This window comes from Perca fluviatilis, chromosome 2 (genome assembly GCF_010015445.1).
Source record: "Perca fluviatilis chromosome 2, GENO_Pfluv_1.0, whole genome shotgun sequence".
Classification (NCBI taxonomy): domain Eukaryota; kingdom Metazoa; phylum Chordata; class Actinopteri; order Perciformes; family Percidae; genus Perca; species Perca fluviatilis.
In genome coordinates, this window is record NC_053113.1 from 9,183,317 (window position 1) to 9,254,090 (window position 70,774).

Below are 70,774 nucleotides of genomic sequence, written 5' to 3' on the forward strand. Positions count from 1 at the left end.
TTAGTAGATTTAGTGAGAGAATAAAAGAGCTGAGTCATGATCCATATTAGTAGATTTAGTGAGAGAATAAAAGAGCTGAGTCATGTTCCATATTAGTAGATTTAGTGAGAGAATAAAAAGAGCTGAGTCATGATCCATATTAGTAGATTTAGTGAGAGAAATAAAGAGCTGAGTCATGATCCATATTAGTAGATTTAGTGAGAGAATAAAAGAGCTGAGTCATGTTCCATATTAGTAGATTTAGTGAGAGAATAAAAGAGCTGAGTCATGTTCCATATTAGTAGATTTAGTGAGAGAATAAAAGAGCTGAGTCATGTTCCATATTAGTAGATTTAGTGAGAGAATAAAAGAGCTGAGTCATGTTCCATATTAGTAGATTTAGTGAGAGAATAAAAGAGCTGGGTCATGTTCCATATTAGTAGATTTAGTGAGAGAATAAAAGAGCTGAGTCATGTTCCATATTAGTAGATTTAGTGAGAGAATAAAAGAGCTGAGTCATGTTGTCTCCACATCAGTCCTGTCAGTGAAGACAACGAGCGACACTAACTGCTGCACCAGCCCCTTCTCATTCTGGACTCCTAAAATCAGGAGGTCTGGACAGTGGCTGTCAGCGTCTGATGGACCTAAAAGGCCTTCAGTGTGTGTGTGTAAGGCCCCGGGGAGACCAGCACTTAGACCAGATTTAGAGTAGTGCGTGAGGCCAGGACAAATGCACTCCGTGACCCCACCCGTGTATAACCGTTGCAACTGGTGAGCACCTCGCCGTAACTGCGAGCACCAGGCTGGTAACTGCATAACTCAGGTTGCACTCGTATAACCCTGTGCTGTAACTGCGCATAACCGTGCCGTAACTGCGCATAACCGGCCGTAACTTCGGTATAACTGCGGCTGCACTGCGGCTAACTGTGGCTGCATCCGCATAACTTCTAAGCCGTAATCTGGTATAACTGCCGACCTGCATAATCTCGCCGTAACTGCATAACCGCTGCACCGTGGTGCATAATCAGGCTGCACCGGTATAATCCTGTCAACTGCGCATAATCAGGCTAACTGCATAACTGCCGTAACTGGTATAACCGCTGCACTCGCATATCCGGCTGCACCGTGGTTGCCGGTTGCACCGCATAACCCGCCGCACCAGAGCACCGTGCCGCATCCGCATAACTGCGCTGCACCCGGTATAACTGTGCTGCACTGCGGTCTCGCCGGTAATCCGGTATAATCCTGCTGCAATCTGCATCCGGTGGCCAGTAACTGCATAATCCGGCCAAACGGTACACCGGTGCTGTAACTCGCGGCTAATCCGCCGTAACTGCGGCTAACTGCCGTAACTGCATAACTGGTGGCCGTAACTGCGGCTAACCCCGGCTAATCCGCTGCGGCGACCCGGCCGCATAACTCGGCCAGACCAGGTAATCCGGAACAGACCTGGCATAACTGCGGCCGTAACTGCAGCACCCGCTGCATCCGGTGGTTTTACGCATCCGGTGAAGCACCAGGTTGCACCGGTGGTTCGGGTTGCACCAGAATCTCGCCAGGTTCTGCGGCACCGTGGCTAACTGCGGCTAATCCGGCTGCACTCTGCGAGCACCGTGGCCATACCCGCGGCACTCGGTGGCTGCACCCGCGCATAACCAGGCCGCATCCGTATAACTGCCACCCGGTGAAGACCGTGGCCGGGTAACTGCGGCGACCCAAGCCAATCTGCATAACTGCCGTAATTGCACTGTGTCATGCCTGTATAATTCAGGCTGGCGCCTGTATATCTGTGTGGCTAGACTGCAGCACTGTGTTGCACTGGTGGCTAATCTGTGGTTGCACTGTACACTGTGTTGCACTGTATACTGGGTTGTAATCTGTGAAGCAATCTGTGTTGCACTAGGAGACTCCGGTTGTAATTCAGAGCACTTGTGTTGCACTGTGGCACTGTGTTGCACTGTATAATTGTGCTAGGGTCCTGCAAAACCAGGACTCCTACTGCGGGAGTAATTCTCAATCACACTGTCACCAAAGGAGCACACACACACACACACACACACACACACACACACACACACAGACACACACACACACACACATACACACACACACACAAACAATACACACACAGACACACACACACACACACCCACCACACACACCCACACACCCCACACACCACACAGCACACACACACACACACGACACACACACACACACACACACACACACACACAGACACACCCACACACACCCCCCCCCAGCATACGCACACACACCACACACGCACCCCCCCCCCCAACAGACACACCACCACAGACACACACACACACACCCCACACACACACACCCCCGCCCCCACACACACCCACACACACACACACACACACACACCCCCTCACACACACACACACAGCACACACACATATCATCAAATCACAAACATCAATAAACACACTAAATATCATCATCAAACACCCACATCATCATCATCATCACACTCTCACCTCTCTCAAACATCACTTAATAAATCTCAATACTCTCATCATCACATCATCACACTAATCATCTCACTCACCACATACACATACAACCACATATCATCATCAACCACTATCATATCCATCATCTCTCACTCACACACCCATCAAATATCATTCTCATCCTCTCACACCATATCAAATCATCTTCACTCTCTCTCCACTTCATCTCATTCTTCTACTCTCAATAAACATCTACACAATACACATCATTCATCACATCACATACACTCATCACAAAACAATCAAAACAACAGCAATAATCAATATCTCAAACAACACACAACAGTCTCAGACACACTAATTAACTTCTGTCCTCATAATTAGGGATATTGTGAGGTTGTTACATTTTCAGTTGTGTTGTGTGTATTCAATATTTGAAGTTTTATGGCTTAAAACAGATGTTTTGATATTAACCACAACTTTGTGAAGCAAGTGGAAAGGGGAGCCCCTCTAATGTAGCAAAAAACTTGTTTGGGCAGCAGTGTCCCTTCAGTACACAATAACCTGTATGTGTGTGTGTATGTGTGTGTGTATGTGTGTGTGTGTGTGTGTATGTGTGTGTGTCTGTCACACACCCTCTCATAGAGCACCTTACCATGCAGACTGAATCACAGGGTCAGTCCCTGTCCTGTCAGTGCAAGCCTCTCATGCTTATACATCCCTCAGGACATTACAGTTTTTTTCGATTGCTAAACGACAGTGGGCACAACTGGAGTCACATGTGCAAAACTCTAACTCCAGTCTGCACAGCAGCAGTTCATGTGGACCAAACTCTAGTTCGTTTTTCATTGCTTGAACACAGTTTTCAAAACTCTACACACTTATCCCATGACTTTAACCACAACGTGCACAACACTGTAGATTTACAGCACTTTGTTCAAATGCTAACACACTGCTGTCAGAACTGTTAACCACACATTCAAAACAGAATAGATTTCAGTCTGGTGCCTATCAAACACTGCTGATTGAAACCAAGCCGGTCTCTTGTTTTAGACTAGTTAGTGAACATATATGGTATTTATACAGATAAAGCCTCAGAAAGTAAGTCTTTTTTGTATACAAACACCAAATAAGAATGAAACAATTATACACTGTACTGTTTGAGAGAAACGGGTAAAAGAGCAAAGATACCAACATGTCCAGGGAAGATGTCTGAGGTTATGTACACAGCTATAAAAAAAACTTTATCTTTAAAATAGTAAAACTGCGTTCTTACTGTTTTTCAGAAAGTAATGGAGGTGAGAGCAATAGAAACACCACATTCATTAGTATTTAGAGATGATGAAGACATCCAATGTGATGAAGAGAACTTGCCACATGATGCTGGAGAGAGGCAGGATTAGTCACACTATTCTCTGGTACTGTTATGTACCTTTAGTTTTTTCCCCATTAATTCCATAAATTAGTAGAGACAAAATACTTTATTGAAGAAAACTGATGATTTTCATTCCTTCTTTTTTACCTTATGTAAAATTTGGTATGCTATACAATCTATAAAACTATTGATTAGTGTCAAGTCACTCAAATTGTTCAAACTATAAAGATGAAAAAGTTTGTAATTTCTGTATTGGTGTTTGAGGCTAGTGTTTTTACTCTCAGTGTGTTCTGAGTGACAGTGTGTGTTATCTCGTGTGTGTGTGTGTGTGTGTTATCTCAGTGTGTGTGTGTGTGTGTGTTATCTCAGTGAGGCCTGTGCATACTGTTTGGCTGCACTGAGCCTGTTTTGCAGGTGATGTGAACTGTTTAGCTCAGGTGACTGTAGGTAGTGCAGACTGTAGTTTGAGTTTTGCACATGGGACTCCAGTTGTGCCCACTGTCGTTTAGCGATCGAAAAAAACTGTAATGTGGATTTTTTTATCTAGTATCTTTCCTTTAATTGTCCATATTATTCATGTGGATTAGTTATTTTATCATCCTGTTTGTGATGTATGTGTATGTTGTGTGTGATGTCTTTAAGCTACTGGGACCTTGATTTTCCCCTTGGGGATCAAGTATCTACAGACCCTTTCCAAAAAATTTGAATATCATGGAAAAGTTTATTTATTTCCATAATTCCATTCAAAACGTTAAACTTCCATAGATTATAGATTCAAGGCCCACAACTTAAACGATTTCAAGTATTTAGTTGTTTATTTGTACATAATTTGGGCTTCCAGCTTATAAAACCCACGAAAACAGGATTTCAAAAAATTAGAATACTGTGAAGAAATCATCATTTACTTCTCAGTGTTTGCAGAAAAAAAAATTTGAATCACATCAAATCAATCAAAATATGGTACTTTTCAAATACAACTGTCGTGTTCCTCGGGTCAAACCGCTGCTGAGCCTGAGCCAACGTAGGAAGCGTCTCAACTGGGCCAGGGAGAAGGAGGACTGGACTGTTGGCCAGTGGTCCAAGGTCCTCTTTTCCCATGAAAGTAAAGTGTGCCTTTCATTCAGGAATCAAGGTCCAAGGGTTTGGAGGAAGACAGGTGAGGAACAGAACCCAAGCTGCTTGAGGTCCAGTGTGAAATCTCCACAGTCAGGCATGATTTGGGGTGCAATGTCCAGTGCAGGTGTTGGTAAACTCTGCTTTCTTAAATCCAAGGTCACCGCATCAGTCTTCCAGAAAGTTTTAGAGGACTTCATGATTCCTTCTGCTGAGGATCTCTATGGAGATGCAGATTTCATCTTCCAGCAGGACCTGGCCCCTGCCCATACCGCCAGAAGCACCAAAACCTGGTTTGATGCCCATGCCATCACAGTGCTTGACTGGCCAGCCAACTCGCCGGACCTAAACCCCATTGAGAATCTATGGGGTATTATCAAGAGGAAATGCCACGGCGCAACGAGGCAGTGATTAAGGCAACGGGATTCCCTACCAAGTATTGAAGATTGATGTATCGTTTTGAAAGTACCATATTTTGATTGATTTGATGTGATCCTAATTTTTTTTTTTTTCTGCAAAAACTGAGAAGTAAATAGTGATTTCTTCACAGTATTCTAATTTTTTGAAATCCTGTTTTTGTGGGTTTTATGAGCTGGAAGCCCAAATTATGTACAAATAAACAACTAAATACTTGAAATTGTTTAAAGCGCCCATATTATTACTGCTTTTCAAGAAGTTAAAATAGGTCTATGAGTTCCATAAAACATGTTTCTGAAGTTGTTTGCTGGAAATAGCTTGTAGGAAAAGATGCTTCACTCCCTCTATTACCCTCTGTTTCAGTCCCTTTCAAAGTGATCTGTTTTCTGCTGCTCATTGCATATTCATTAGCTGCTGCTCCTTTGCCCACACCCACTCTAACTGTTACCATGGTAGCAGGGAGAGCATAGTAATAACCAAGGTTATAATCGTTAATGAAAACAAACGAAATAACGAAAACTAGGTGGGAAAAAACATTGTCGTTAACTGAAATAAAAATAAAAACGAGGCATTTCAAAAAAACGATAACTAAACTAAAACTGTAATTTCTGTTTGCAAAACTAACTAAAATGAAATAAAATTATCGAGTAAATGTCCTTAGTTTTCGTCTTTGTCAATGTCTTTCACAGAGCAAATAACGTTGAGTTGACATTTCCGATCTCTATAATTGAGTCTATGCCGTAGACCTATCAGTTTTCGACTGGGAACCCAGAAATTCCGACATTCCACGTCAAATTGAACACAACACGTCCGTACCCCTCGCCTGGCATCGTGGCGGTACTGAAAGTCGGGAGAAAGCGGCAGAGACTTATTTGATTATGACTGTGTCAGATAAAAGCAAGTGCCTCGCAGTGGAAAGTGGTAAAATAAGTGGACAATTAAGGGAAAAATCCCACGAATTTGAAAGTACATTTGAGAAGCGCGCACATAGCTTACCTTAACAAGCAGTGACAGGGCAAGGAGAAGGCAAAGCCCCCTTCCCCCGAAACAGAAGCTAACCCTGGTCCGGTACAGGGCATGGATGTATGGGGCAAGGCCAGACAGCATGACGGAGACAACAGCAGGACAGAGAACACTACAGGAGGGCTTTCACCGGCGACCCGATAGCTGCTGGTTAGTAAATACGCATGAACACTAAAAGCGTGAGGAAGCGTGGGTTAATATGTTTATTGATATTGGGATGTCTAGCTACACAACTGTGGGAGTCGATTGACTTTAAAAAGTTCATCACTTTACTCGCACCAAAGTTAAAACACCTGTTGATGTCTGTCTTCTTTAGTCTGTTGGCTATTTAGGGTTTTTCCTGGCACAGTTACTAACACATTTTGCACTGCAGCGTCTTGTGTAGACTGTTTACATACAGTATCTCACAAAAGTGAGAACATCCCTCACATTTTAGTAAATATTTAATTATATCTTTTAATGGGACAACACTGAAGAAATTACACTTTGCTACTATGTAAAGTATTGAGTGTACAGCTTGTATAATAGTGTAAATGTGCAGTCCCCTCAAAATAACTCAACACACTGATTGGCATGGGGTACTTTCCATAAAATCATCTCTCAATGCAAATCAAACCAGCTATTAGGCTAACCGACATAAAACCATGGCAATCTCTAGGTATGGTGAAGGCTGTGAGGATGTGGGGCTATTTTAATTCCAAAGGCCAAGGGAACTTTATCAGGATGCATAGTATCCTGGATCCATGAAATAACTGGTCTTTAAAAATAAAAATCTGCCTGCCTCTATGGGAATTTAAGATCAGACACACACCACAGCCGGTTGCCATGGAGTCAGCCTTGAAACAGGACCCAGTACGAGTCAACAATCAACAGGTGTCAGTGGGACTCGGGTAGGAAAAAAAGAGTGTGCCTCGCTGTAGAGCTCCGAGGGGAGGGAGTATCCAACACCGGCCTTGGCCAAGGCCAGCGCTGTTCAGGAGCCGAAAAGATAAGGTTGGAATTTGTTTTGTCTTGGGGCGAGGAGCCGGCAGATTAGTCACTCCCGACTTCTCTGAAATGTCCCCTCTGGTCTCCGTAACGATCAAATTTCCTTGCCAAAACCGTGAGTTTCCCCAAGATGTCGTCCAACTTGTCCAGAGCTGACTGTCTCCCCAAGATGGTATCCAGTTTTGGGCCCATGATAATCACAGTATCCAATTTGTGGCTCATGGAGTTCAGAGTCACAATCTGAGTTCCGACAGCTCTGCCCACAGCTTCAACCATGACGGGCAGCCTGGAATTATGCTCTGTTCCCGTCTTCACTTTAATTTCTCGATAAACCAGGGCAATGCCTGAGCCAATCAGCAAAAGACCTGTTATCATGGTTCCGAATAGGTAGATATCTTCAATGTCCTCCACGGAAAGAACCGCCAGACACACCCACCGCCCCCTCTCCACGCTCCATCGTAGCGCCGGGCGGTAACGTCCCGGAGGGCAGTCAGGTTCCCCCGAACCCGAGCTTCTGGTCGAGAAGATGGTGTCAATTGCGCCGAGAGACCAGTTGATCAAATCCATAATTCGTAGTTTAGGAGCAGTGCAGAGAGAGAGACTCTAAAAGTACAAGAAACAGCAGACAGCACGAGACAAGATAGCAAGCAGGGTAGGCCTGGGAGGGAGAGGGAGAGAAATGCGACCGCCTTCGTTGAGAGCAGAAAGAGAAAAGGTAGGTGATAGGGGTGGACTGACTTTAGTTGCCAGCTTTTTAGACATTAGTGGCTGTGTGTTGAGTTATTTTGAGGGGACTGCACATTTACACTGTTATACAAGCTGTACACAATGTCATTTGTTCTGTGTTGTCCCATTAAAAGATACAATTAAATATTTACAAACATGTGAGGGGTGTACTCACTTTTGTGAGATACTGTATTTGTGCTAATCATCATATGTACATTTTATGTACTGGTGATATTGTTGAATACATTGTGAATACATATTTCTAAAATTGTATGATGTTTTTGTTGAGTTATTATGACACAATACTTTTTTCAGACCTTTTTGAATCTTGCCCCCAACAAATAACCCAGATTACAAAAAAGACTAAAACTAAGACTAAAACTAATAAAAACTAAACTAAAACTAAGCATTTTCAAAAAATAAAAACTAAACTAAACTAGTAAACCCGCTTTAAAAACTAATTAAAACTAAACTGAATTTGAAAACAAAAAGTCAAAACGAAATAAAAATAAAAACTAATGAAAAATGCAAAACTATAATAACCTTGGTAATTACGGTCTAATGTAATCAGCTCATGCGCATAACGGATCGCAGGACAGATCGGAGAAAGTTATGGTGGACATGGCGGCAGTAACTTGTCATCCTACATCCATGGTTCAACCCTACATGGTTCAACCATCCATGGTTCAACCATCCATGGTTCAACCCTACATGGTTCAACCATCCATGGTTCAACCCTACATGGTTCAACCATCCATGGTTCAACCCTACATGGTTCAACCATCCATGGTTCAACCATCCATGGTTCAACCATCCATGGTTCAACCCCAATGGTTACATCCCTACATGGTTCCCAGTCCATCCATGGTTCAACCATCCATGGTTCAACCCTACATGGTTCAACCATCCATGGTTCAACCATCCATGGTTCAACCCTACATGGTTCAACCCTACATGGTTCAACCATCCATGGTTCAACCATCCATGGTTCAACCCTACATGGTTCAACCATCCATGGTTCAACCCTACATGGTTCAACCATCCATGGTTCAACCATCCATGGTTCAACCATCCATGGTTCAACCATCCATGGTTCAACCATCCATGGTTCAACCATCCATGGTTCAACCCTACATGGTTCAACCATCCATGGTTCAACCATCCATGGTTCAACCCTACATGGTTCAACCATCCATGGTTCAACCATCCATGGTTCAACCCTACATGGTTCAACCATCCATGGTTCAACCATCCATGGTTCAACCATCCATGGTTCAACCATCCATGGTTCAACCCTACATGGTTCAACCCTACATGGTTCAACCCTACATGGTTCAACCCTACATGGTTCAACAATACATGGGTCAACCAGTGTTTTTTTTTATTGTGTGTAATGTTTATGTTATAGGGCGGCATAGAACGCTAGCGCCGGGCCAAAGCGACAGTATAGAAAAGAAAAAGAAAAAAAGTGAGAAATATTTGCTTTGGTGTTTTCTATATGTAGCTGCTTTTTGCGTTTCTAAATAATTTCCTCAATGTTATTTTATAACATTGTAGGGGAGGACTAACTGGCTTGAGTAGGCGCCCTGTCTCATAAGATTCTATCATAGATGAGAAGATGATAGAAGGGGGGCGCTCCCGTTTATATATGTCAATGGGCGCTCCCTACTATGGCCACGCCAAGACCCGGGCTATTGAAGGGCGGGCCCGGTCTTGGCGTGGCCATAGTAGGATTCGTAATATCGCGAGTGGGGGCGCCATGAGCGCTGAGCGAACAGGTACAGTAGTGAGTTGTCGTCTGTGGAAAAAGATTGATAAAGCAAAAAAGCTGTCGGGGGCTAAAAAGAAAAAAGAAAGAGGGAAAAGGAGATAGCATGTCAATGGATGCAACAGCAGTTAAATATGTGGATGGTGAAAGGCAACAGGTAGGATTTAAAGTGGGACGTCTGTGCTTGGATGCTTGCAAATATTCATGTTAACAGACTAGCTAGCGTTTGCTAACATCAGATGCCATCACTAGGCTGATTTAAGAATTGAATTTCAGCTGCTATATTTAACAGTGAGTTCATTTCATTCAGGTGTGATGATGGTGGATCAGGAAAGACAGGGGAAGGCAACAGGTAGGTCTAACATTAGGTGGAAGTGTAGGGGGAGCCACTTGATACCAACAGATTAATTTCTTAATATTATTAATATGGAAAAACTAATATAGGAAATCTATTACATAATGTTTGTTTGACAATATGTCTTAGTGGAGAAGAACACAGGCAAGGGGTGAATCAGACAGACATGAGGTTGTCGATGACATCACGTGACGATGAGACCAGTGATGACATCAGGTAGGAGTTCTATTAGTTAGACCACACAAAACTAAAGGGCCAGTATGGTTTGAAGTTCTGTTGACCAACCTATTTACTGTGTCCTTTTTGGGGGAAAAATAGTGCAGAGACAGAGATGGAAAATATAACAGTTAGCCTATGTCTGACAGCGGGGACGTAGTAAACAATCAGAACGCAAATTTAAAATCCCTAGCAATCGCGTATGCTCAATTATGCAATCATGATATTTATTTAAAAAAATGTTTTACAAGAAAGTAATTTAGTGCCACAAGAACCGGAGGGATGATGATAGTTTCGGGTTGCCACTTGTCGGGTCATTAGTTATATATATTTTTGTATAAAATATATATAAATACATATATATTATGTATATAAATTATGGTTGCCTTTTATTATTTAAAGCCCATACAAGACAATGGCACACTTATTTATTTTTTGTGGGCTGGGGGGTGCCAAAATTGTTGCTGCATACCCCTCTGACACTGGGTAGTTGCGCCCCTGGGTTCAACCCTACATGTTCGAACCAGAATCGGATCCTGAAGGAGGGGAGTCTCCTCCAGAACCTGAGACTCAGCAGAGAATTCAGCAGGACGTTTCTGAATGGTTAGTCAAAAGATGACTTTGTATTTTTTTTTTTACTTAGATATTAGTCAGTGTTGTAGCTCCACAAAGGTAGTCTAGCTAGCTAGTGCCAGGCCAGGCCAAAAGCTATCGTCTATCTCTAGAAGCTACGCAATTATTTATGAAACGTATTGAATTTGTATTTACACAATAGTTATAAGTAAACTAGATTTTGCTTCTTGTTCACAAAACATCAAGTTATGTGTTGTAAGGTACCAAAATTGTCATCCATATGTGTATGCATTGTAAACTTGAGAAAGCCTAGCACTACTGACTATTCACCTATTTACCTCCACGCTTAGAAAAAGTACTAGATTGCAAGAGCATGCTCATTCAAATGTAAAACGTGGGTGCTGTTATTGGTTGCAAATACCATGTTTATTTCTTTAGCTTTATATATGCATGACTCTTTTTTTGTATGTTTTTTTTTTTAGGTGCACTTGTGGCAATTGTGCAACGATGCCATCAGAGCTTGAGAATATATGCTGCCAGGAGGTGCCACAGGTAAAATCATCTTTCCTACACTTATGTTTGCAATATATGAGACAACATGCCACTGCAGGTACTTACCTTATGTTATGCAAAATAGGTTATAAGACGGCTGCAGCAGCTGGATGAAAGGCCTCCATGCATGATAGACCATCCAGGTTTAGAACATGTTTGCCTAAATGTGTTCTCGCTGCAGAACGCATGCAACATTTACAGGGCTGACTACGGTCCTCTACAGCTACGGGGGATCAGCCCAGTCTCATGCCAGGTCGTTATATAGTCACGTTATTGTAATCTATTAAGTCGTGGACAGGTTACGTAAATGCCGTTTTTTTCGTGTGGCGATTACGAAATTGAAAGCAATACATTTTAATGGGAAGCATATTTCGTGATTCCAGAACGAAAGCGAGTAGCGAGTAGTTGATAAGGCGAAAGTCCGCGTAGGGAGGTTGGTCGGGGTGGTGGATGGGCCATAAAACACAGGACTTTCACGCCGGAGACCGGGGATCGCGCCCCGCGTGGTGCAGTTCCTTTGTCGGCGTGTCCCGCGTGTGACGGTTCCTTACCCCGTTCTTTTTTTTTCCTAACCCCAAACGTCTCGTTATTGTGGCGTCTTGCGAGTGGCGGCCCGCGAGTGCCGTTGTTTTGGCCGGCGTGTGGCGCCTCATTTCCCCGTAGTCGCGTCCCCCAGAGCAGGTTCGAAAAGCGTGACCTGTACACGTTCAAAAGTCGTTGCATATACACGAAAAAAACGTCAAAATCGTAACCTGTCCACGACTTAATAGATTAAAATAACGTAACTATTACACGACCTGGCGTGAGACCGGGTTGGGGGGATAGAGCAGTGAGTTTTATCTGTAATAAACTAGTTGCATTCACTGTTCATACAACATAATATACTAAATATAGTCAGCCAATGCCAATATTTCAGATCATATTTTTTTCTTGAACATATAGCCAAGTATGTCCTAAGCAAATACTCTATATTACACATAAATTAACATGAAACATTTTACATATACAATAAACATTTATTGTCCGCTGTCAATGTACATATAAATATAGTGTTGAAGGATTCACTGAATCCAAATTAGAGAAAAGTGAACATAGACATAACAACCTGCTGACTACCAATGTTAATTTTTCTCAGTCGTTACAGGTTTGTAGCCTATAGAAGCTTTGTGAGCTGGTGCTGGGGCTTCCTTGGTCGGAAGATACGGGTAGTGATTCCCTCGTGTGTGGTTCTTCGGAGTTTTCTGACGCCCGGGGAAGATATGGAGGCTTCAAACTCCCCCCCCCCATAATTGAATCTTGAGACGTAGCTGGCGATGACCTCCTCCTTGTCTGGATGCTCATATTGTGAAGACGGGTCCGGCGGGATGTTTATCTTCAGAATCTCGTCTCTATACGACGATGGGTCGACAAAGACTTTCTCCATGATCATGTCGATCAAATCATCAACAAACCCTGTACACACAAACACACACACACACACACACATACACTTTAGACAACTGTTCATATATTGACATTTTGTGCTTTCAATTTTGTATTTTTTGCAGGTATTTAAAAGTGCTCATATTATGCACATTTTCAGGTTCATAATTGTATTTAGAGGTTGTACCAGAATAGGTTTCATTTTCATAAAACACCATATTTTTGTTCTACTAGACATTACTGCAGCTCTTTTCACCCTGTGTGTTGAGCTCTCTGTTTTAGCTACAGAGTGAGACATCTCACTTCTGTTCCATCTTTGTTGGGAGTCGCACATGCTCAGTACCTAGGTAAGGACTACTAGCCAGTCAGAAGCAGAGTATGAGGGTGTGCCACGCTAGCAGCTAGGCGAGCATTATAACGTGTGTTACAAAGTGACCACGTTTGTCTCTGAAGTAAAGGCTGGACTACAATAGAGCTGTTTGGAGCAGTTGGTGAACAGTGTTTTCTGTTGGAGATGGGAAGTCCCTTTGGGGGGGACTTAGGGCTTTTTCACTTTGTAAACCTATAACATGCACAAAAAAAGATCTATAACACAATAATGGAAAGGGAAAAGCCCAAAAAGCATAATGAGCACTTGTTTTGTTTATTTATTGTGTTAAAAGTACGGTGTCAAGTACAATGTAAATGTTTATGTGTTTGAGTGAGGGAAAAAAAATATAGTTACGGAATGTTGCCTCCGTCTTCACTGGTCTGGCTCTGCACTCTCCCTTCCTGGACTTTGGAAAGCTCAGTTTGAAACGAGGATCCCCTGATGATGTGGTGGCTTGTCCTCCATCAGCATTCTCATTATAATGCAGTGCAGCCAGGTACAGTCTTGGACAGTAAAAAGAAAATCAAACATGAAAACAATTGCAAAAAATGGGCATATGTTCTCAAAAAGTAAACAATATAACAATATACCTGCACAGCATTCCCAGATATGGATAGACCACGTTTTTAGGAGCGAACCGCAGGATGACACTATGGAACGCCTCCAAAGAGGACGTCTGGTAGTGGGGACTGAGCTTGGCAATATCCTTCAAGACAGTCTTTTTGGTCAGCTCCTTTTCCAAGTTGTAGAACGCTGGAGTTCCTGCAAGACAAAAACATTATATAGTACATCATATCATAGGTAATGACCATAATCGCAGCTAATAAATATAAGCAAACCAGTTGAATGAAACAAACCTGCTGAGAGCCATTTACTCTTGTCCCTTGTTTTTAGAATTGTATGGAGGCATTTTGGGAAAAGGGGGGCCTCGTGTGTATGAACATCCTGAACGTGGTTCAGGAGGGAGATCCATTTAGCCATTCTCTCCGGCCCAGTTTTGGATGATGCAGCTGTCCAATAGATGTGGTTTCTGATGGCTGGAATCCACCTCTTTACTTTTTGACAGTCCTTTTTTTTGCCTATTTTATCTATTTTCTTTGAAAGCCCTACAAATAATATATTTTTTCAAAAGTTAGCCCAATATTAATGTGTTGTCATGAAGCATTATGTGTAGACTTGCCAGGTATAGGCCTACAAGGTGCTTTCAGTATGTAAAAAAAGCCCACCAATACATTCAGCAAATATTTATGCAATTTCCCCTCACTTGCAACAAAAGGTAATATACCTTTCTCCATGTGCCAGACATCGTAGAATTGTGTGATGTTTTCCTCCCTCAGGAATTTCTGAATTTGTGGGTGGCGGTCAGTGAAGATGCAATCGATGGTTACACCCAACAATGACAGGCTCCCACCAACCTCATTGCAATGTCCAAAAAAGCATAAGTATGGATCCATATTTAAAATGTGTGGCATTGGAAAAATATATAACAAGAAAAAGAAAACAGTAAAATTTCATTTGTCCTGCCCACCTGAACCAACTGGAGATCGACAGTAGTGTTGGTGTTGAGGTCCATCATGGTATAGCTACCATATTTTGCACAGTGGCCTGTGAAAACATTGTCACAATCTTGTATTGAAGTGTGTGGTATGTGTTTATAATAGTCTATTAATTTACAATAAAACATATCCTAGTCTTATCATTTCCAAAAATATACCTGGAGAGTCAGCCCTCATGTCGCCACCGAGTATGACTTTATCTTGGCTGAGCTGTTGCAGCATCACCTCCTGGGACTCCCTCCAGGTGTGGACTATAGCTGGTTCCATAAACATTCTGGCATGCCGACGGAACGTGTCATACAGAAATATCTGCAGACGCATTGCCTTGAACACCTGATGGTAGACAAAAACGACAACAGGTTTTTATAATATTAAACATATGCCAGATACAATAATGCAGCAAGTTATTATTTACTCATTCTTCATTTACCCTTTGAAGTTTGAAGAATGAGGCTCCACTGATGTACACTGCAGCAGAAAGCTGTACGTTCCTAGCTGGTGTATTATCCAGAAGAGGCTGGCTTTACCAACTTCGGGAATACTCACAGTACTTGCAAAGCTGTTCCACTGATAAAAATGTCCCAAGCTTTTTGGTTTTTACAAGGCATGCATGTTTGCACACAGCACACACCTAAAACAGCTCCATCAGAAAGGTCTCATACACTATGTATTTTCTAATCGCCTGTATGGAAGTGAATGCAGCATCTCTGGGAGAGAGAGGGGAAAACTGTTTCAGCAATAACTGAACTTTCACAAAAGCAAAATATAGCAGGACTGCTGAAATACACAATATCCGTTTCAGCAAACAAACTGATAACTGATAATATACATTTAGACAAAGACATTTCTGTAAGTCACGACATGACTGTTGACTCTGTCTAAGTTGAGACTGAGTCTGCAGGGTCATAGGCTGTGTCCGTCCCTTGAGAAGTGATAATTGAGCTCCCCTCGAAAGGGTCCTTCTCCTCCTCCAGACGAGGTCTCTTAGACGGTCGCTTTATGGGTGTTGAGCTTAGAAAAGGGAGTGGGGCTATGAAGGGATCAGTGGACGTGCCAAAGTCCTTGCAGGACACAGTAGCCTGGACAGCTGTAACAAAAGTATATTTCCTATAATAAAAAGGCATTCTTAGGAGTAAAACATGACAGCACTGTCATAGTATAAATTCACAGACTGATCTCATGAATTGGCGTATGTATGACACTTCAATTTTTATTCCGTTTTTGCGTGTTATCAAGACGCATAATCGCATTTTTGCGTGTATATCAATGCAAATCGGCCGCCATTGACCAACATTGCGAGTCAATTTCCACCGTAGCCGGGGGAACACAGGACTTTCACCTGGGAGAACCGGGTTCACTCCCCGCGTGTGGCAATTTTTCAGCGTTTCTTTTTTAATAAGCCTTACCCAATGTTTCTGTCCTAAACCCAACCATTTATTGTTTTCCTAAGCGTGTTTTTGTCGTTATTTTCCGTGTTTTTGTCACTGTTTTGTTACCAAAGCCTTTCCCTGTGTTCTTTTCCTAAACCCAACCATTTTTTATTTATTTTTATTTTTTTTTAACAGGCGTGTGACGTTGTTCTCGCGATAGTACGTTGCCACGTGGTGGGTATGTTTACATCAACATACAGCGTAGGCATACACGTGGAGAGCTGAAAATGCGTACAATAACACGCCATTTGGCTTTATGAAAGTGGCGTGTATATTTACGCAAAGTCATGATGCCATGTTGAAATTCAAGCACTAAAGGCTGCAACAGCTCATTGTAACATTTGATCAAAAGGAATGGTTTCTTTAAAACTACAGACCTTCACTTTTGTAATGTGAACAAAGAGTCCTAGAAGAGAGTTGTGTGCCAACACTCTGTGTTTGAGGGGGCTCAGTCTGGCAGCCGATATCTTTTGTGGCTGGTAACTCAAATGATGCACTGGCCTATATAAAAAAGAGAAATGCCATCAACTTCATCTTTTAGAATGTATTTATTATTATGCCAACAGATACATCAAGCAAAAAAGTATCACTAATAAATACACTCCAGGAGAAGAAACTCATTATACAAAATGGTTGGCTTCGAGTGTAAATAGTGCTGTGATGTAGCAGTCTAAACCATACACTGGTTTTGCCCTAGACAACGCTAACATATTCCTGTTTATAAATATAATATTATAAAATATTAACAAATGCATTATTTGCGCAAATCCCCGAAATTATATACGGCGGGGGATGTGTATTGCTTGACCGACTGAGTCTCCGGGTTTGTAGGTGGACACCATGCTAATAGCTCAAAGCTAGCGGTTAGCGTTACCTTGTACTATGTGGCAAAACACTAGCTAGCTACAATGTTAGTTTGCCAAAACACTTCTTGGTTAGTTTGTGTAGTTAGTGTAGAGGGCTGGTCGGATAATAGTTAGCTATACATTCCAAGTTCTTAGCAACACCATCCGGCGGCCTAGTGTGCCACGGACGCGCCGCTGCCCGCTGGTCAAACTGTGCAGCCTCTGCTGAACCTCTACAGCGGGCCAATAGTCTATTAAACTTACCGGGAGTTTTTGGTCCCACTCCGCCACACACGACCACACACACTTGTTGACTTGATTTGTGCGCAACATATTGCAGTATGGGAATATTTTTAAAATGCATAACTTTCAAAAGTTACCGTAGCTGGTCAATGGCTTTGCAGGAGAAACTATGCTGACTGAAAACTAACTAGAAGCTAATACTAGCGGTTAGCTACCTCGTTCTCAATGGCAAAAGACTGCTACAACACACACAACTTCACCCTAATGTATAAAAGAAATTGTATAGAACTACTTACATGTCCCTCGTCTGCAGGTATTCCACGCAAAGTTGGAATCGCGCACTCTTTTAGCAAAAGTTTCTTGGCTAATCCTGCCTTGTACTGACCGAAGTTGGAGAAACAGACCGTCTCAAAGTGGTTAGCACAAACCTACATTTTTTTGCCAACTGTAGCAGGGACATTGCCTTCAAAAATTAATTCAAGCCATGCCGCTCTTCTGTTCTCTGCGGCTGGGACACGATGGAGTGTTTTGTGCTCCTCTTTACAGCAAACAACAGCACAGTTTAAGTGGTGCTTCGACAAGGTGCTTCTGAATCAGTAACAACATGGAGGATATCAGAGAAGTTACTGCTGTACCTGGTGGGTGGAGCCCATAGACGGTGGAGACATTAGGTATGCTCTGTTGGGAGGGGAAGGAGGGTGGGAATATTCAAATGTTTCGGATTGTGACGTCACAAACCGAGCAGACATTCAGAAAGCCATATCTCACTCAAAACAGCATGGATGGTTTTTTTCCCAAGTTTGTAGTCGTAAGGAAGCACCAGAGACACAAAAGAACACCCCAAAACCCAGAAAAAGTGATTTTTTCATAATATAGGCACTTTAAGTTGTGGGCCCTGAATCTATATTTTATGGAAGTTTAACGTTTTGAATGGAATTATGGAAATAAATAAACTTTTCAATGATATTCTAATTTTTTGGAAAGGGTCTGTATCTATCTATTCTTCTATCTTTTTTTTCAGACAATTGGAACCACACTTAAGATGGCTGCGGGTATGTGCTAAGGAGAAGTGCTGAGGGGAAGTGAAAGAGGCGGTGAACCGCTAAGGTAACACAGCCCCAGCCTCATAAGAAAAGGGGAGGAAACCCTGAAAGTGAACGAGTTCAGTCAGTTGAGACTCCATTTAGAATCTGGAGAACAGAGCAGGAGGAGGAGACTGAAGGCTGAGGCAGGGTGAGTGTTAATCCAACATTTATAATGTTACTGTTAGCTTTCAGCTCTGACTTCATGTAGGGCCTTATGGAATCTGTCTTATAGCTTTTTAAATTCTCTATTTCATGATTCCCTCCATGACAACTGACTGAGTGCTGGCTGGTTTTATATCCTACTGTATACTCTGTGTGTGTGTGACTTCCTGATCGTTGCTTCCTGTTTTTGACTTCTGAACAAACTTGATATCTTTTAAATGTTGTGAGCTCACAGTCAGTGTTCCTGTTTGACCTCTCAGACTGACTTCAGATCAGAAGATGAGTGGTTTGGAGGAAGAGGAGGATGGAGCAGAGTCTGTAGTATCTGGCTGTCTGTCTATGAAGAGTGACCGGTCCAAAGATCCTCCTCTACTCTTCAGTAATGAACCTGTACCCTCAGACACAGAGTAAGACCACTGATACTAACTCATTTTATGACTCAGTTGCCAATGCCACGTTGTTGTTGTTACACATTCACACATTTGTTCCATCTTCCTCTTTGTATCTGTGACAGCTGTCAGTGACCCAGAAAAACTCTCTAATCTAATCTAAGAGGACGAATACAAACTTTAAATCCTCCTAATTATTGACAGTAGCAGCAGTTTGTGTGTTTAGAGCTTCATAAAGGGCTAAAAAAAGAGCATGTATCAAAGATTGAAGCAATATGAATAAAAACCAGTTGGTGTTTGCAGAGTTCAGGACAACAGACAGAGAGCAGAGTCTGTAGTATCTGGCTGTCTGTCTATGAAGAGTGATCAGTCCAAAGGAGAACCTCTGACCTTCAGTAATGAACCTGGACCCTCAGACACAAAGTAAGAGACTGTTTTACTATCAGCTGACCTGATGAAGATGAAGACTAAATGTTCTGCTAAAAGATTAATATTCATGATGCAGAACTATAAGTTTAGATACTGTTTCTAACTCAGATGGATCTCTTCTGGGTTTTAAAGCTGAATGTTGAAGTTACTGTAAAGAGTTTTTTTAACTATTGAAAATCTGAAAATGTGCCTCAAATGTGGTATTTATTTTCTCAAAATAAAAAAAAAACTGCCTCTATCATTTTAGTGATGAAATGTTTTCACAGAGAGAAGAAGAGGAGTGATGTTTCTGAGGAGAGGCAGCCGTCCAGATCCAGAACCAGAGCTGGACTGCAGACAGCCAATCAGAGCAGCTCTGAACAAAGTAAGTCTGTCCATCTGTCTGCTGATGTCTTCATGTGAAGAACACCAGTGGTGAACACACCACTGGTTGTTGTAATACTGAGACATGTGTTGAGTCAGACAGCACAGACTAGGGCTGCACAACATTGTTTTTTTATCGTTGATTAGCGTTAGCTAATGCGATACACACATGAAAAATGACACTCAGATTATTTTGTGTTAATTACAAGGATAATTTAAGTAAGTCTTTTTTTGTCTTTTATATTCATTTCAATTTGTTTAATAAAAGAAAGTTGGAAATAATTTCCTTTTTTTGATTTTTAACTCAACAAGCGTTGTGTAGTATTTTAGCAGAATATTGAAAGCAGCAGAACTGATAACACTTCATGTTTTTGTGATTATGTATCGTATATATCAATATTCAACAAAGTTATAGCATAACATGTATTCTCCTTATATATTATGCTTCACTAGCGAACACATTTAACATAAATATTGTTACAGTTTACGTCCATCAGAAATTTAACTGGGTTTTTTCATATTGGTAATAAAAATAATCATCGGATTGTCAAATTGTCTCTTTCTTGTTCTGTCTCTCACCTTTGTCCTTTTTTTAGTGAATGTTGGTCGTCAGAAACATAAGATCAGGCTGAAGGAGACATATGAACGTGTGACTGAAGGAGCTGAAACAGGAAGTAGAACCCTCCTCAACAGGATCTTCACTGCCCTCTACATCACAGAGGGACAGAGTGAAGAGGTTAATACCCAACATGAGGTGAGGCAGCTCGAGACAGCTTCCAAGAAGAAGACCCTCGATGACTCTCCAATCAAGTGCAGTGACATCTTTAAAGCCTCACCTGACCAAAAGAAACACATCAGAGACGTTATGATGATCGGCGTCGCTGGTGTTGGAAAAACCTTCTCAGTGCAGAAGTTCTGTCTGGACTGGGCCGAGGGTTTGGAGAACCAAGATATCAGTCTGGTGATTCCTCTTTCCTTCAGGGAGCTGAACTTGATCAAAGATGAGCAGTACAGTCTTCTGGAGCTGCTCCGTGTTTTCCATCCATCATTACAGGAGGTCCCAGCCAAGCCCGCAGACCTCCTCGTCTAAACTTCTCTTCATCTTTGATGGCCTGGATGAAAGCAGACTTTACCTGGATTTCAACAACAATGAGGCTGTTTCTGATGTCACACAGAAGTCATCAGTCAACGTGCTGTTGACAAACCTCATCCAGGGGGAAGCTGCTTCCCTCGGCTCTCGTCTGGATAACTTCCCGACCTGCAGCAGCCAATCAGATCCCCCTCGTGCGTTGACAGGGTAACAGAAGTACGAGGCTTCACTGACGCCCAGAAGGAGGAGTACTTCAGGAAGAGAGTCAGTGATGAAGAGCTGTCCAGCAGAATCATCTCCCACATCAAGACCTCCAGGAGCCTCCACATCATGTGTCTGATCCCAGTCTTCTGCTGGATCACTGCTACAGTTCTGGACCACATGTTGACTACAGACCAGAGAGGAGAGCTGCCCAAGACCCTGACTGACATGTACTCACACTTCCTGCTGGTTCAGACAAAGAGGAAGAAGCTCAAGTATGCTGAGGGACATGAGACGAGTCCACAGGAGCTGATGGAGGCTGACAGGGAGGTTCTTCTGAAGCTGGGGAGGCTGGCGTTTGAACAGCTGGAGAAAGGAAACATCATGTTCTACCAAGAAGACCTGGAGCGCTGTGGTCTGGATGTCACAGAGGCCTCGCTGTACTCAGGAGTTTGTTCAGAGATCTTCAAAACAGAGAGTGTGATCTTCCAGAAAACAGTCTACTGCTTCGTTCATCTGAGCGTTCAGGAGTTTCTGGCTGCAGTCTACCTGTTCCACTGTTACACCAACAGGAACACACAGGTTCTGGTGGACATCCTGGGAAAACACTATGTTAGTTCATCCCTGGATGTCTTCCTGAAGAGAGCCATGGAGAAATCCCTTGAAAGTAAAAATGGCCACCTGGACCTGTTTGTCCGCTTCCTTCATGGCCTCTCTCTGGAGTCCAACCAGAGACTCTTAGGAAGCCTGCTGGGTCAGACAGACAACAGTCCAGAAACCATCCAGAGAGCCGTCAACAACCTGAAGGAGATGAACAGTAAAAAGATCTCTCCTGACAGAAGCATCAACATCTTCCACTGTCTGACGGAGATGAACGACCACTCAGTCCATCAGGAGATCCAAGAGTTCCTGAAGTCAGAGACCAGATCAGAGTTCCTCTCTGAGATCCACTGCTCAGCTCTGGCCTACATGCTACAGATGTCAGAGGAGGTACTGGATGAGTTGGACCTGATGAATTACAACACATCAACGGAGGGACGACAGAGACTGATTACAGCTGTGAGGAACTGCAGTAAGGCTCAGTAAGTCCAGATGTGATTATCATTTCAAATCAGTGTGAAGCTGAGACGATCAGTATTAGAGTAAACATACAGACTTTACACACATGAACAATATAAAACTTACACACTATAAAAGATAAACCTGCTTATTGTAAATGATTCTACATGTTACTCTGCAAATGCAATTTTAGTTTCAAACCCTGTGAGAATGAGACAATGATGATCTCTGTGTTTGTAGCTAAAGTATCTTCTGTCTTCATTTAATCACAACAGACAGCGTTTTTACAGTGTATACAGAGTCAACAGTATGTTTATATAATGTGTCTATTTTATATACAAACAGACATTTATTATTTGTGATTTGCTGAACTAACATCACATGAAGTTTAATCTTTTTCATAATAACTTTCAGTTAGTTATTTTTATCATATATTTATGAGCAGATTCTGAACTATTTCATTTTAAGGAAGTTTCTGTTAATTTTCATTTCATTTTATACAATATCTATCAGGGCTGCTTTAAAGTGATTTTTCATTTTCATTTGAACGATCCAATATCGATAGATGAAATCCAGAATGGGTTTCTGTCTTTATAATATATGAAACTACCTAAGGACCTAAGGAATCCATTGGTATCAACCATGTCATGCTAGCTGTCGGAAATTTTAGATAACGCTCCAAAGTTACATTACAAAAAAGTTTGTTTCTCATCACCGAGATTTCTTCCTAAATGGATTTTTTCCTCGCCACTGTCGCACTAAATGCTTGCTCTTGCGGGAATTACTGGAATTGTTGGGTCCTTGTATATTATGAGTGTGGTCTAAACCTACTCTATCTGTAAAGCGTCCTGATGTAACTCTTGTTATGATTTCATGATATAAATAAAATTGAATTGAATTGAATAAAAAGTACATTAAAGGGTATCTACGTTTTTTTCAACCTTGCCCCCATTTGCCCATGCATTTGTGTCTAACAGACTGATGTGACCAAAGATCTTTGAATTTGGTCCAGTATTGAGGGATATCACAGTGACGAGCCGGTGTGAACCAAGCTACAATGTAACCTAATGGGGCAATTGTGAATCCTTGCTTTTTGTTCAATAAACGTGATTCTTTTTTGCTACTGACAGGATCAGATTGTTGCTAAAAGTGTCTGACAACATTATTGATCTAAGGTCTTGACTTTTTGTCTGAAGACAGCGGTGTGGAGAGTGAAACACGAGTCGAGAAAAAGTTGTTCAGGTAGTCGGTTGTTACTGAGTAGGATACAAAAATCATAGGCTACTGTTATCTAAAAGATTTTCAGTGCAATGGCTTAATATTTAAATGATTTTGACAACGTGCAATCACTTTCATTGGACAAAAGTAAGGTTAAAAATTCCCCCATTAGGTTACATTGTAGCTTCATTCGCGCCGGCCATCATTGCGATCTCGCTCAATACAAGACCAAGGTTAAAAAAAACAGTATTTAACTTTTAATGTAACTGCTTTGGGGTAAATTCTTGATGAAAACATTAATACTTTAATAATAGAGACAGAGGCTAGTCCAATCGGAGGGGAAAACATCTCTCTGCTCTGTTGACTTGTATTGTGTGATGGTTTCCTCCTCTTTGTTCCATCTGCTAGAAAACAACAGAAACATGTCTAAAAGCTGCTCTGTGGTGATATTTTCTAACAAAAGGCTAAATAACCCAGAAGTTAATAGTCCGTAAGCTGCTGACCTGAAAAACTTATCTGGATACAGAGGTGATGAATCAGTGGACAGAATGAGAAGACTTACCCAGCCTTAATATCTATAATCATTGTTTGATGTGAGAGAGAATGTGGGGGCAGGCCAAAAAAACATTTCCATCCTCGTTAAATGAAAGCTGCAACTTTACATTGTTTAGTTTCCAACAATGAGCATATTTTGATATGGGACAAGCTTTTTAAAGCTTGTCCCATTTCTGGTCTCCCTAAAATTCAAACTGTCAGACAATGCGTTTCTTTTACATTTCAGTAGGTTTTATCTTCCTCAAGCTCAGAGAAGAAGTGAGTTGTAGTGAAACTGCAAGTCTGCAGTCTGAATTTTTAAATAAAACAAAATCCAGAATGGATCTCTGTCTGTATGGCATGGCGTTTTTTGAAAGGGGTCCTGTGACCTCTCACCTCAACATATCTGAATCTAACATTAGACACTTGTGAATGTTTTTGATCAAATGTGATGTCTGTTTTTTAAGTATAAAAGTTTCAGATGTGATTATTCTTTAAATGTTGTTCATTATCTGTTATCACAGGATTATTACCTGTGCACTGTCTGAGACTGACTGTGAAGTCGTGGCCTCAGCTCTGAAGTCCAACCCCTCCCATCTGAGAGAGCTGGATCTGAGTTACAATGACCTGAATGGTTCAGCAGTGGAGTGTCTGTGTGCTGGACTGCATAGTCCAAACTGTAGACTGGAGATTCTGAGGTCAGTTCATGTATTGTGCTCACATACAGTGTATAACTCATTAGGTTTGTTGGAACAAATTCCGAAAGTCAAATATAATTTGAATAGTAAAAAAATCAATTCTATTTTAATGCTGAAATTACTATTCAAATGTGATTCTTTATAAATATGTTGGCTAATGTTTTTCCCAATTTTTGCCTTGGCCTACCCGCATGCTTTTTTTGTCACGTCTGATGAACAATCAGTTATGCTTTTAGGAATAGGTGAAACAATCACCTGCTAAATACCTGAGGTATGAGTGGTGATGATATATCCATCGGAGTGGTTTCCTCGCTGTGGTGGTGACAGGGCTGGTTGAGTGGAATGAGAATGGGGGTTTTAGATTCATTGGGTGCATCAGGTGGTCACCCTTCTTCACTGGTGTTTCAATGATAGGCCCACGACACCTCCAGATGGCTCATCGGCAGCAACTGGCGTCCCAGGTGTGCCCCCCCTCTGCTTTCAACCCTTACGTGCCGCAGGTGTTATTAGGGGTCCAGGTGGACTCACCCCTTTTCACCCATAGCCATCGACTTGCTTCTTCTGCTTCTGGGAGCAGGTTAAGTTGGAGATCAGAGATCAGCCGGTGTAAAAGCACCGCCTACTGACCAATCAATACTCGATTGATAACGGCATCACCGTTCTTAAAGAAGATCAGGCGGAGCTCCGTGCAGAGAGAGAGAGAAAAAAAAAAAAAGAGAGAGAGAGAGAGAGAGGTGCGCTCATAAAAGTTAAAACATTTAGAGATCGACAACCCTGTTAACATTCCCTGACTTTTTTGTATGATATATATATATATATATTAATGGGGGGGAATTACATATCTGCTTCTTGAGCCGTGTGTCGCCAATACATCGGTTTTGAATTATGTTTTTATATTTTTTATTTGCTCTCACGGTCGCTTCCACTGCCAGGGTTGCAACTGAAATAATAGGCTAAAGCAACGACAGTTTATGGAAAGCACAAGTGTAATTATGGTCAGATCTTGGTCCTGACTGATGAGGAAGTGATATTAATAAGCGTTGTGATTTAAACATCTACAGCGTCGGCTATTTTAATTTTTTTTGCCAGCTTTCCTTCCTGTTTTAGGAAGTAGCGACTGTATTGCGTTTTCCCTGTAAAAACGTGTCTGTGTTCTTCATATTTATGTAGAATTATAATTTGCTCTTCTTATATATAACATGCGGCTCTGGTAGATGTTTGCGATTGGTCGTGGTGCGCAAACACCGCCTCTTTTATGTGAACGCGCGCCGCTGGATTGGGAAACCCTGAGTTGACTGAACTAGTTGATAACCAGCGTCGTAGTACAGGTTATGCGGGACCGCGGTTGTTAGGTTAGGTGAAGCCGGATTACTGAAAGAAATCCAGGACATGTTGATCTTGCTTCGTAGTACAGGCCTCTGATGGTTGACTTGCCCATGAAGAAACTTCAGTCAAGCTTACAAACCTCGGCACATGCATATCGGTCCTAGCCGCATCACCAAGAGTTGGGACAAGAGTTGAGAATTAGCTCTAGCTATAAACTCTATATGCTGCGCATCAGTTACGGGCTTTGTTTTGTAACTATGTTGCTTGTATGGTCCCTCTTAAATAAACAGATAATATATACTGTCGTGCCAATAATGACATTAAATCAAATTCTCGTCCAATATTGCTTAATTCAGTCACGATTAATTATCATGTTACCAACTTGACTTGTTTACAGTAGATATTTAAACATGCTGAGAAGGGATTTCATATACTGTATAACCAAAAGTCCAGACTCAACATATAAACACAATCGTTATTTGTCTTCTTATATATTTCTCTAAACGTTAAGCTTAAAATGAACCTGCCCTCCTCATGTTAGGATATAAAATTTAACAATTCGGCCATCTTTGAATGTTTTCAAATAATTTGTTCTTATTCATAATATGTCGTAAAGCACGAAGTATGAACTATTGAGATTGAGAACATAATTTTTTTTTTAAATCTTATGTGAATGTGGACATCTAATGTCTTTTTACTCCTCATTCAGTCACAATTAGTTATCATTTTTCCAACGTGTTTAGAATAATATAGCCAGAATTTAATTATGTTTAAAGGGATTTTATATTCTCTAACACCAAAAGTCCAGACTTAACATTTAAACACAAATGTTATCGGTCTTCTTTTATACCATCCCTCCAACAAAGCTTTGTTAGTGTGATTTATTCATCATTAAACGTACAACATGTAACTTTTTGATGCAAGGGGTCTCTCAGTCAAAACAATGGATGTTAATCTTTCAATGACGTTGGGAAGTTGCGTGGAATTATGGGAGTTGTAGTATTATTGTTAAACACCATTCAAGGTTATTCACGTTACGTTTAGTAATGTTTATTCATGTCATTCTAATAAAATAGCTGCAGTTTCCCCAACATAATAATGTTTTTCTTGATTGGATTTGTATTAGTAGCTGGCCAGTTAGCTAGTGAGACAGCAAGCTAACATTAGCCAGCAGCCAAAACCACAGTAGCACAATATATTTCACATGTCATTGTCACCTATTGGATGTTTTCAACACCAGGACAGACGGGGTTAGTTGTAACGTATGGGTGGGGATTGCCGTGGGAATCTCCAGGACAGCGAGGACGTCCGATTGGCGATATTGTGCAGCAGCAGAAGATCTCCAAGCTGCCCAGAGTTATCTCCCCCTTCACTTTACTGTAATCTTAAATGGTCGTTTTGGTGCGTAACCCACCATTTATTTGGTTAATTTAGCTAACTTATTTATTTTATTTATTTATTTCTGGTTTATTTTACACGGACAATGCACACTAATAATGTAAAAAAAATATAAAATGTGCCAGAATTAGCCAAAAGCCTATTTTACATCTGCTGTCCCTGGGCAGATCTTACAATATCACACTTAAAATAGTACATATAGGTTTAGCCCAATACAAGTCAAATTTACTATAAATGTAAAAAATACAAAATGACAAGATCAACATATAAACAACAACAGTTGGTCATTATCAACACCAACCCACACATACACACTCAAGCCAAACGTTCAGTCCATGTAACAGACAACCTCATAGGCATAGCACAAGTGGCACACACAGGGAGGACAGGGAAGACCAGATAGCAGCAATATTTTGTGTCTACAAGTAATGTTGACAGTCCTGATTACCTGTTAGCCACTTCTTTAAGATGAATTTAAAAGAAACGTATGTTTTAAAATTCCTAATGTGAATTGGAATGAGGTTCCATTCACGAGAAGCCCTGATTGAAAAATCTGTTTGACCGAATGGACTTTTCCTCAAAGGGACAATGCAGTCACCTCTTGTTGCACTCCTTGTAGATCTGTAAGTGTTTGGTACTATGCTTCATTAAATTAGCACCCCGGCACTGGAGTTAAGTGCTGGGCGGGTACAGATTGCTGTAATGGTAGTGGCTAGCTGCTAGCTGACTGGGGGATAACGGTAACTATATGTCCCAGGGCTGTTGTCCGCTGTCATCCCGAGTGAATTCTATCTGCACCGGCGCTAGTGAGGCAGACCGACCGGGGTGTGCTAGCTGACTAAATTAGGATTAAATTAATCGTCTATCTAAACACCTAACGTTAACGTTACTAGTGAATTTATTTATGGGTTAGCTCAACGCTGCTTTTATTCGTGGTCAAAACAATGATGCTACTAATAACTTAATGAACGTGTTGAACGATGTTGTAACCCTATAATGTTACCCACCAACCATTAGCATTAACTACTTGTCAACCAGCACATGGTAGTAACTTTAAGAGGGATTAATATTAATATGTATCAATATATAAGATCTCTGCTGTACTACTGTGTTGCAAAGTGGCATGTAAATAATCACAAAATGATGCCGTGTGGGGAAAAAAGCAAGATTACAGTTATGAGTATTTCTTTCAGTGTCATTGTATGATTTGCAATTACTCCTGAACATATCATTTGGGTGCCAGTGTTTTGACGGAAGTTGCAAGTAACTAGAAGTATAAAGGTTATATGATACCACTGACGGAGACTAAAGGAAACGTCCATTGTCAAAAATAAAATAACAGATTTCTCTGGGTTTGTAATTTGGTGGAAACATTTGGGATAGTGTAACACAACTCATAAATATATATATATATACATTAGATAGGTGTATATATAGATATGTTTTTTTAGACATTTTAATGCAGAAATGTTACATATTGTACCTCTTAAATATACTGATATCTTTTAACAGGAGTTAAATATAATAACTTGTTTGCTTCCTGTTGTCTCTCCAGACTGAGTGGCTGTAACCTGTCAGAGAGAAGCTTTAAAGCTCTGTCCTCAGTTCTCAGTTCCCAGTCCTCTAGTCTGAGAGAGCTGGACCTGAGTAACAACAACCTGCAGGATTCAGGAGGGAAGCTGATCTCTGTTGGACTGAAGAGTCCACACTGCAAACTGGTGACTCTCAGGTCAGACCAAGAACAATATTCTTTGAAAACACAGTATTGAAAAATATTTGTATGTTTCCAATGTAATTTTTTCTCATTTAGAATTGCTTCAAGAAGAATGATTCAGATTCGTTTTACTGTCATTGTAAAAGAATACAACGAAATTCCATTGAACCAAGTGAGGATGAAGCTCAAGCAATACATTTGTTTAAAAAATGAAACATGACATATGAACTGTGGCTGAGATTCAGAAATAATTAATGTTTTAATATCATGCCATTTTGGTTAATGGCTTAAGATGACTGGCTGACTTACATTTAAGAGGGAGGGACTACAAATCCTCTCTGTTGCTTTTCTTTATTTTGAGAGTGAATTGCCCCACAATATGAATCACGGCCGGATTGGGACTCATTTTCAGCCCTGGATTTTCATGCCTTAGACCGGCCCACTTTACTTCACGAATTACTATATTAAAAAAATGTAATCAAAACCTTAGTATATAAGTCTGCAATAGCGCCCTGTTCTCTACATCCTTGTAATTCAGTGTATTTTGTAAAATATCACTATTTCCAAGTGGTGCTTCACAATGTAGATTTATTAGAAAAGTTAACATCTTAACAGCAACCCAATGATGTTGAACAATATCAGAATCTGTTTCTGTGCAAATAAGTAATCACAGATTAAATAAAGAACAAGTTACATTGTATTGCACTTTCTAATGACATCTATTTTTTCCTTTGAATATTTCATACAACTTTCATAATGGGTCACAAGTAATATGTGGGCATAAAAAGTGATTATATTGTAGCTAATCTGACCATGTTTGCTTGTTCACACACTGTGGTACAACAGCTTACAGTAGATGTGCCATCCACACTGACAGCAGCTATCCCTAATGCACACTACTGGCTCTGCTTCTGACACTAAATCACATTTTATAAATTGTCAGAATTCTCAGCACAAATCTCTCCTTTTTACAAAGCTTTCTGATCAAGTCAGTGTCATTATGGTAGTGCCGAATCATCTGGCATCATTAATTATCCCAGGACATTTTTCATATAGAGCAGGTCAACACCACACTCTTATTAATTCTTATAATATTCAGTCAATGATCAACCCTACCTGCCCAAACTGGAGTTCTGGGCTCATATAGCCTAGCTGCTGCTTGGTAACCTTACTGGCTGTTATTGTCACTGTTAGCAGCAAACTGGACCAGTAGTACGCCTACTAGCTGCTGCTGCAGAAGTTTGATTCATAAACATAGACGCTGGTTTGCAGTCACTTCTCCTAACTAACTTAGCTTACCCGTCTTAGCGTCTTCATTTGGCGTTTTGCTAAAAATAGAAAAAGTTCATCTGGCCGCGTCACTTTCTACAGCTCTCCTTTTTTAAATTGAAGCCTTTTCAGTGCCGTTTTGCGCTTTCTACTACCCGTTTAAAACAGCTTCTTTTTGCTCGCGGTGGCATCCTCCAACAAGCACCAGTGACTTGTGTACACTGACGTATTTTTTTTTTTTAGCAAGGTGCTGCTGTCGGAGGACTCCGAACATAAATAGGTCATCATTAACCAGGCTGTACTCTGCGAGTGGGCTGCATGAATGAAGAGAATGGTGGGCTGGGTATTATACAAAAAGTGGGCTGCGAGCGCAGGTAGCATAGGGACAGCATCCATAATATTCAACTATGATTTCAACCCAGTGCCACACCTGAACACCGGCCCTCGACTTGACCGGCCCACCGGGAATTCTCCCGGTGCTCCCGATTAGCCAATCCGGGCCTGATATGAATACAGCTTGATAATAACTTTTATTTAGTTGGTAACCGTTGTTGTATAACAGTCAACGTCAACTGGCGGCCCGCGGGCCACATCCGGCCCGCCAAAGCTTTTAGTCTGGCCCGCAGAATAATCATGAATTCACAAAATTTAAAGAGGAAAAAATGGAGTCTGTTATTTATCATTTAGAGCAAAAACTCAGCCCCCTGTATTTACATCTCTTTTCACATGCCAGGATTCTGTACAGCGATGCCCGAGCTCCACACACACAGCTGAAGCGAGATGTGTGTGCGTTAAAACACACACACCGCCGCTGAGCAGAGATGTTAAAGGTTAAAACACGCAGCACCTGACGGGGAACGATACAGAGTTACCAACGGCCGCTGGGGCGGATGAACTCACGCTGGTCTCTTTTCTGTAAGTAGGCTGTGATTAAAAAGTCAATACTTATCAATGCACTCACCTATGTAGACCGTCATCAACACGTAGAAAGCGATATTTCAATCTGCTCTGTCTGCTCAGTCCACCGCGCTGTTTTACGCAAACACAGCTCCACTCAGCGACTTTTTACAAACAAGCTAAAACAAAAGCTGTCGGTTTGTATTCTAACTGTTTATCTTAGTTTGCTGGGAATCTGGAAATTTGGACAAATTCTTGTTAACCTCACTGCTTGCTGAACAAACCAAACTCCGCTGGAGCGGTAAATCTGTGGAGGTATTATAAGTGGCTACTTAATATGCACGTGAATGACGAGATCGTTATGTTCGAGTTCTTCATTCGTGATGATGATGATGACGATGGTTGTATTATTTTGCAACAGCATCTTTCATTGCAATGAGGCATACATGACGAGTGCATAGCCTGCTTATCAGTCCATTCATCATTAAAGCTGGGCTTTTGGCTTTTCCACGTCAACTTTTCGCTTCAGCGTCTTTGACAGTGACATGTTTACCTGACAACAGCCTTTCTTTCTGCAAGCATTTTCCACCAATCAGGATGCTGCATTCTACAATAATGTTTCCATAGTCACAGACTTTAACCATCACTCCTCAGTGAACTGCCTCCTAGTCTGAGATCATTTTCTAGTTAAAGAGACAGTTATCATTATGGAGTTTCCATGTTTTTTAGGAGTTTGCTCACACTAATACATGTAAAAAAAAAATATATATATATATATATATATATATAGCATTAATTCAGTAAGAAAGTGAAAATTTCGAACAAGAATAGACGTATTAGGTATAAATTAATTTTATTTAAAAGTCCGGCCCCCAGAGTGTCTGCTTAGAAAAATTCTGGCCCTTGAAAAAATTTAGTTGATGACCCCTGTTGTATAATCACTTTATTACACGAGAGGGTTGGATTTAACATATTATTACTTCAGCCAGTGCCTCGTTCCTAGAAGCATCACTGTTGTACCAATAATGACGTTAAATCAAACCATCTTGTGTAACATTGCTTAATTCAGTCATGATTAATTATCATGTTTCCAACTTGTTAAGAGTAGAGCAGCAGTTATTTAAACATGCTGAGAAGGGATTTCATATACTCTATCACCAAAAGTCCAGACTCAACATACAAACACAATCATTATTTGTCTTCTTATGATATTTCTCTAAACGTTTAGCTTCATTAAATTTAAAAAGCCCTGCTCATGTAAGGATTTAAAATTTTAAAATTGGGAAATCTTTGAATGTTTTCAAAACATTTTGTTCTTATTTATAATATGTCGTAAAGCACGAAGTATGAACTATGGCTGAGATTGAGAACTCTTACGTGAATTTGGATATCTGATGTATTTTTACTCTTCATTCAGTCACAATAAGTTATCATGTTTGCAACGTATTTATAAAAATATAGCCAGAATTTAAATGTTTAAAGGGATTTTATATTCTCTAACACCAAAAGTCCAGACTTAACATTTAAACACAAATGTTACCTACTGCCTCTTCGCACTACCGGAGTTCGTCCAATTATGCGTTGTTATTGTATTTTTATTATTAAACACAATATAACCACTCCCCACTTGGGACTATGGGAAGTTGCGTGGAATTATGGGTTATGAGTTGTAGTTTTTATTGTTAAACACCATCCCCGATTAGAATGTATCTGTTCACGGACGAATTTAACCATTCAAGGTTATTCATGTTACTTTGAGTAATGTTTATTCATGTCATTCTAATAAAATAGCTGCAGTTTCCCCCACATAATGTTTTTCTTGATTGGATTTGTATTGGTAGGTGACCAGTTAGCTAGTGAGGCTGCAAGCTAACATTATGTAGGAGCCAAGGGCTGCATTGGGATTGGGTCCCGCCGGGTCCCGCGGAACCCAACGCAAATCTCGCTAGAGCTGGCGGTTTGAACTTTAAAAAAACACTGTGGGATCAGGATGTGGCCTGGAACCCTCCCACTACAGCAGACACCATAGATATACATATATACTGACTGACTATATAGCCTACTGCATATGAGCAGACACCAGCAGCATGTCTGAGCCTCCCAGGAGGGGAGCTCGGAGGCTCTGTCCACCGTCTGCCCGCCCCCTCATCCTCTGCTCCTTCCTCCCCCTCTAACAGCAGCAACACCTGCCTTCTTTCCCTGCATCTTCTCCTTATTAGCCTATGAAATGACGTGTTTTCTCATGGGGGACGGGACACAAAATCAATGCATCTGTAGTATTGTGCGGGCATAAATTCTCAGAGTTTTGCGGGTGCGGGCGGGAGTGGACATACACATTGTGGGAGCGGGCGGGAGTGTTACACAGACGTTGCAGGTACAGGCGGTAATGGTCAGAAATTCGGCGCGAGCGGGTGCGAGCGGGATGAAGAAAACAGTCCCGCGCAGGCTCTACTGCAAGCTAACATTAGCCAGCAGCCAAAACCACACTAGCACAATATATTTCACATGTCAATGTCACCTTTTGGATGTTTTCAACACCAGGGTGGACGGGGTTAGTTGTAACATGTGGGATTGCCGGGAAAATCTCCAGGACGGCGAGGACGTCCGATGTCCGTTGTGCAGCAGCAGAAGATTCGAGCCAATTTCTTCCTGCGGTCGGCTGCTTCCCGCCGTAAACAAACACACGGTGGCTGTCACCACGGAGACGATGGGACGGCGTGTTTGTTTCCTTCAGATCTTCTGTTGTCGTTCCACACGACTAACACTAACACACTATTGTCAAACAAAATGAGGTTAGCTCGCCCCTCCCTCCTCCTCATCCTGTCCCCTCCCTTCCGCTCACTTCTTGTCTATTATTGGCTGGAACACTGTTATGTTATGTTTGGTGGTGCAGATTGTTGTTTTTGTTGCCGTTTGTGGAACCTGGGCTGTCTACAGAGACCACTTTTTTTAAAGTGTGTTCAGGGGACAGGCAGCTCGCCGATAGTGAGGAAATGCTTTTTTACAGTGTGTTCAGGGGATCAGGCTTTTTTTTTTTTTTTTTTTTTTTTTTTTTTTTTTTTTTTTTTTTTTTTTTTTTTTTTTTTTTTTTTTTGGGGGCAGCTAGCAGATAGTGAGAGATATGTTTTTATGTATTAGATATTAGGCAGATAGCAGATAGTGAGTAGATGTTTTTTACAGTGTGTCGGGCAGAGGACAGCTACGCAGATAGTGAGGATATGTTTTTTATTAGTGTGTTCAGTAATAGGCAGCTAGCAGGATAGTGATTGAGATTTTTTTTACAGTGTGTACGGGAGGACACAGCGCTAGCAGATAGTGAGGGGATGTTTTTTTACAGTGTGTTCAGGGGACAGGCAGCTAGCAGATAGTGAGGAGATGTTTTTTTACAGTGTGTTCAGGGGACAGACAGCTTGCAGATAGTGAGGAGATGTTTGCTGTAGCAAAAAATGTTGTAGCCTAAAAAACGCATGACATCGTTTAGAACACATTTAATAAACTCCCCTTCAGAAAATGGCTTACAGATTTTGGCGATTTTATGGGATATCACAAAGCTGGTCTTGACTTCTGCATCTTTGGATGCCTTGTTGCCATGCCCGCTCTGCATCAGTCAAGTTGTATTTCTCTGCATGTTTACTGCAGTGGCGATTCAAATTATAATCCTTTAACTCAGCGATCTGTTCTCCGAAAATTAAGCACACGGCTTTACCTTTTGACTTCATTAAATACTTAGAAGTCCATGTTTGGTTAAAAACTCGGCACTCTGTATCGACCTTTCTCTCTTTCCCATGAGCTGACATGTTTGAGGGATAATAGCTCATTCACTTCTATACTAACGTCTCTCGTGTTCTCAGTTCGTAGTTAACCAACCTTTTGTCGGGTTAATTTAGTTAACTGAAGTTAATTTTCTGACGCTTCATTAAACTGCAGTTAGCGTCGGTAGCACCCAGCACTGGAGTTAAGTGCTAGCCGGGTACAGATTGCTGTAATGGTAGAGGCTGGCTGCTAGCTGACTGGGGGCTAACGGTAACTGTATGTCCCAGGGCTGTTGTAAGCTGTCATACCGACTGAAGTTTATCAGCGTTGCTTTTATCCATGGTCAAAACAATCATGCTACTAATATATAATATATATACTATATATATAAGTAGTATAATAATAATTATAATATATAATATAATAATAATAATTAATGAGTGTGTTGAATGATGTTGTAACCCTATAATGTTACACACCAAGCATTAGCATTAACGGTAGCTACAGTACAGGCCAAAAGTTTGGACATACCTTCTCATTCAATGTGTTTCTTTATTTTCATGACTATTTACATTGTAGATTCTCACTGAAGGCATCAAAACTATGAATGAACAGTTATGGAATTATGTACTTAACAAAAAGGTGTGAAATAACTGAAAACATGTCTTATATTTTAGATTCTTCAAAGTAGCCACCCTTTGCTTTTTTGATAACTCTGCAAACCCTTGGTGTTCTCTCAATGAGCTTCATGAGGTAGTCATCTGAAATGGTTTTCACTTCACAGGTGGGCTTTGTCAGGGTTAATTAGTGGAATTTGTTCCCTTATTAATAAAAAAGCAAAAAGTGGCTACTTTAAAGAATCTAAAATATAAGAGATGTTTTCAGTTATTGCACACTTTTTTGTTAAGTACATAATTCCATGTGTGTTCATTCATAGTTTTGATGCCTTCAGTGAGAATCTACAATGTAAATAGTCATGAAAAGAAAAAGGAAACGCATTGAATGAGAAAGTGTGTCCAAACTTTTGGCCTGTACTGTACTTGTCAACCAGCACATTGTAGTAACATTAAGCTGGATTGATATATGTATCAATATATAAGATCTCTGCTGTATTACTGTGATGCAAAGTGGCATGTAATCAATCACAAAATGATGCCGTGTGGCAAAAAAGCAAGATTACAGTTATGGGTATTGCTTCCTGTGTCATTGTATGATTTACAGTTATTCCTGAACATATCATTTGGGTGCCAGTGTTTTGACGGACGTCGCAAGTAAATAGAGGGTGAAAGGTTATATGACGCCACTGACAGGCGACTAAAGGAAAACACGTGGCAAAAATAAAATAACAGATTTCTCTGGTTTTGTAATTCGTTGGAAACATTTGGGATAGTGTAACACAACTCATGAAAATATATAACATAGGTATGTTTGTTTTTAGACATTTTAATGCAGTAATGTTACATATTGTACCTTTAATTATTCTGATATCTTTCAACAGGAGTTAAATATAAATAACTTGTTTCCTTCCTGTTGTCTCCCCAGACTGAGTGTCTGTAATCTGTCAGAGAGAAGCTGTGAAGCTCTGTCCTCAGTTCTCAGCCCCCAGTCCTGTAGTCTGAGAGAGCTGGACCTGAGTAACAATGACCTGCAGGATTTAGGAGGGAAGCTGATCTCTGATGGACTGAAGAGTCCACACTGCAGACTGGAGACTCTCAGGTCAGGAATCATTAACCCATTCAACTTATGATAATTTAAACTCTGATTAACTTTAGTTGATAAAACAGCTGATGTGTAGCTTTGTGTCTGCTGAAAGGATAAACTTGGGCAGTAGTTATTAGACTTAGAGTTACTTTACATAAAGGTGTTTCATCATTAGTGCCCAAGCGCAGACAGCGGCGAAGGCCCTATTGAAAGGAATTATTATTAGGGCCCGAGCACGAAAGTGCAAGGCCCCAACGCTGCCTTACACGGAAAGTGCGAAGGAACCTATTGTTTTTCGTCAGATTATTCCGAGTCCTTCTTCGCATTTTTTGAGTACATTAGAATGCACAAAAACTCAAAATAATTTGCAGACATGTCACAACTGGTGAAAACTGCAAAGTTTCAAAACAATAACTCATATGCACCACTAGGTGACGCTATTGCAGAAGAAAACGCGTTTGGCCCAATAACTCACAAGCCGTACATCGCACATTCTAAAACCATGTATCGTCGCCTTCCCTGGATCCAGCTATCTCCTTATACAGGCCACGCCCATTTTTTTGCCTAGACTTTTATTCGTGAAAAATCGTGATTTATCGAAAACCTACTGTGCCAAACTCCTCGTAGACCGTGCAACCGATCATCACGAACCTTTGCAGGTAGCATCTCTAGATTTATAGGATAAAAATTGCACATATTACGCACAAACATATTTGTGTAGCTAAGTATGAAAACACTAACTTTGCCATATCTCGACCAAAATAATTGGTATCAATGCAAAACTTAAGATTCTTGTTTGCCATCACCCTTTGGAGGTGCCCGACACATTTTACGAAAATTGGCCACTAGGGGGTGCTACAAGTACATAAAGTTTATACCTTATGAACGGCTCATCCGATTTTTACAAAATTTGATGGGCACCATCTAGGGCCACTCATGAGGCCACCCCTACAGTAAGGTACTGACTGGTCAAAGTGGGCGTGACCTATGGGACCAATTATTGACGTCCTCAATATATACGAAAACTCACAAAAATTGGCGCCCACATAAACACCTGGGAGCTTTGCGAGACTATACAGCGATTTGGCTCATACCTGTAAGCAGCCTCCATAGCGCCCCCTAAGGCCTGCAAGGCATCAACTTGGACATAGTTGGTCCGATCTTTACCAGATTTAATACACATATTGCTGTAGTCATTGCGGACAAATTTTCCATTTACATTCATTTGCTCCGCCCAACCGGAAGGCGGACATTTTTAATTATGCATTTTTAAGGCATTTTACATTCTTTCGAACTCGTCCTAGGTCGTGTTTTTTCAATCTTCTTGAATCTTTGCATGACAAAATCTCATCCAAAGAAAAATAAAAAAAAGTGACATCAACTTCTTGTCTAAACAGGAAGTTGCGTTATCTTGGCAACAATCATTCCAATTGCCTGTGTGTTTGCAGTCTGTCAGGCTGTCTGATCTCAGAGGAAGGCTGTTCTTCTCTGGTCTCAGCTCTGAGCTCCAACCCCTCCCATCTGAGAAAGCTGAACCTAAGCTACAACCATCCAGGAGACTCAGGAGTGGAGCTACTGTCAGCGGGACTGGAGGATCCTCTCTGGAGACTGGAAACTCTCAGGTACAAACACTAATGAACAAAAAGGAGATTTTTGTGTAGGACGTTTTAAAGGATAAACATCTCCAGGAACTAAAATGATGACTCCCTTTTGTTAATAATTGATGTAGTTTGGACAGATATCTGTATTTTAAAGGCACTGTCCATATCCTTTTTTTTTTCCCTTTCCCGGGATCAAATCAGTTTCAACTTGCAGACTAGTTAGCTTGGATTTTAAAATGTCAGTTGCTGTAAATGCATGGCTCATGTGATCGATCAGAGACGTACACTGACAATGGACCAATTATTTCTGTAAGTTCCTCTTGTGCTGGGAGAGTACCGGAAAAAAGTCCCCCAAAATGCTCTTTCCTAGTCTATGCGGTGCAAACTTAATATATTATGTGTGTGTGACAATGATGTAATGTTGATGTTTCTATACAGAGAAATGTCCACTGTTGCACCAAACGCTTGCTCTTGGGGGAATTGTTGGGTCTCTGTAAATGATAGTCTGGCAGTGGCACCGGCAGAAGTAATCCTGTACGCACTGTGCGTACCACTATTATCCTATCCATCCACTATTATTCAGAATATTCATTGTTATGACTGGATTTGTAGATCAAATGTTGGCCGTCAGGGCCAGCAAGGCCTTCTCTGCTGGGCTAAAGATTGTCAGAATCTGAAAATTATATTTTTATAATTAAAGGCCTATATATTAAGGGTGTGACGAGATCTCGTTTTACGAGATCTCGCGAGATCTCGCGTGACGAGATTTCTCGTCGAGGTGAAAAGAGTGAAAGAGTGACAGACAAGACGAACACAATATGTAAACATTGTAAGAAGCGCTACAATTACATCACTCGCAACCGCGCGTGCAGTAGTGAGTAGAGAGCTGTGGTGGTGCTGTAAGTGTTTTGCATAGTGCTCGTGTTAGCCGCGTATACCGGCATTTCTTTCTTACAATGTTTACATATTGTGTTCGTCTTGTCTGTCACTCTTTCGCCGTTTATTATTTCCGCAGGAAAACCCAAAATGTAATGCCACACAAATGATTTAAAAGTGGCAGGGGGATATTCAATAGTAATTCCACGCTCCATCACGCTGACATCACATCGCCTCACGGACAACTTTTCACCACACGGGGAAATCTCGTCCCCGTTCTCATGAACCCAATCTCGTGATGTGTTTCGTCTTGTGGAGTAAGCGTCCCGTCACACCCCTAGCTTGTAACCTTGGTTCTCTGAGTAAAGACTATTTTTCCCAGTCATATTTCTTAACTGAAGTTTTCTTTAAATTAGTGTTAAAATCGCGTCTCGCTCTCGTGACCCCAATCTCGTGTCTCGTCTTGTCTCGTGAGCGAGTGTCTCGTCACACCCCTACTATATATACATTTTTTGTTTTAAGGCCCCGCTGCTTGGCTGGATTGTTATTTGTGTTTTTGATTGCTTTGTGGTCACTGTATGAGTAAATATGAGGTTGTTGTGGGTTTGTTTTGGTTTCTTTGGTAGTTCCATTCAATTTTACTTCATGTTATTAGGGTTGCACGATGTGAGGAAAATATCTAATAGTGATTATTTTGACTGATATTGAGATATGATGCACAATATTGGTGGGAAAAGATCATTGAAAATTATTAACATTGAAAGAAATTTTTGCGAGGATTTGTACCAAACAAATATGTTTTCTGTAATCTGTAGGATAAGATTTGTAGTCTGGGATGTCTCTGCAGCTTGACAATACTTCATTCAGAATACAGCCACATATTTTGCCATTAACAAATATTGCGCCCCCCGATGCAATTTGGATATTGCACTATAGTCAATATTGCGATTTTGATACAACTGCGATTAATTGTGCAGCCCTGTATGTGATGCAGCATTCTGTCATACTGCGTGAAGGTGATGCTTCAGTCAGTGTGTGTTCATGTCTCTGCAGTAGTGTATTAGGTGTCTCTACATGTTGAGCCTTGGATTAAATCATGTTATTCCACACGGTAATGTCCTAGTGTCATGGTGAGGTTATTCAAAGGTGAATTAATAGCTGTAGGATAGTACTGAAGGCCCAGGTGTAAAATACACGGCCCACCACTGCCGTCGATAAACTCCTGGTTGCTATGGAAGCTGATATCGCTGAACCCACGGATCTAGCATGTTGTTTGTATCATATGTGTTTACATGGACATGAATATTCCAGTTATGAGGATTATCCTGTTTTTTTATCACATTCAGGATATGATTTTTAGGCTACATGGCACACAGAGAAATCAGGTTATTCACATCTCCGTACATGCTCACAATCAGCCGTCTCTCTGTCTCTCTCTTTATATATTTATAAACCTGTATTTATACAGGTAATCTCATTGAGACACAGGGTCTCATTCTCAAGACATACCTGTTAAATACAATACACAACATCAGTTACAGACAGACAGAAATATTACAATGGTATACACAACTATACAATCTTTAAACTACAGTAACAAGTAGACTTAAAATACTGTCTGTCTCTCTGTCTGTCTGTCTCTCTCTCCCTCTGTCTCTCTCTCTGTCTCTCTTTCTCTGTCTCTCTCTCTCTGTCTCTCTCTCTCTCTGTATCTCTCCCTCTTTCTCTCTCTCTCTCTGTCTCTCTGTCTCTCTCTCATTCTCCCTCTGTCTCTCTCTCCTTCTCTCTCTCTCTCTCTCTCTCTCCCTCCCTTTATCTATGTCTCTTTCTCTCCCTCTCTCTCTCTCTCTCCCTCTCTCCCTCTCTCTCTCCTTCTCTCTCTCTCTCCATCTCTCTCCCTATCCCTCCCTCTCTCTCTCTATCCCTCTCTCTCTCCATCTCCCTCTCTATCCCTCTCTCTCTCTCTCCTCTCTCTTTCTGAGTAATGTAATGCCCCCCCCCCCTCCTTTCAGGGTGGAGCCTGCTGGAGTCAGATGGTTGACACCAGGTCTGAGGAAGTGTAAGTCTGTTTTTAATTTCAATCATCAAACTGTGACATCACTCATTCAACCCTCTGATGTCATCATCAGAGTGCTGATTGGTTAATAACTGCAGCTGTGTTGTGTCTCCTTCTCTCCGTCAGATTCCTGTGAACTCACACTGGACACAAACACAGTGAACAGAAAACTCAAACTGTCTGACAACAACAGGAAGGTGACACGTATGGAGGAGGATCAGCCATATCCTGATCATCCAGAGAGGTTTGACTGTCCTCAGCTGCTGTGTAGAGATGGTCTGACTGGTCGCTGTTACTGGGAGGTTGAGAAGAGAGGAGATGTTAATATATCAGTGAGTTACAGAGGAATCAGCAGGAAAGGAAACTTTAAAGGCTGTGTGTTTGGACGGAATAATCAGTCCTGGAGTCTGGACTGCTCTGATGGTGGTTGTTACTCTGTCAGTCACAATAACAGAGAAACATTCATCTCCTCCTCCTCTGTCTCTGGTAGAGTAGCAGTGTATTTGGACTGTCCTGCTGGCTCTCTGTCCTTCTACACAGTCTCCTCTGACTCACTGATCCACCTCTACACCTCCAACACCACATTCACTCAACCTCTTTATCCTGGGTTCGGGTTCAGTTCTCCTGGTTCTTCAGTGTCTCTGTGTTGTGTGGAGGACAGAGAGTCTCCTCCTGTTTCTCACTGCTGCTTCTGTTGAGTCTGTACAGGATCACACTTACAAGAAATATTTCAGGTTATTGTTATAATCTTATGAATGAACTTTGTATAAAATAATTCAGATTCCTCGTGAACATTGTACATTTTTCCCACTTCCAGTTCTTTAAAGATGGAAGCTGTGATCATCAAATTGTATGAATGCTGTTGACTTGTTTCATGTTTAGTTTTGACTTCTGTCTCTTTTCACAATAAAAGCATCAAGTTACTGTGATTTGTTTGTGGTCTTGTGTGTCATTTTTGAGTTTTATACATTTGAGTGTCTTTTTTATGTGTGACATGTAAGTTATGGTTCTAATAGTTAATAATGGTTCTCTAATATAATGTATTTTTATATAATGTTTTTGCTTGTTGTGTTTACTTTATTGGGCAATAGAGACAGATATTTGTTAACCAAGAAAGTGTTTCTGAACATCAATGACATTCAAAACAGTGATAACTGAAACAGATATACAACACACCATGCAGTGTGTATAAAAATATGTATTGCAAACAGACCTAAGTACTACACAGATAAGTAGATCTGTGCCACCACAAAAGTGAACATAAAAGAACTATAAAATATATACATGCATATGACACTGTTGTAATATCCAACGCAATCAACATACACACACTTGCAGACAGCATCTTGGAAGTTTGTGATCAATACTGTATGTCGATGTAACCATAACCAAGTGGTGTCTCATTTCATAGGGTTATGTTTTCACCCTAGCCCTTACCACTCGGTTTCGAGGGACAAGGGGTAAGACGAAGGGGTAGGGGTAAGATGAAGGCCTAGGGGTAAGACTAAGGGGTAGGGGTAAGACAAAGGGCTAGGGGTAAGACGAAGGTGTAGGGGTAAGATGAAGGGTTAGGGGTAAGATGGAGAAATGGGATTGACCCTAAGTCTGATCTCTGAGACAGACTCAACTTCTGAGAATCCCCGTGCTCCTTTGACATTTAGTCATGTAACAGAGATCATTTACAATTAACACATAAGCACCAGAAAGTAAGTAAAAAAAAACACTAAGAAAATGTGAATTTAAACAATGTGAATATTCTGTATTTACTGTACTCTAGTGATCAATAAAGTTAGGGGGAAAGTCACACTGACGACGGACTTAGATTAGACCTAGATTTTGGATTGGGACTGTCCAAAGATGGAGTAATTGTACAGTTTAGATTTCCCCCAAAAAATAGAGAATGGGAATAGAGAGTTGGAATGGATGCTATCACTTTATCTCTAAATCTCTCATCGTCCCAATTAGGAGCATATACTTTCCCCAGTATGACAGGTTTAAAATATAAAGGCCCTAATACAACAACATATCACCCTTGTGAATCCTCAATTACCTTAGTTGGGTTAAAAGGAACTTTTTTATGTATCAGGATAGCCACCCCCCTAGACCTAGGAGTAAATCCTGAATGAAATTATTGGCCTACCCATGTTTGCCTTAATCTGAGCTGATCTTTCACCAATAAGTGAGTTTAAGAACTACGTGATCTACGAGAGTCCAAACATCTGTCAGTTTACATCAGTATCAAAGTGCTGTACATTTTACAAGCTAAGTAAAGAGAGTATGCTTTTATCAATTAACAGCAGAGTACCTAGTTATCATGCAGTCTAGGTCGATTCCTCTGAGCTCACATTAAGTCCATCACCTCCCTTCACTCGATGGACACACAGACACACACACACACACAGACAGACATGAATGAAGAAAAGAAAGCTGTTAATGCAGATACTCTGTCTAACCACTGGGAGGTGCTGTGGTGTGTTTACAAATTAACTGTTAATTATTACACTCATTAAGTAAGTAAGTAAGTAAGTAAATTTTATTTATATAGCACATTTAAACATAGCGGAGCTATCCAAAGTGCTGAACAGGGTAAAAGCAAAAACAAATAAAACAGTAAAACAGCCAACAAGACAAAAGACAGCATCAGAAAACAATTTAAAATGCCAGGGAATACAGATATGTTTTCAATTTAGATTTAAAAATTGAAATTGTAGGTGCAAGACGGATTAAAGAGTCTCCAATCTCTTGTTTCAATTCAATTCAATTCAATTTTATTTATAGTATCAAATCATAACAAAAGTTATCTCTAGACACTTTCCAAAACCCCAACAATTACAGTAATTCCCTCAAGAGCAAGCATTAGCAGTGGCTATCGCGACAGTGGCAAGGAAAAACTCCCTTTTAGGAAGAAACCTCGGCAGACCCAGACTCTTGGTAGGCGGTGTCTGACGGGCCGGTTGGGGGTGTGATGAACAGTGGCGATAATAGTCACATTAAAGGTCACAGTGACGTCGAGGTTACGCGTAGAAGTTCATGTCATAGCAGGGCACATCGTGTCATACTGAGTAGTGCAGTCCCCTATACCGGATCCAGACTACTCTGTGCATAGGAACATCACAGCAGGGCGTTGCGGGATGAAACGTGGCGCTGCAGAGCATGGGTGGATGCAGCAGGATGCAGCAGGATGCAGCAGGATGCGGACGGGATTTGCAGAGAATCACAGAGCATACACTCAAAAAAATAATTCAAGGGACTTGTAAATGTAAGAGTTACAAAAAGGTATTCTTGCTTAAAAAAAATACTGACCTTCATTATGATGAGCATTTGGGTTAACTGTATCAAAATCCATGAGTGAATCTCAAACAGCAATCTTTGTGTAAAATATACATGTAGTAAGTAAGTTTATTTAATAAAAAGAAATGATGACTTGACTGACCGATTACATTGTTTGGATATTTGTAATAATTACTGTATGTTTCAACAACATTTTTAAGAATACACTATGAATAGCAATTAGTTTTAAGAACTACAATTATTAGACAACTCAACTTAATATTTTTGGGGACTTTACTAAACAACTTAAAAAAGCGAGTAAGTTAGTTGGACGTGACGTCATTTCCTAACGGTTCTGGCTCAGAGAGCCGACACCAGGGATGTGGCAGCTGGCTACTCTACCCGTCTTACGGACTCCACCGACAATACCTCAAGTAAGTAACATTTAACACAATAATAAGTTACATATATCTCAGTTACAGAAGCAGCATGAAATCCCCAATCGACCAACATTACTGTCACGTCGAGTCATTCTTTGCCAAAGCTAATTTGACTTGTTAGCACACTTTAGCTAGCTAGCTAGCTAGTTGAGTCTTAGCTATATATCTATGGTTGAGTCTGCACATACTATGCATTTTCTTCAGAAGGCTAGCTACGCCCAGCTTAGTACATAATTAGCCACATTATTATTACTTACAGTTTAACACTAGTCTCTAACTTGTATAACTACAACACATTTGCACCTTGTAGGTCTAGTTAAGTTGGAGGCAGGTCCGACAAAATATTTTTTACTTGCTCAAGTCACTTAATTGAACGGTGATGTTAGGGCCCTAGCTAGTTGTCGAGGCTAATGTTTCTTTTACTTTGACTTTCTTCAAAATCAGAGACAGGGTTATACCACAAAGACAGTGAAAGGCACTCCCCCCAGCGGTCAAAAGCGCGGAGGGGCCCGCGATAATTACCGGCAGACGCCGATGGCCGCTGCCGAACGGCGAATGCGGCCGCGGACTATGACGGGTCGGGCAGCATCAGTAGTTAAGGTGGGAGGCTTTTCTGTGGGAAATCCTGACGTAAATGTAGCGTTAATGAATTAGTCAGCCACGCATGTGGTGGAGTCGGGCGATTGTCACAATAAAAGCAGAACCTATTTAGTTCTATCCTGAAGCTCAGTGTCACAGGCTGTTGCGCACAGATCCCTCTCCTAAACCGCTACAAGGCATCTGTCTCCCACTTGTTCTCAATTTTTTTTATTAAATATGCTTTATTGCTATCACTGTTAGGTTAACCTTTCCAAAGTTTCAAGAATACAATATAATAAATTAAGTAACAATGTAATTAATATAATATATAATATAATAGAAGAAGAAATATTTGAATTTCAATAGGGCCTTCTTACTGTTACTGTATGTTTTTGCATTTGTTGGTCTTTCTCTCTTTGTACTGAAGGATAAGCTGGGCTCTGTCCTAATTTATATGACATGCTGATCTTTAAATCTCAGTCATAGAGGAAATCGTGCATTGCTCTGGCAGAACGGAGCAGTATTCATTAATTGGAATTGCAATTCATGACTCTTGTGGAAAGTTGTTCTTAAAATTCATATCCTAAATTCAAGAGTTGTTTTAATCCTTGGTAAATATAAAAAAAATGTTTTTCAGATGGAAAACAGCAGAAAAGAAAATATAAGGTAATTTACTATTTTTTTTTTTTTTTGTGGGTAAATGGGTTAATTGTCTGTAGTCTATCAACTTCTATGGCAATAAAGGTTTATATCTTTTTTTTGATGTATGCTTAACTTGACAGAGAAACTGGAGCGACAGGAAGGCGTGTGTGAAAGAGGGGAGGACACCAGCGAAGAACAGCAGGCCATATTTGAACTTAGGTCACAGCGTAAAGGACTGAGCCTCACAGGACACGATCCACTAGCTATCGAGGCTCCCTTGCTTTTATTCCTCTTTAAGGTAACAGCTCATGGGATGGCAGTGTAAGCAGCTCATTTGTCACATCATCAAAGGGTGGACTTATTAAACACTACCAACTGAAACAGAGATTTAAGGTCGTGGACATTTTCTTCCCTTGTATTCGGTGTGAACTGTCCATGTTCTTTTAAAACTTGGGGTGGCTTACATACACACAGATCAGTGGAAACTGAATCAGCAAGATGTCAAAGCTTTTAAATGTAAAATTTGGGACTTATGTTTTCCGAACTACCAAGGATAATTTTCAACACATTAACTCATCTGAAAGACTAGAAACAATAGAGTTTGTGTTTGATGGTTGTGAGTTCAAAACTAACATATGTTATGCTACACATACAAGCCGAAAGCACCAATCCTACTTATGTAAGGACTTAAAAGCTGATGTTATTGTAAAACTTCTGATTTCTACCAGTGTTCGACACCATGACAGCCAGTTTGCATTTGATGTGGAGTTGGATGCTACTGTAGATTTGGATTGTGAAAGTTATCAGTTCTTTCTTGCTTAAGTGAGAAAGCATTTATAACGTCTCTGATAAATGTAGAGATGACTTGGTGGAACAGCTTCAGTTTATCTGCACATCATCATCTCAGTATATTCCAAATTTAGTGAGACATTTTGACACAATAACTGCACTGTTGATGAAATGGTTGTCAGGGATTTTGTTGAAAATTTGTCTTTGCAATCCTCTAGTACAGTGGTTCCCAACCTGGGGTCCGGGCACCCCCAGGGGGGGTGGCAAAGATCACAGGGGGGGGGCACGAGTCTTTATTTGGTTTGAGGTTAAGGGAAAAAAAAAGAATTGCACATGTTAAACAAATTATGATAATACACTAGAATATTAGCCTGACAAGCCAGACTCACATCAAGGGTGTAGGGTCTGGGAACTCACGACTTGGCGGGCTCGATCCGAGGGGCGGGATAAACGGTTGTCTTTCAAATTCCCTCTGCACGTAATAGAATAGTGCTACAACCAGGCAGAGCAACGAGGAAGGTAGCGGAGCTAGTTGATAGATTAAACTTTTGCCCTATCCGGTCGGCAAAACTCTGAACACATCTTCCTTTTTTAAGAATGATTTTCTGTGCCATTCTTTGTATCCTTGTTTTTCCTGCCGCTACAGCATCACTATTTTATGAATGAAACATAAGTGCTGATAACTCCTCTGTATCAGAAAAGAAAGTAAGGCTCTATCTCGAGAGTTACCTCAACTTCGGTTTTGCGTGGGGGCTCAGCTTTTCTTAGACATGAATAGGGGGGGCGCCAAGGAAAAAAGGTTGGGAACCACTGCTCTAGTACAGCTCTTGGTCCTGATGGTCTTTTTTTTCTAAATATAAGAGGGAAATGTATTGTAACTTATGTGTTAAGCCAGTTAAATTATCACAATCTCTGTTTTTTTTTGTTTTTTTTTAAAGGTCAACGCAGAGTTTCAACAAATCACCACCATAAATCTTGAGGCAAAATTCATGTCAATTTTGGACCTTCATTCCCCTAAACTCCTTTCCAGAGAGAAACATCGTGCAGAAATGAATATTTCCTACAGGTATTTCAGTATACTCCTCTGTTTAGCTGCTGCTTTCCCCCACCTGGCTTGTCATGAAAGTGCTCATATTATGCTTCTTGGCTTTTCCCCCTTTTCCTTTATTTATTTATTTTTTTTCATGTTCAGGTTTACAAAGTGAAAAAGCCCAAAGTCCCCCCCCCCAAACGGAGTTACAATCTCCAACAGAAAACGCTGTTCACAAACTGCTCCAAACAGCTCTATTGTAGTCCAGCCTTTACTTCAGAGACAAACTGTCACTTTGTAACACACGTTGTAATGCTCGCCTAGCTGCTAGCATGGCACGCCCTCATACTCTGCTTCTGACTGGCTAGTAGTCCTTACCTAGGTACTGTCAGAGCACGCCCTCATACTCTGCTTCTGACTGGCTAGTAGTCCCTACCTAGGTACTGTCAGGGCACGCCCTCATACTCTGCTTCTGACTGGCTAGTAGTCCTTACCTAGGTACTCTCAGAGCACGCCCTCATACTCTGCTTCCGACTGGCTAGTAGTCCTCCTTACCTAGGTACTGTCAGGGCACGCCCTCATACTCTGCTTCTGACTGGCTAGTAGTCCCTACCTAGGTACTGTCAGGGCACGCCCTCATACTCTGCTTCTGACTGGCTAGTAGTCCCTACCTAGGTACTGTCAGGGCACACCCTCATACTCTGCTTCTGACTGGCTAGTAGTCCCTACCTAGGTACTGTCAGGGAACGCCCTCATACTCTGCTTCTGACTGGCTAGTAGTCCTTACATAGGTACTGTCAGGGAACGCCCTCATACTCTGCTTCTGACTGGCTAGTAGTCCTTACCTAGGTACTGTCAGGGCACGCCCTCATACTCTGCTTCTGACTGGCTAGTAGTCCTTACCTAGCTACTGAGCATGTGCGACTCCCAACAAAGATGGAACAGAAGTGAGATGTCTCACTCTGTATCAAAAACAGAGGGCTCAACACACAGGGTGAAAAGAGGAGCTGCAGCAATGTGCAGTACAAGAAAATATATGGTGTTTTTTGATAATTAAACCATATAAACTTATTCTGATATACCACTATTAAAAAACAATTAGAAATGACACCGGAAAAGAGCATAATATGAGCGCTTTAATATTTCTTCAGGCCATAATGTGCACTGAGTGAATAGGTATCTTGTCATTAAAGAATACATTTTCTCCTTAACAGAGTGGAATTTCCATTCAGAAAACCATAGAAGTCATCCGATCAATCATCAATGATCAATCATCAATCACCTTGGTGAAGATGATCAAAGAGTTTGAGGTGAGTCCAATATATGGATTTCAGGCTTCTCCCTACAATTAATGTGTAAAGTTGAAATTATTGCTTCTGCCATCACATCAGTGTATTTTCTTTGTTCTTTAACCAATGAAAGAACCCTTATTAAACTGTTGTGATTAGAAATACACAGCTATTATGTAGCTCTAGCTGTCCACTGAAAATTAGACATTACTGGTGTGCCTGATGTTGATTTTTGAAAGTGTAATCTAAATACTATAGAAAGCAAACTGAACCATAACTGTTTTTATTTTATACAGTTTAATGCCCATTTACCCTACTGCTGCACAGAGCGCTGGTCACTTGTTTATTCAAGCTTTATTTATATATTTGTATCGACCTAGATACTATTATTTGCATGTTTTTTTATTTACCAACATTTGAACAAATTAAGCATATAACAGAAATAATCAACCCAAAGTTAATTAAAAGAATACTCAACTTACTATACAATCTTTGTACAACTGATTGATTTAGTTGTTATGATAATGGATTTGTTCTATTTTGGTGACATCCTGCCTGCCTGTTCTAACCAGTTTCCTTTTACAATGTGATGCACAGGTGATGGCTGTGTACCTGTTCCGGAATAAAAGTGGACAGGTCAATGATGTTGGGATCGTCATTGAAGGTTCCATTGTACTCAACCATCTTGGGGATCTTAGCAGATCCTGTTGCTTCCTGCTAGCACTGACCCTATGCTTTGGATCTGAAATATCCCAAAACTCATGGAAGTGGATTCCGGAAACCTTTCAGCAAAGGTGCAAAGACTGAAACAATGTGGTCATATAGGTTGCTGAGAGGCAGCTGTTCAGATGAGAAAATATGTTTTATTTAATCAGACAATCTCCAGGTGTGGTCAGGCTCAAAGTGTTGGACAGATTTCAATTCTTATAACAAGAATGAATTTATTACGCTTTATTTTTCCATGTCTTTGGGTGTAAACACATTTACAACATAAGTTCCTTATGACTTGGCCATTTAGTTGTTTATTCCTTTTAAAACATTGCTCTGGGTTGTCCTTTTATATTCGAAGTAGATGTGTATAAAATCAGTGTCTCACCCTGCCTGCAGACTGTAATGTGTTGTGTAAATGTAGAATGCTAAAAGATGACTACAGTATTTTTTGAGTGTAAATGATTGATACCCGATGGCCGGAGTCAAGTTTTTGCATCTAACAGGTTCAGATTGTTATAAGTGTCTAGCGACATTGTGAATAGGATACCTTATGCACTTCTCACTTATTTGCGCTATACTTTGTCATTGATGTTGCTACTAGTGTTTCACATGTGCATGCATTGCAATCAAATAAAACGTTCATGTTTTGTGAGATCTTGGTCGTACTTAAATTTTTTTAGGTTAACATGTATTGACATCAAGTAGAAAACACCTATACAATGTATTAAATTGAGTAAAAGAAATAAGTCAGTACAACAAATATTTTAAATAAATCATAGGCAAGTAGTCAGTTATGTCATACTAATGGTTTCACTTGTATCTACTCACTTTCTTCTGTGCCTTCTGCTAATATTTTCTATATGGTTTACACAATCTTTCAATTATATTTACTTAATTCTATTTGGTAATTCTACTAAATCAATTCATTCAGACATGATTAAAAATATTACTAAAATCTACTCATTATTTATGGTTTGTTTTACTTGATTTCAAAGCTTTGTAATCTACTCAATATTTTTGAGTGTAAAAATGTTTCACTAATTAAATTAAGTAAAGTGCAGTATTTATAGAGTGTAGCTCTGCGAAGAAGAAACATAAGGACTCCGGGGAGTAAACTCCCCAGAGCTAGATTAGTAACAAGCAATTCTGGGACAGGATGCATACAGAAGTAACAAGTAGAGAAGAGAGAGCAGCTCAGTGTGTCATAGGAAGGAAACAGCCTCCCCTGCAGTCTAGAATTGTAATAGCATAACTAACTACGAGGAGAAGCAGGTGGGCCGGGTTAGGTGGACGCTGCAACTCCTCACTCCCTAACTATAAGCTTTGTCAAAGAGGAGGGTTTTCAGTTTACTCTTGAATGTGGCGACGGTGTCTGCCCCTCGAACCCAGACTGGAAGCTGGTTCCACAGAAGCGGAGCCTGATAGCTGAAGGCTCTGGCCCCCAGTCTACTTCCAGAGACTCTAGGAACCACGAGTAGCCCCGCATTCCGGGAGCGCAGTGCCCTAGTGGGACAATAAGGTACTAAGAGCTCTTCTAGGTATGATGGTGCTTGACCATTTAGAGCTTTGTAAGTCAGGAGGAGGATTTTAAATTCGATCCTAGACTTCACAGGAAGCCAATGCAGAGAAGCTAATACAGGAGAAATATGATCTCTTCTCTTAGTTCTCTCGTCAGAACATGTGCTGCAGCATTCTGGATCAGCTGGAGAGTCTTAAGGGACTTATTTGGACAACCTGATAATAAGGAATTGCAGTAATCTAATCTAGAAGTAACGAATGCATGGACTAGTTTTTCAGCATCATTCTGAGACAGGATATTCCTGATTTTGGCAATGTTACGAAGATGGAAAAAGGCTATTCTTGAGGTTTGTTTTAAATGGGCGTTGAAGGATATATCCTGATCAAAAATAACTCCCAAATTTCTGACCGCAGTGCTGGAGGCCAGGGCAATACCATCCAGAGTAGCTATATCTTTCAAACGAAGGTTCGCGGTCAGCGTTGGTCCTATCACAATAACTTCCGTTTTGTCTGAGTTTAACATCAGGAAGTTGTGGGTCATCCAGGATTTTATATCCTCAACACACGTTTGAAGTCTTGCTAACTGACCACTTTCATCTGGCTTAATTGACAGATATAATTGGGTATCGTCTGCGTAGCAGTGATAATTAATTGAGTGTTTCCTAATAATATGTCCTATAGGAAGCATATATAAGGAAAATAGAATTGGTCCAAGCACTGAGCCTTGAGGAACGCCATGGCCGCATTTGGCGTGCTTGGAGGGTTTATCGTTAATGTTAACAAATTGGGATCGCTCAGAGAAATAAGACTTAAACCATTTTAGTGCAGTTCCTTTAATTCCGACTAAGTGTTCTAATCTCTGTAACAGGATTGTATGATCAATAGTGTCAAATGCAGCACTAAGATCTAGTAAAACAAGAATGGAGACAAGTCCTTTTTCTGCAGCTGTTAGAAGGTCGTTAGTAATTTTCACCAGTGCCGTCTCTGTGCTATGATTCTTTCTAAATCCTGATTGAAAATCATCAAATAAACTGTTGCTATGTAGAAAATCACATAACTGATTAGCAACCACCTTCTCAAGGATCTTGGATAGAAAGGGAAGGTTAGATATAGGTCTATAGTTTGCTAAGACCTCAGGATCCAGGGTCGGTTTTTTCAGAAGAGGTTTTATCACAGCTATTTTAAATGACTGCGGTACATAACCTGTTAATAAGGACATATTGATCATATCTAGTAGTGAAGTGTTTACCACGGTAATGCGCTTCTTTGAGTAGCCTCGTTGGGATGGGGTCCAAGAGACAGGTAGATGGCTTAGCTGAGGATATCTTTAACATTAATTGTTGAAGGTCTATAGGATAAAAGCAGTTTAAGTATATGTCCGGATTAGTCGTTCGTTCTAGCGGTCCTGTATTTAAAGATGAACTGTTAGAAGTTGAGGGCAAAAGGTGATTAATTTTATCTCTAATTGTTATAATTTTATCATTGAAGAAGCTCATGAAGTCATCACTACTCAGAGCTAGAGGAATAGATGGCTCAGTAGAGCTATGACTGTCTGTCAGCCTGGCTACAGTGCTGAAAAGAAACCTTGGGTTGTTCTTATTTTCTTCTATTAGTGAAGAGTAATAGTCTGATCTGGCTTTTTCTAAGGCCTTCCCTATAGGTTTTGAGACTTTCTTGCCAATCCAGACGGGATTCTTCCACTTTGGTGGAGCGCCACTTACCCTCGAGGTTTGGCAAACTTGTTTCAATCTGCGGAGTTTGTTCGTTTACCCAAAGGAGCTTTTTTCCTTCGCTTCATCGTCTTCTTTTGAGAGGAGCCCACAGAGTCCAAGGTCGTCCGTAGGCAAGTCTCAGCACCGATCCACAAATGCATCAACCCGAGAGGGACTGAGGTTAACATAGAGGTCCTCTGTTATTCTAAGGCGACATAGAGTCAAATGCTGTTGTAATATCTTCCTTAAATTTAGCTATAGCCCTGTCAGATAGGCATCTCGTGTAGAAGCTATTATCTAGTTTAGTATGGTCAGGTAGCAAAAGCAATGTAATTAAAAAATGATCTGATAATACCAAATTCTGCGGAAATATTCTTAAGTCCTCAATTTCAATACCATATGCCAGCACAAGGTCGAGGGTGTGGTTAAAACAGTGGGCCGCTTTGTGCACAGTCTGACTGAAACCCACACGATTGAATCAAAAATTTTTCCTAAAATCACCTACAAGTATTTTTTAAAAATAGTAGTGTTTTTTTTTTCAACCACAACATTTTTTAAAAATCATACAATAAGTACTTTGTCTGATTTAAGGACTACACATGATAAAAACTCTGAGAATTCAGATAAAAATTCAGAATAACGGACCTGGAGCTCGGTAGACAACATCAAATATAATTGGCTGTTCTGATTTCCATGTTGGGTGTTGAAGATTAAGAACAAACTTTAAAAGAGTTATAATTCAGTTTGGGTTTAGGGTTAATTAACAGGCTTGAATCAAATATGGCTGCAACTCCCCCCCTCCGCGGAGCCTCTAGGAATTTGAGTATTAATATGACTGGGAGGAGTCGCTTCATTTAGACTAACATATTCTTCATGGCCCAGCCATGTTTCAGTAAGACAGAATAGATCAATTTGATTATCAGATATCAATTAATTTACTAGTACTGCTTTAGAAGACAGAGATCTGATATTTAGTAATCCACATCTAATTTTCGTCTCCTTTTCTATCATTGCAGTGGTAGTTTTAATTCCAATTAGGTTGTTAAGTATTGCCCCTCTATTCACCACTTTGTGTGGTCTGTTGTTGATTATAATTGGAATAGTACTAGTACTACATGTTACTGGAATAGTACTAGTACTACACGTTACTGGAATAACACTAGTACTACATGTTATCCTGCAGAAAACATTTTCAGATTCATCCACTTGTATAGTGCTATCAGGATCAATGCCTGGGGGACATGAATCTGTGATATTTTCAACATAATGTCAATACTTGCCTTTCAGTGTGGTCGTTATGTTGTCAGATAGCATCCTGGCTCCGTGTCGGTTTGGGTGGAGACCATCAAGCTTCAGCAGGTTGAGCATCTCCCAGAACAGGTTGAAGTTGTCGACATAGGGAATGCTCAGGGAAGTGAAGAGTGGTTCCAGCCAGGTGTGGAGCCCGAACAGTCTGGACCATCTCTCCGCACCCTTCCTGTATGTAGGTAGAGGCCCAGAGATGACAATCCGCTTACCTGTACCCATCAGGGTGGAGAGGAGAGTGGTGAAGTCTTCCTGGAGTGCTATCGACCGTCTCGCTCTGATGTCGTTTGTGCCCACATGCACGATGACGTTGTCGACCTTGGCGTGGCGGGCGAGGATGCCGGGAAGTTTGTGCTGGATGTCACGGACCTTGGCACCGGGGAAGCAGTAGACCTTAGAGGGATCGCTAGGTAAAGGGGGAATGTGGAGGTCCCTTACCATGGAGCTTCCGATGATCAGCGTGGAGGTTGATGAGTCCGAGGGGGGAGAGTCCGCCCTCAGTGGGCGCGTCGATTGTGTCGCTGGACCAGGATGAGCTGCGTGGGGACGTGGCAGAGAAGGGAACTCCTCGTCGTTCGTCAGAATGCTGTAGCGGTTTTCTAGTTGTAGGGGTTGGGCTGGGGCTGAGCGTTGTCCTGACCGCCTGCTCTGGTGCTTGCTTACACGCCATGGCTCAGGTTGGTGTGGAGTGGAGCTGGTCAGCAGAGCTGGCAGGGTCCTCGGCAGAAGCCGAGGAGAGACAACAGGGACAGAGGTTGTATTAGTGCGTGGTGGGGTGAGAGTATTGCAGGGCACAGTGGAATCAAAACATCCGTCAGTGTGTGTGTGGGGGGAACTTCCAATGATAATGGAGTCGAGGAACTCTTCACTTGCCTTGATCTGGTGGAGAGTCGATATTCTGGCTTCAAGTTCCACTATCTTCTGGCTGAACACGAGGCACGAGTCACAGCCAGGTGAACAGCTGAGGGGGGGCATCGTGTAGCTTGCTAGTTTAGCTAGTAGCAACGTTGATTGTTTCTGACTACTTTTACTCTTTCAGGACAATAATAAACGGAGAGTCAGTTTCAAACAGCTCTGTTTTTATTTCTGGAAATCAGGAGGCAAACAGAGTATCAGTTGAACAACCATCAGACAATTTCTAAAAAAGTTCAATTTGGATGTAAGATCCTTTTAGTTACCTTCATCAAACCCACCAGACTCCATGTAAATAATCAGGACTTTTAGCGGGTTTAGAGCCAGCATATCTCCACATGTAAATGGGTGAATTAAGGGTTTACTTCAACCAAACCAGAGTGGTGATTGTTGGAACAGTGGAAAGATGAACCAAGACGGCTTTTGATAGTTTTATTTAGTTTCTGTCCACTTTGAATGAAGTGTGTTTTACGATGATAAAAGTCCTGATTATTTACATGGAGCCTGGTGGGTTTGGTGATGGTGATTTCGGGGCTGTTTCATGTTAAACTAAAAGGATTTTACTCTTTAACTAAAAGGTATATCTCTGTAGGAATCCATCCCATAATGTTGTCAGACACTTGGGATTATAATCTGAGTCTGTCAGCAGCAACAACAGAACTTTTAGTGGACTCTAACTGCTAAGGAAAGTTAGTCCTGTAGGTTTACGTTACAGCTTGGTTCTTGTTTAATACTGGAACAGTTTCACAGATTGTTGTTCCATCAGACACTAAGACACACAAACATGGAGACAGAGAGTCCAGGTGGAAACAAACAAAGTTTCCCTTTAAGTTCCTTTTCTTTGCTTCTGAAGTAGTTTTATCTCGGACACACACCGAGTCTGAAAGCAGAACCTAAAGCTGCATGGCCTAAAGTATGAACTCTTAACTTCCCACTTACATTCATGTTATACTTACGTTGTAATGGCACCTATGTAATTTCTTGGGGGTCCCATAGACCACGCTCACTTTGACCAATCAATACCCCACTGTAGGCATGGCCTCAGGAGTGGTCCTAGATTGTACCCTTTAAGTTTCCTAAAAATCGGATGATACCTTCATGAGATACAAACTTTCACTTTCGTAGCGCCCTGTCACTACCCGATGTGAGTAAGAGCAGATGTGAGTTGCACATGCTCAAATTTAAACGTTTTACAACACAACGTGTCATACTGAAATTGGTGAAATTGTTTGATTGCTAACGTTAGCTCAAAATGCCATTCAAGTGAAAGGCCTTTGTTGTGTTTGATTGCTAACTTGTAGCCAGCAGTGAATCAACTTTGTTATGTTGTTACTTTCTATATTGTCTTGACATTAGAGAAGTCTCTCGTTAGCAGGTTCTTGGAGGCTACTTGTCGCAAAGTGACCCATGCGCAACTCACATCTGCACTCGACTCACATCGGGCAGTGAAAGCCCCTTAGTGGCCGATCTTCGCCATGTTGTTGGCGAGCCAAACAAGAATCTAAAGTTTTGCGTTGATAGTATTAAAGTTGGCCGAGATCTGGCAAAGTTGGTGTTTTGAGTGAGTGAGAATCGGGTACTATCCCTACGATCCAGCAACACTTTGCTCTTCACGACATACATTTGTCTTCTACATTTGTCTTCAGTCCGGGGGTCCAAACCTGGGGCCCGGGGCCCCGGTAGGGTCCTGGTCCTGCCTGTGGGAGGGTCCAGGTTCTACACCATGCCACTCCACTGCAGCGAGGTGTATGCCACGCGGCCGTCCGTCCCCGGTGAACACAGCAGCACCGTCTTCTTGACGTTAGAGCCCAGACGAGACACGGCCAGGACGTCCAGCAGACTCAGGGACTCATCCAGAGACACACACACGGCTATGAAGTGGGCGTGGAAACGGAGAGGATCCCCTGGAGGACAGAGAGACAGACAGGTAGAGAGAGAGAGACAGACAGACAGGTAGAAAGACAGACAGACATAGAGAGACAGACAGGTAGAGAGATAGACAGACAGGTAGAGAGACAGACAGGTAGAGAGAGACAGACAGAGAGAGACAGACAAGTAGAGAGATAGATAGACAGGTAGAGAGAGAGACAGTTAGAAAGAGACAGACAGACAGGTCGAGTTAGAGAGAGTGACAGAGAGAGGTAGAGAAAGAGAGAGAGAGAGAAAGACAGAGAAAAACACACAGTAAGAGAGAGAGACAGACAGTTAGAGAGACAGGTAGAGAGACAGACAGGCAGAGAGAGACAGACAGTTATATGTACATGCAATGATGCTCAATACAAATGAAGTTCCTAACGGATGAATAAAGTTCTTTGAATTGAATTGAATTGAATTGAATATTATAATATAATATAACTAGAAAATTCTGCAAGTGTGCCTACTACTTGGTGCACATCCGAAAGGTACTAACAATGGTTGAGTAAAGGCCATGGTCACCACAGGTACATAGTTATAATATGATTAGTAACAGCTGATCTGAGCTACCTTTACTATGCTGTTGGACATGTCCTGCAAAAAGAAGACAACCCAACCTACAGTAAAGATTCTCCATGACAGGAGGAGTGTGTGTCAGAACTTGTTGCTATGGTGATTTCCACAGTGAGGGAGTATCTTTATCTTTATCTTTATTAGGATCCCCATTAGCTGATGCAACAAATGCATCCGCTACTCTTCCTGGGGTCCGCACATAACACATAACATGAATAAACAAACAATCCTACACCGAGACAGCTAATTCTCATGAAATACAAATATACATATATACACACTCACATATGGACCTATACATGCACATACACATATACCTCTAAATACACATACAATATACTCTATCTACCAATATAAGTTAACATAAAAAATTCTTTGATTTGTTTTTTAAAACCCATAATATTTTGAATTTTAGCAATATGACCTGGCAGAGAGTTCCATTCAACCATAGCTCTATACAACACTGTACGTTGTTTTGAGTTTGTTCTAGATTTTGGAATAATATATTTACCAATTACGGCATGCCTCGTATGATATGTATGTACGTTAGAACTCAGAGTAAGTTGGCTATACAAACAATCTGGAGTTTTCCATAAATTAATTTTATTTATAAAACCAAGGAGTGATGCTTTTAACCTCTCATCAACCGGTAACCAGTATAGTTTGCTGTGCATTTTCTTAACATTAGCTCTTGTCGTACAACAAAGGGCTAAACGTGCAGCTCTATTCTGGACCCTCTGTAGTTTCCCTAAATTCTTCTTTGTAGTTCCTGACCAAACCACAGAGCAGTAATCTAAGTGTGATAACACTAGTGTCTGCAAAACAGGTTTAATTAAATATGAATTTAAAAACGAATAACACCTTTTAACTACAGATATATTTCTCCCCATTTTTTTTCACCACTTCATCTATATGTCTTGACCATGACAAAGTACAGTCTAATGTTACCCCAAGAAGCTTTATTTCATCTACCTGCTCAATCTTAACATTGTTTAGTACTAAATCCAACCTGGGCCTTGTTTTTAGTGAACATTTAGTTCCAAATAAAATACTTTTAGTCTTGCCTATATTCAGGACAAGTTTATTATCAATTACCCAATTAGATACCATCTGCAACTCATTGTTGAGAGCTGCAGAAATGTTTTCTGAAGCTGATGCCGGCATATATAGTGTTACATCATCCGCATACATAGACACAGATGCTCCTCCGCAGACCAGTGGGAGATCATTCGTGAATATAGAAAAAAGCAATGGTCCTAATGAAGACCCTTGTGTAATCCCACATGCTACAGACCTCACCTCTGAGAAGCTTCCATTAATTGAGCAGTAGAGGAGGGAGTGGGAGACAGTATCTTCCATGGGTCAAACATGTCCATTTAATGATAATTATACCGCTTCATTGTAGCCTACCTAGCAGTTGATTTTATTACTGAATAGTAATTGAGAGAACTGATTTGGCCATATCTACAGGTGGAGGAGGTGGAGATTTGAGAAGCGCTACGCACGGGAGGTCCGGTCCAGAGAGGGATATTGGATCACATTGATTCTTCAGATCCCAGAGTCTTCCAGGGATTAGAGATTCCCAGTTCAGTGGGCTGGGTGGCAGCTACAGGATCGAGACTCAGAACTTATACGGATTGTCCTGGATTCCTTCTTCATGGTGGTAGGACAAACAGAAACCAAACTCATATGGGCCCCAACGTTGAACATCTCTGAACTCTTGCCATCAAAGAACAATTGAGCTCATAGAACTGAAAAGGGTTTATTTTATGAGCGCACTTTATTATTTTAGTTGTTATTTTTCCAACCTGTGTTTTATCTGTAAATGTGTATGCCATGTTTCTGTGTATATTAATACACTTCTCAAACTTTATCCTGGTTTCCTAGTCTCGTTATTGATGTTCAATTCTCTGGCTCTTAACAATCTAGTTTTCTTCTGGTTCTGGTCCAAATTCGCATTGATATCAACTACATAACACTACTACGAGCTATTTCATAAATGTACATTCTTACGACATCGTAATAAGGGTTACAAATACTTTTTTACTTGTGTCTCTGTTGTATCTGCTAGCCTTTGCAACTCATTTATAAATGCTTTGTAAAGCATAGAAAGTGCTCACTTTAGATGTGCTCACACAGTATACTTAACTAACCAGTAGTAACTCATGAGTTAATCATGGATTGATGTGTTGGTAAGTGCTTGTTAAAGATGTATTAACACTAACTATCCATAGGCATATTTCTGAAGGCATGTGCAAATAGAGCAATACATTTGTGTGTCCAGGTTCTGTTAGCCTTTGGAACTCATTTATAAATGGTTTGTAAAGCATAGAAAGTACTCACTTTAGATGGGCTCACACTAGGGCTGGGCGATATGGACCAAAAGTCATATCCCGATATATTTTGGCTGAATATCGATATACGATATATATCGCGATATTTTTTCCGCGAAGTGAGAGCAAATGTTCAGTCAAAGCCCAAATCAAATATGACATGTCACAAGTAGTTTCATAGAAACAGTTGCAAAATCAAATAAATAATAAACCGGTTTCTTCACCTGGTTCATGATTAAATGCTCAGCTGTTCAAATAACAATAAAATGTAAACCTAAATACTGTATAACAGGAGTAACTTTTTTGAAATCAAAGCTCCATAGGCTATTTGTGATTCGTTCCAAAGGTCAATTAAGCTTTTGATATTAATATAATCTACTTTGTTCAAAATGTAATGCCTCATGCCTGTAAGCCTAGGTTATAGTCCCATTCTTCCACTTGATACTGCTTCCACTTAAGTAAACTAAAAGATGAACTATCGACTACAAAACAAAGAAATTTATTATGATCGGTTCACAGATCTGAGTCAAAACGGAAACTTCACCCTTCTGAACTAAGAGTTTCTGCTTTAAGGTGAAGTTTAAACAGACTGAAATGTCCAGGCTCATTCCTCCACTATTTATTTCTGTATGTATTTATCGTTACATGTAATTTTAACGGGCACTGAGCTCCAGATCCTGCAGCCGCAGACGGTGCGCTGCCCGCTGTAGCCTCTCTCCGTCCGTGCCGCGGCAAACTTAGTGGAACTTTCCGCCGATATCGACATACAGTTCGGTCCTGGACTACGTGTAAGATCCTACCGGTCACAACTCTGTCTTTGGCTGGTCCGATCTGGATCAGCGGGGACCGGCGCTGCAGCGAAGGGGCTGTGTTTTTTCCCGGGGAAGAGACGCTCGCGGCCCGTACGGGGCTCTCCGCCTCCGCTGCCGCCGAGCTCAGATTGCTGGTCCAGGCGGCATATATAATCATAAAACACATTGTCACCTGTTAAATGTTATCCATGCTGTTTGTTCTTTTCATTTCCTCTTCGAACATGATTAAGCAGTACAAAAGTCCGGCATCTTTAGCGTTGATCTGAATGCTTCGGACCCTGTTCCAAGATGGCGGCGGGTTTGACGGTATGTTTAGAACCTCACGGCGACATATCTATGGGAGCAAGGATCACATTTGAACTATATCGATATATGCGATATGGTCTAATTCCATATCTCATTTAAAAATATATCGATATATTTGTTTATATCGATATATCGCCCAGCCCTAGCTCACACAGTATACTTAACTAACCAGTAGTAACTCATGAGTTAATCATGGATTACATTATTGGTAAGTATTTGTATCAGATGTGTTAACACCCAAGCTATTAGTTTAGGCCTTTTTCTAAATGATAACATTTTATTTAAGACATGAACAAATGTAAGTCTAGATAGTCTGTTAATCATTAACGTCCTAGTTATAAACAACCGTTTACGTTCCTGAGTACCTAGTTGATAATGGTAAAATTACTTAATTTACAAATGGTTAATGCATCATGTAGGAATTATTAAAAAATATACTGATAAACATTTTACATGGGCTTACTTACTATGGACCAATCATTTACTAACTGCATTTTCAAATGCTTTACTGATTAGAATGAATGTAGTAACTATGCTTTACAAATGATAAACAAATAAATTACTACTAGTTTGTAGATAGTTTATAAAGGGAAAATTATTTAATTTACTAATGGTTTTTGCAATACTTAGAAAGTGTCAAACTTCTATTTATGAACATAACTTCCAAGAGCCTTATTTACTATGAACAAACCATTTATGAGTGTGTATATGTGACAGGGTAAAGGAAAGTGTGACAGGGTAAAGGAAATACTCATAGCCTGTTATACACTAAAGGTATTAGTAAGTAGCATGTGAGGATTCTAAAATAGCTCAGGTTAAAAGGATCATGCACTTGGTACATAGTTGTAGAGAGTGATAAAGTTCATATAATTGTGTTAAAATCTGTCACGCATATAAATTGTAAGAAGAATGTGTAAACATATTCATTACTTTATTTTGTGGTGCTTAAGTGTTAATCTGTGATCTACTAAATGCTCTTAATCTATGAGCCTGAGATCGATTGCTTTGGTCTCCACCCAAGTTCTTGGGGGAATCGCGGTCTTTTCCTCATTACACTAAAGTTCTCAGTGAGGAAACACCTGCGCATCACTCTTGTGATTATTTCTCCCCTTTTTCCAGGTATGTTATTGATAAAACGGAGTTCATTTAATAACTTCCTGCTTTCTAACATGTCAATAGTGTTTAAGGTGTGTGTTAGTAATATTTTAAGTAATTTAGAGTTAAGTTTGCAGAACGTAATGTGTGTGTGTGCGTGTGTGTGTGTGTGTGTGTGTGTGTGTGAGTGGAGCCCCGCTCTGGTACAGAGAAGAATAGCTCCGTACGGAGAGTAGACGCCATTTTATGTCAATTGTGAATTAACATGTACGCATTTAATATCTATTTTGCGGTGTTATCTGTATAATGTTTCAATGTGTTTCAAGCACTTTATTGACATTTGTGATACATTTAGTTATAGTTTACTGAGCTAAAACTAATTGGTGTTTAACAGTTATATTGGAAATGTTTTATATGTTTTAGTGAATTACAGTCTATGCTATTGTAACTTTTATAAGACTTGTACCCTACAAAACCATTTCCTGTAGATCTGTTGTGTAAAATGTGGTACTGTTGTAAAATGGATTACACTAAAAGTTCTCAGTGAGGAAACACCTGCGCATCACTCTTGTGATTATTTCTCCCCTTTTTCAGGGGCGTAACATTTTTGGAGGCACCGCTGGGATTACTGTTCAGATGTCCGGTTTCCATATCCTGGTCGCTGAATTCTGAACCAGCTAAATCCCCACATAACAACCCAGGCAGGCTGCAGTGAGGCGAGTGTTGCTGTTCGAGGAGAGCTAGAAGTTGGTGGTTAAGTGCGTGTCAGCTGAGGCCATTAAGAGATCATCAGAGACCGTAAAGACCATCTAATTCAGAGTCAACTCCTGCACAGTAAAAGTGCCTCCTGTCCTGTCAACATGACAACCGACTTGGAAGAACTACAGGAAGAGGTAGTAGGAGAATTGCACGCCTTGACTAAAGACAAGTTACTAGAGATATGTGATTTCCTTGACATATCAGGCGAACAGAGAAGAGATGTTAAAGACAAATCCCGCATATCATTGATGACTCACATTATGATGTTCCTTGAAAGAGAAGAAGTTGCAGAGTTAGAAGATGGCGGCATGTCGGAATTGTTGCTACTTAAAGACAAAATGACAGAGATGATCAGTGGCATAGATTACCAAACAGGGCAAACTGACCATGATATTGAAACAGTCGGAACACATCACATAATAGAGGAACTAAGAACTGTGACCCCACAACAAGGACTGGGAACTGAGCGGAGTCCTGCAGTCAGTGCAGCCAAAGTCAGGGATTCTCTGCGACAGCCCCAACCCCCTGCCCATCTTCAGAGGAGCATGCAGCTCTCACCCAGTGCACAGCCCAGCCCATACTGGCGCAAAGAGTTTAAAATTTCTGGTCAGATAGGTGAACCGGGCCAGAAAGATAAACTGTCTTTTTCCAGTCTTGCCCATCAGATTGAAAATGGACTTAACAGAGGCTATCCTGAGGTAGAAATCGTAGACGCAGTAATCAGGGCTATTTCTCCAGGCTCACAGCTACGCAGCTACTTGGAAGGTAAACCCCAGCTAACTCTGCCCACACTTAGATGCATCCTGCGTTCCCACTTCCAAGAAAAAAGCGCAACAGAGCTTTACAAACAGCTAGCTTCAGAAGCCCAGCATAGCAGGGAGACCCCTCAAAGCTTCCTGATGCGCGTCTTAGATTTGAGGCAGAAAGTACTGTTTGCGTCCCAGGAGTCAGAATCAGGGCTGAAGTATGACCCTGCTCTAGTCCAGCGCATGTGTTTACACACAGTCCTTACAGGTCTCCAGAGTGACAGTATCAGGATAGACATGCAGCCTCTCCTGCTAGATAGCGAAACATCAGATGAGGTTTTGCTAGAGAAGCTTAACATTGCTTGTGCTAATGAGGTAGAAAGACGACACAAAAAGAGGTTTCACGCCCCACAGCCTGCTACAACTGTAAGTGTAGTCCAGTCAGAGGATACGCCATCTGCAAGATGTCCTGTGAAGGAAGCCAAAGCTAAGATACCTGCAGAACTGTTAACAGAGTTAGCTGAACTCAAGACAGGTGTAGCTTCTCTAAAAGGTCTCAGTGCAGAGATAGCTCAGATTAAGGAGACATTACAGCAGCCTATGTTTCAGTCACCACCTTATGCCTATGCCCCACCTCCAGTTAGAAGGCCAGATAGGGACCCCCAGCCACCAGCAGTACTACAGCAACTACAGTCAGCCCCAAGCACCTGACCCTGCGCGGCATCAAATATACACCTAACTTGTATGCCAACCGTTCTGCTCAAGCTCCAAGGAGGTGTTTTGTCTGCCAGCAGGCCAGCACTGATGCACGCTGCACACACTGCTTCCGATGTGGGAGTGGAGAACATTTTCAAGCTGGATGTAAAATCCGGGGAGTCAGACCATCAAGGGAGGCCCCTTTAAACGGGAAAGGGTTACCGCTGAGGGATGAGTGTTAACCATAGCTAGCAAAAAGTCCCAGAAATGTGCAAATTGTGCCAGAGAAGATTCATTTGAGCACCTGAAACAATGCTCATCATGTAAAGAGACACTGTACTGTTCAAAAGCATGTCAGAAACAACATTGGACTAGACATAAGGAAAAATGCACTCACCTGAAAACTGACTCTACCAGTGAAAAGCTTTCCTGCACAGAAGAAAATGCCCACTCTTTACCATCCCTAGCTCAAGTTTGCCACACCCATAAGGTCACCTCGCTAGTCGGCAGACAGTGCCTTGTTGAGTGTCATCTGAATCGCCGCCACCTCCAAGCTCTATGGGATACAGGCTCTCAGGTGTCTGTCATTGACGAACGATGGAAAGAGGAATCCCTCCCAAACGCAAGGCTGAGGGATGTTTCAGAAATCCTGGACTCACCTGATGATCTAAGATTGACTGCAGCAAATGGGACTGAAATGCCGTCCCTGGGATGGATTGAAACAACTTTTCGGCTAGCCTCTGAAACTGACCAAACAAAGGAACTGATCATCCCAGTGCTGGTAATGAAAGGCTGTCACCTATCCCATCCCATTATAGGTTTCAATGTTATCGAGCATATCCTGACAATGACTGAAAAGACTAAACGGTACAGTACAGTGAGAAAAGCGTTCCCAAGTCTTAAAAGAAACAAGGTGAGAGCTTTTATTCAGGCTGTTAGTGCAGAACAGACAGATGAATATGTGGTGAAAACCAAGAAAGAGAAGGTTGCTGTACCAAAACACAGTAGTATTCAGATTGATTGCCGTGTAGCTTCCCAGCCTTTCAAAGAGGACATGACTATGCTTTTTCAGCCAGACCTGAACCCTCAGTGGCCAGATGGACTTGAGTTCTTTGACACACTAGTCAAAGTCAGGAAAGGTGTTTTTCCAGTTATCATGCTTGATGTATCTAACCCCACCGACCACGACATTGCCCTGTTAGGACGCACAATAATCGGTACAGTACAAACCATTATGACTGTGTTACCTGCCCAAGTCTTTGAAAAAGCTGTCACTACAGCCACAGTGAACGACACCAGCGTTCAAACTCCATGTAACGCTACTGAACAGTGGGATCCACCAGTAGCTTTAAGTCACCTAACCGAAGAGCAGAGAGAGAGGTAGTTAGGCAAATGCTTAGGGAAGAGTGCCACTCCTTTTCCAGATCAGAAAATGACATTGGTTGCATTGACCGATTGAAAATGACTATTTCTCTAAAGGACTCTGAACCAGTCAACCGCACATACATGTCAGTGCCCAGGCCACTGTATCAGGAGATGAAAGGTTACCTTCATGACCTCATAGCCCAGGGCTGGGTTAGGAAGTCAACCTCTTCATACTCTTCACCTGTCGTGTGCGTTAGGAAGAAGGACGGAACCCTCCGGTTGTGTATAGATTACAGAGACCTGAACAGAAAGACACATCCGGACCGCCAGTCCATCCCTCGGGTCCAAGACATCATGGATAGTTTAGGTGGTAATTCCTGGTTCTCCCTCTTAGATCAGGGAAAAGCATATCATCAGGGGTTCATCTCTGAAGAAAGCAGACCACTGACAGCATTTGTCACCCCTTGGGGACTCTATGAATGGATACGTATGCCATTCGGCCTCATGAATGCTCCTGCAGCTTTTCAGCGTTGTATGGAGGAATGTTTGAAAGGACTCCGGGATAATATCTGCATTCCTTACCTGGACGACACACTAGTTTTCAGTAAAACGTTTGACAGCCATGTGAATGATGTGCAAAAAGTTCTGCAGCGTCTCAGAGAGTATGGCATCAAACTCAAGCCAAGTAAGTGTGATCTCTTTAAACCCCAGGTCCGTTATTTGGGCAGAATAGTGTCTGCAGAGGGCAGCAGAGTTGACCCAGCTGATTTTGAAGCAGTAAGAGCATTGAAAGAAATCAAACCAGAGACTGTGGGCCAGCTCAGAAAAATGCTTGGTTTACTCGCGTACTACAGACAGTACATCAAAGACTTCTCTAAGAAGGCCAGCTGTCTCTATGACCTCCTGAAAGCAGATTCAGAGAAAGTACCTGACCACCCACGAAAAACAAAAACAAAGAAAGTAAGTCATGTTGTGCCCTCAAATAAGCCAATCCTGTGGACTGACCACCATCAACAGGCACTTGAACAGCTGATTGACTGTTTGCTTCACCCACCAGTCTTAGGTTTCCCTGATTTCACTCAGCCATTTGTTGTACACACTGATGCGTCACACCAAGGCTTGGGAGCAGTTCTTTATCAAAAGCAGGATGGGAAGCTTAGGGTTATTGCTTATGGCTCTCGCACCTTAACAGCAGCTGAGAAGAACTATCACTACCACTCTGGCAAGCTAGAATTTCTAGCTCTAAAATGGGCAATCACTGATAAGTTCCGTGATTATTTGTACTATGCTCCAACCTTCACTGTGTACAGCGATAACAACCCGCTCAGCTACATTCTGTCTACTGCAAAACTGAACGCAACCACTTCCAGGTGGGTTGCAGAATTGGCTGATTTCCACTTTACAATAAAGTATAGGCCAGGCAGAGAGAACAGTGATGCAGATGCTTTGTCGAGGATGCCACTGGACGTAGAGTCACTGATGAGAGAATGTTCTGAGGAGCTTCCACCAGACACCATTTCTGCCACGGTACAAGCAGTTGAGGTACAGAAAGAGTCTTTTGCGCCTTGGACACTTTCAGCTGCATCTATGTCAATATCAGCTGAAGGTGAGACAGCCACTGCAGCAATCAGCTCGATTCCAAAAGATGGGATAAGAGAAGCACAAGAAACTGATCCAGTTATCCGTCTTGTGTTTGATTTCAAACTGTCTGGTTCCAAACTGCCGGTTAAAGAGCAAATGGACTTCAGTCCAAAGACAAAATGCCTATTCAGAGAATGGGACAAATTGACAATAGACAGTGATGGAATTCTGTACAGAACCACTACAGCCCGCAAGCAGTTAGTGCTACCAGAGCAGTACAAAAGTAAAGTGATGGAAGAGTTGCACAATAACATGGGACACCAAGGTACTGAACGCACTGTATCACTAGTACGTGACCGCTTCTTTTGGCCATATATGCAATCTGACATCGAGCATTATGTGACTAAAACTTGTAGCTGTGTCAAGCAGAAAAAGCCAGGCCATGAAACAAGAGCTCCTCTGACAAACATTGTGACAACACAGCCATTTGAACTAGTATGTATAGATTTCCTCCATCTCGACAGATGCAAAGGGGGATATGAATACATCCTCGTGATTGTTGACCATTTCACACGTTTCACTCAAGCCTACGCCACCACATCAAAGTCAGGAAAAACTGCTGCAAATCTCATCTTCAATGACTTTGCCCTGAAGTTTGGGTTCCCCTCCCGCATCCACCATGACCAAGGGGGAGAATTCGAAAATCAGTTGTTCCATCAGTTAAAGAAACTCAGTGGCATGGCGGGGTCCAGAACGACACCCTATCACCCAATGGGGAACGGTCAAGTGGAACGTATGAACAGAACCTGGTTGCAAATGCTAAAGACACTGACTGAGACACAAAAGTCAACTTGGAAGGAGTCTCTGAACAAACTGGTTTATGCCTACAACTGCACCCGTTGCGAAGTGACTGGCTATTCACCATTTTATCTCCTGTTTGGGAGATCACCCAGGCTTCCAGTTGATATGCTCTTTGGATTGTGCACAGAGACCGGTTCCAGTAACCAGCGAGACTACGTGGAGAAATGGAAACAAGGAATGGAGGAAGCATACACCATTGCAAATGAAAACGCTCAGAAAGCTGCTGAAAGGAGTAAGAAGTACTATGACACTAAAGTTAGGAGTTCAGTGCTACAGCCTGGCGAGCGAGTTCTGATTAAAAACCTGACACCAAGAGGAGGACCAGGCAAACTCCGTAACTATTGGGAAGATACAATTCACACAGTAGTGAGACAAATGGGTTTAGACCTGCCGATTTATGAAGTGAGACCAGAAAAGGGTAGGGGACGCTCCAGGGTCCTGCACAGAAACCTGCTCATGTCCTGTGACCACTTACCTTTTGAGACACAACCAGAAATGACTAAAGGTGACAAGAGTAAGAAAAAGGAGAGATCTCAGCCTGCATCACAGCCTCTAGATTCTGATGGAGACAGCGAGGATGAATATGACCTTCATCATGAGCCGCCACCGGTCCCCACATCTCCTACAGTACCCGAGGAGAGGTATGCTGAACCAGCAAGAGAGTCAGAACACAGGCCCCCACCAGTAAAACAGACAGTTTTGGTGCCAGTTCCTGATACGCTACCGGCACAGCCTCTTGTTGAAAAGCAGCTGGAGGAGACAACAACAGTTAAAGACTTGCCTGCTGAGGAGGTGAACTTGCCTGCTGAAAATCTGCCTGATGATCATCCACCGAATGCCTTTCCTTCACTGACTGCTGCTGCTGAACCTGAGGAACCAGCCTACCAGCTGCCACAAAGAGAGAGACACCCTCCAAGACGTATTACCTATGATCAGCTTGGTATCCCTTCCTGTTACGGTATCCAGCCACAACCACAGTTGCTACCTGTCTACCCTGCACCAGGACTGGTTCCATGGCTGCCATCACCACAGCAATATTACCTTCAGCCATCTTACATGTATGGACTTCAGCAAACATGAGACTACAGAGTTGACATGTTTGACTATGAACTGCTGACTGATTTCACAGACTGTTGCAAGAGACAATTTGCAGAATATACATACATATCATTGAAACCGATGGACTGTTGCTCAATAGTATGAGAAGAGACTGATTATGGACTGTTTACGCAGCTGGTCAACATATGGACTGTGAATATAACTTGTTGGTTATATTTGAACTGTGACCTCTGACCTCTGCTCAAGCACTCTTACAGAAGAGGATTTTCTAGGTCCAGTGCATAAGAGACTTGTTTACTAAGACAATGTTGGTAATGTCGGGACGACATTTGTTTTGTCGGGGAGAGTGTGACAGGGTAAAGGAAAGTGTGACAGGGTAAAGGAAATACTCATAGCCTGTTATACACTAAAGGTATTAGTAAGTAGCATGTGAGGATTCTAAAATAGCTCAGGTTAAAAGGATCATGCACTTGGTACATAGTTGTAGAGAGTGATAAAGTTCATATAATTGTGTTAAAATCTGTCACGCATATAAATTGTAAGAAGAATGTGTAAACATATTCATTACTTTATTTTGTGGTGCTTAAGTGTTAATCTGTGATCTACTAAATGCTCTTAATCTATGAGCCTGAGATCGCGCTTTGGTCTCCACCCAAGTTCTTGGGAGAATCGCGGTCTTTTCCTCATTACACTAAAGTTCTCAGTGAGGAAGCACCTGCGCATCACTCTTGTGATTATTTCTCCCCTTTTTCCAGGTATGTTATTGATAAAACGGAGTTCATTTAATAACTTCCTGCTTACTATAATCAATAGTGTTTAAGGTGTGTGTTAGTAATATTTTAAGCAAGTTAGAGTTAAGTTTGCAGAACGTAATGTGTGTGTGTGCTGTTGTTGTGTGTGTGTGTGTGTGTGAGTGGAGCCCCGCTCTGGTACAGAGAAGAATAGCTCCGTACGGAGAGTAGACGCCATTTTATGTCAATTGTGAATTAACATGTACGCATTTAATATCTATTTTGCGGTGTTATCTGTATAATGTTTCAATGTGTTTCAAGCACTTTATTGACATTTGTGATACATTTAGTTATAGTTTACTGAGCTAAAACTAATTGGTGTTTAACAGTTATATTGGAAATGTTTTATATGTTTTAGTGAATTACAGTCTATGCTATTGTAACTTTTATAAGACTTGTACCCTACAAAACCATTTCCTGTAGATCTGTTGTGT

The 70,774-nt window shown here is 41.3% G+C and overlaps 1 protein-coding gene, 1 long non-coding RNA gene and 1 pseudogene across 2 annotated transcripts; 2 read left to right on the forward strand and 1 right to left on the reverse strand.

Annotated features, from left to right (window-relative positions):
- Positions 1 to 12,670: 12,670 nt before the first annotated feature.
- On the reverse strand, positions 12,671 to 18,101 carry LOC120551100. The gene is made up of 5 exons (XM_039788278.1): positions 18,069 to 18,101; positions 15,074 to 15,248; positions 13,950 to 14,121; positions 13,714 to 13,862; positions 12,671 to 13,019 (listed from the first exon to the last, which is right to left on the reverse strand). The coding sequence occupies exons 1-5, from the start codon at positions 18,099 to 18,101 to the stop codon at positions 12,721 to 12,723; spliced, it is 828 nt and encodes a 275-aa protein (XP_039644212.1). The 3' UTR covers positions 12,671 to 12,720.
- A 446-nt stretch (positions 18,102 to 18,547) lies between these two features.
- Positions 18,548 to 42,176, forward strand: LOC120544039 (annotated as a pseudogene).
- A 4,204-nt stretch (positions 42,177 to 46,380) lies between these two features.
- Positions 46,381 to 50,649, forward strand: LOC120544104. The gene is made up of 4 exons (XR_005636455.1): positions 46,381 to 46,481; positions 47,911 to 48,038; positions 49,217 to 49,312; positions 49,889 to 50,649. It is a non-coding gene; the product is annotated as an uncharacterized LOC120544104 (long non-coding RNA).
- Positions 50,650 to 70,774: the final 20,125 nt, after the last annotated feature.

What these genes read in the sequence shown, in the direction of transcription:
- LOC120551100 (XM_039788278.1), bottom strand. Translation starts at nt 18,101, where the DNA reads ATGTCTCCACCGTCTATGGGCTCCACCCACCAG. An exon ending in CATGAGGGCTGACTCTCCAG is followed by an intron (nt 14,122 to 15,073) that starts GTATATTTTTGG and finishes TTTGTCTTGCAG; the next exon opens with GAACTCCAGCGTTCTACAAC. An exon ending in GAAGACGGAGGCAACATTCC is followed by an intron (nt 13,020 to 13,713) that starts GTAACTATATTT and finishes TTGTGTGTACAG; the next exon opens with GGTTTGTTGATGATTTGATC.